The sequence below is a fragment of the Lissotriton vulgaris genome, chromosome 11 (genome assembly GCF_964263255.1).
Source record: "Lissotriton vulgaris chromosome 11, aLisVul1.2, whole genome shotgun sequence".
In the NCBI taxonomy this organism is placed as follows: domain Eukaryota; kingdom Metazoa; phylum Chordata; class Amphibia; order Caudata; family Salamandridae; genus Lissotriton; species Lissotriton vulgaris.
The window spans coordinates 458,908,136-458,980,224 of record NC_141699.1 but is presented as its reverse complement, the minus strand read 5'-3'; positions in this window follow the sequence as shown (position 1 = coordinate 458,980,224).

Below are 72,089 nucleotides of genomic sequence, written 5' to 3'. Positions count from 1 at the left end.
TTGCACTTAGAAGTTAGCAAAATAGGGTAACATGCGATGAGCAAGGATGGCATTGTATGTCAGGGCCGCAGCTTTTTGACCATTTGAAGACTCATCCTGGTATCGACCAGCTGCTAATCTGGCTAGGTTTTCTGGCATGATCCAGATCAAGGTCTGATTGAGAGAGGGGACGAAGGATGACTGGAGGAATGAGTGGATGTGGGATGAAAGAAAACAAACAAGAGACAAAATGAAAGAAAGAGAGAAAGAAGGATGGAAGAAGGATGGGTTAAGCATAGAAGATTGGATAGATGGAAGGATAGTCAAAACAACGAACTAAGACCTATAAGGAAAAAAAAAAGAAAAAGAAAAAGGAAAGGCAGTGTTGGACCCGGCCCTTTTGGCAGGTTCACCCCGTGACTTTTTTTTTTCCTAGCCTGTTTCTGTGACCTGGTGTTGGTGATTTTAGGCCTCTGCACACTTTTTCACTGTGGTACAGTGTAAAGTGCGTGAGCTCTCTGTGTATGTGTTGTGAGTGACCTGCCCTCCCATAGGAATGAATGGGGAATTTGTATGTGGGGTAAAAGGAGAGCGCAAGTGCACCGGGTTATGTGCTTGTTAAAGAGAGGGAGAGAAAACTAACGAACTAATGACTAGAGACACTTTTTGATTGTGCTGATCTGTTTTGATATTTTATTTTTTTGACATCTTTTTTTATGAAAATTATTTTTTCTGAATTCATTCTAATTGTAATTAACTGTATATAAAAGTGACAATACATATACACACAGTGAGATAACAAACAGTGAAATAAATTGTTATAAAAAAATACAGAAGTGCATTCCTTTTTCAACGCGTTTCGGCGTGAGCCTTCTTCAGGAAGTCTATATTCATGCACCAATGTCTTAAGCTTTATGGCGGGTAACACACGATGGGATTCTGGGGTCTGATGGATAATCTATGTAACTGTCCTCCAGCTAGCTGATGGGTATAATCTGTTATTGGTAGTTGGATTCCCACTTGATAAAGTCTCCTAGGTTTGTTGAAAATATAAGGAAATGTTATGGAATTCCTCCATTCAGAAAATACTGGGTTGGAGAGTATTGTCTCACCAATGCGGGGACGCCAATATTACTGGGGAAGGATGTAAACCGTCATGATTCCGGTGGGGACACCATCGATGCTTAGGGATTCTGTGCGTGGCCTGTGTGACCGGCTGTAATTCCGCCCGGGGAATTTGTATGCCCATGGTAGTTCCTGATGTGTGGGGAGTGCAGGGTCGAGTTTGGTATTTGCGAACTCGTGAGATTGAATGCTGCGCAATGATATATGCGACATGGTTGTGTCTACTGTAGAAGTGCCACTTTTAGAAGTTGGCAGATTTGTGTAAATTGTGTCTGGCGTGTGATTGGCTGGAGCCTAGCTCCAAGAGTGAGCCTGGGCCTGCTTGTGGATTGACTGTCTGGTTTGAGGGTCCTGAATAGGGCTGGGTTTTCCCCACACAATGCTGGCTCCACCCCCTGGGGTGCGTCTGATGTCCCTAGCCTGGCCAGTGAAAGGAATTCCCTATAAACAGTTCTAGCTGGTTCTCACACTGCCTGCACCCTGCTAGACAAAGGATTTCTCCGTATAAAAAGGGGCTGTGTCCCCTTACAAAATGTTCTTGTTTCTGACTTGAATCCTGCCAGGGAGCGCTCTGCCTGGTCCCTAGTGCTGGGAGAGCTTTTGCTTTCACCCCTAGTGCTTGGGAAGCGCTTTATATTGTCCTTCAGCGCTTGAGAGTGCTGTGTTTTTCTTATAGTGCTGGGAGCGCTTTATTTTGTCCCCAAGCACTTAGTAGCGCTTTGTGTTCCAGGCAGGTGCCCACCCTGCATGTTGCGCTGCCAGTGACTTTGCTGCTGGTTCTATAGTGTAAATCCCAAGCGGCTGCCCACGCCGCATATTGGCCCGTATTTGTTTATTTCCCGGGTGCCCACCCCCGGGTTGAAATTACCGTTGCGCCCCCAAGGCCGAGTCTCCCCGTGAGAGACGAAGCCGCCGGCATCACCTGGAGGTCGCGCTGGGATTTGCCCGGCCAGCCGAGCCCCCGCCGCGTCATCAAGGAAGTGAAGCGGGCCGCCTGACCGTGGGTGTGCCCCACAAGACGGAAGTGCGGCCGGGCGTAAGGTTGCAGGGCCCCGTTTGAGGAGGAGAGCCCCGTGTCCGCGAGAGGAAGCAGAAAACTGGCGAGAGCACAGAGGAGCAGCCGGTGAGTGGGGCCGGGGGTCCGTTCCCGAAGAGGAGGACGTCGGGGCACATTGCCGGTGCCCGCCCCTCCCCTCTAACGTGTGGGGACATTTGGTAGTTTGAGCCTGATAGGCTCCACCGCTGTTTGGCCCCGCCAGTGTGTTCAAGCCTGAGAGAGGCTCTTGGGGGCATATCCTTGGTTTCGAGTCCCCCAGAGAGGGACTCCGACCGGCCGCATTATTGTTTGGCCCCTTGTTGTTGGTTTCCAAGCCCTGAGGGGCTCTGTGGCATTTCTTAGAGCCCTGAGGCTCCAACGATGGGGCCACATTTGTTTCAGGAGCCTGAGAGGCTCAAGGGCATGTGAGCATTTACAGAGCCTGAGGGCTCCCGTTTTGGGAGTAATTCAACTGTTTAGAGAGCCTGTGTGGCTCTGACTGGACCATATGTGTTGCAGGGCCCATGGGGGTCCCGAGGGCCGGAGGGGCCTGTGATCTTGCCCCTGTTGTGGGTACCTTCAGTTTAGGAGCCTGAGGGCTCCAATGTGCGCAGATTTGTTCTAGGGGCTAGTGAGAGCCCCTGTCGCAGTTATGTCTCAGCTGCCCAGCAATTATTGGGCAGCTGCACCGTTTAGGCGCAATGTGAGTGAGTCCCTGTGTGGTACAGAGATGGCAAAGTGTTGCCAGGCCTTCTACAACTGCGCAGCACTTAGTGCCAGCTGCAACGTTTAGGCCCTGTTGGTGTTCCCAGCAATTAGTGGGCAGCTGCAACGTTTAGGTTTGCGCCGGTGGCGCACCCCTGCCTGGCGCTGCATGGCAGCGCGCCCTGACATTCTGGACACAGGGCTGTTGAGTCTCCTTGAGATGGCCAGTTGGCCAGGGGGCTGGTATGTGATTTCTGCGCAATGTGGTTGTACTTTGTTTTTGATAGTAATTGCCTAAGGTGATGTTTGCGCAATGTGATTATGAGGTTATTTTACCTATGTAGGTTTATGCTAGTGAGAGTTTATTTCACTATGTGAGTTACGCCTCTAAATGTGAGTAATGCTTAGGGGGAGAGTCTAATGTGTTTAGACTAGTGAGAGATTGCCTACTGTAGTTTTTACTGGTTAGGCCCAAATGTGAGTTATGCGTAATGTGCTATGCCATTATGCCTGTGACACCTCTGAATGTGTTTTATGCATTATGTGTCTTACCTACACCTCTGAATGCTTTTTTGCATCATGTGTTTTCCTTTCCTTACACCTCTGAATGTTTTAGGCGTCATGTGTTTCTCCGGTACCTCTGAATGTGTTTCAAGGCGTCATGTGCCTTGTTCCTTACACCGCTGAATGTATGTTTATACATCATGTGTCTTTCCTACACCTCTGAATGTTTTATGCATCATGTGTGAAACTTCTTATTGTTCTATGATCTACAAAGTGCTATTTCTAACAGTATTTCTAGTTCTAAAAGTGTTGATTCTGACATTGGCCCATGTGGCCCTGTCCTGTAAATAATCCCTTGTGAATATTTCCTGTGCCATTTGGCACAATGTATATTATGTGATTACTATCTGATGTGTTTTGACAATACAAAAGTTATTTTTATATAACCTTGTGTGGAGTTCCTTTTGTGGTGTGCCTAGGATGTTGTTGCTATTGTGTGCGTGCGCAAATGCTTTACACATTGCCTCCTGGATAAGCATGTCTGCTCGTGCCAAGCTACCAAGGGGGTGAGCAGGGGTTATCTTGGCGTGTGACTCCCTTGCCCTGACTAGAATGGTGGTTTCTGCCTGGCTTTGGTGTCAGCCTTAGCCAACCAGAAATCCCAGTTCTAACAGGCAGCATGAAGAATTGTGAGAAAGAAGAACAGATGGAAATCCTGAAGGGATAAAGAGAAAAAATAAAGATGAAAGAAAGGGAAAGAAGAGCAGAAGGAAGTGTAGAAAACAAGTAAAGAAAAGGAAAAGAAATGAAGAAGGAAATAAAGAAGTATGGAAGCAAAGAAAAACGTTAAGGTAGAAACTGAGGGAGAAAAGAAAGGACAAACTTGGGAAGGACAGGAAGATGTAAAGAAGGAAGCTAGAAATCAAACCAAAAAGAATGATGTATCATGGGGTTTGTTGAAGCGCAACTACTCACCCGTAAGGGTCTCATGGAGCTAAGGTGGGTGGGGTTGCATGTTCCATTCCATCAAGGAGGGGGCCCGTCGAAGAGCCAGGTTTTGAGTTTCTTGTGAAGATGGAGATTCGATGTTGTCTGAGGTGAAGAGGAAGGGCGTTCCATGCTTTGGCCGCGAGGAAGGAGAAGAAGCGGCCTCTCGATCTGGTCTTTCTGGTGCGGGGGACCACGGTGTAGGAGAGCTGGGCTAATCGCAGGGTCCCTTTCCAGGCATCAGGGGTGGTTGGTGAGAGTTCAGTGTGATGGTTGTCTTCGTCAAAGTTGTTGCAGATGCTCTTGATTTTATGGTGTCAAAAAAGTGCTCAGTTTGTCGCAGAGGTCTTGTGAGGGAGGGATGTCGGAAGACTCGCTGGTGGGTTGGGCGAACTCCTTGGTGATGCTGAAGAGTTCCTTGCTGTTGTGCACTTGGGTGGAGATTCTGTCTTCAATCGCTTTTTTCCTCGCTTCTCTGACGATTTGATGGTGGGCGTTAATGGCGGCTTTGAAGTTGTTGTGGGCTCCTGTGGATTTGATGTTCCTCCAGGCCTTTTCGAGGCGGCTTGTGAGTCTGGACTCTCGAAGTTCGGTGGTAAATCATCTGGCTTTCTTGGCACGGGTATTTTTGTTTTTCTTGAGGGGGCTAGGGTGCTGGCCCAGTCCAAGATCCATCTATGCAGGTTCGGGCTGCGGTGCTGGGGGTCATCGTTTTCCGCCATGGTAGGAGTGGAATTGTTGAGTAAGGAGATGAGCTGGTTGTCGGTGATTTTGGTCCAGTTTCTTGATGGGAACAGGTGCTGGTGTCTGTGGATGGTGGGTGTTCTGGAGGTGAAGTGGACGCAGCAATGGTAGGTCCATGGGAGTTTGGTGGTGTGGCTGAAGGTGATGGAGTTTCCTGTAGTGAAAAGGGGGTCAAGGGGGTCCTGCTGAGTGCCTGGGGTCGGTCACGATCTGGTGTAGCCCAATGTTGTGGAGGTTGTCCAGGAGGGATGTGGTGTTGGGGTCCAGTTGGTTGTCGAGGTGGAAGTTGAGGTCCCCAGTAGGGTGTAGTTGGTGGATTTGATGGCCTGCAGGGAGATGATTTCTGTTATGGAGTTCACAAAAGGTCTGCGGGGTCCAGGAGGTCGGTAGATGAGGGTTCCACCGAGGGTGGTGGTGAGGCTGGCCAGTATCTTAAAGTGAAGGTATTCCATCAGTTCTGGGGGCTTGTCGGGGAATGTGCTGAGGTAAAGGCTGGATTTGTGGACGATGGCGATTCCTCTTCCCGTTCGGGTGGGGCGGTCTGTCCTGGAGATCTTGTATCATTGGGGGATGGCAATGGCGATGTACGGTCCTCAGGTGGTGGTGGTCCAGGTTTCGGTGAAGAACTCCACGTCCGGGGTGGTGCTGTTAAGGAGGTCCCAGATTTCTGTGGAGTGTTTGTGGAGGGAATGGACATTGAGGAGGATGTATTGCAGGGTCTTCGGTTCGGTTCGGTTCGGTTGTGTTCTTGCGGTCGGGTTGTGCTGGCTCAGTGTTCTTGGTGGTGCCGACAGCGGTGACAGCTGATGGGTCCATGGGTGTCTGCTGGTGATGCTAGCTTGCAGTTGTTGTTGCGGCCTGGGTTGAGTCCGTGGTGTGTGGCCGGGTCGTAGCCTGTGGCGCAAGGCCGCCATTAAGTTGGGGTCGGGGAGGGCTGGACAGCTGGGAGGCAGGAGCTGGGAGGGGAGCTGGATTGGGCCTGTCGCGCTGGGGGGTGTCATGGGGGCAGCAGCGACGGGGAAAGCAGGCATCAAGGAAATAAAGGAAAGGGGGAAAATAAACAGAAATAAGGCACAAAAGAGCAGAGATGCAGAAAGGTGAAAAGTAGAAGAGGGCAGAAAAACGAGTGAAAACGAGTGGAAGAGCAGAGCGAGAGGAAAGAGACTGAGGTCCACTGGAACACCAGAGATGAGGCACAGGGAAACCTACAGGTGGAGAAATTCGGCAGAAAAAGATGAACAGAAGTTAAAAGACGAAAAGAAAAACAAAAAAGACGGAAAGAAAGAAAGATCGAAATTTAAAAAAAAGATGGAAAGAAACAAAGAGAAAATGAAAGACAGAAGGAAAGAAAGAAACTGGGATAATGGAAAATCATACTGAAAGAAAGAAGTGGAGGAAGATGTCAAGAAGGAAAGAGAAATTGGGGGAGCCCTGTACATCAATATCTTTGGGTGGATAATCCATGTCTTTAGTATCTCTTTAAATCTTTTTATTAAACCTATAGCTGTATTAGATAATTTATTTGAAAATCGTTCTACAAAATGCACAATAGGGTCCCATTTTCCTTACAAAGTTTTCTTAATTGAAAGTGTTGTCCTCTTCATTGCCTCTAAGGAAAGCCATGGCATCCGTTGATGAATAGAACTCCTTAAAGCTCAAACACAACTTCCTGTAATGTTTCTACCTTTTCCAACCAAATTATTTGAGAACAAAAGTGTAAAATGCAGTATGAGGCCACATTATTTTCAGAATCTCCTCAGTGGAGCAAAACCTTGCCAAAGAGTTTTTTATTCTTTTGCATTATTCACTTGTTTTTTTCAGTTTCGTATACGATTCAAAGTGGGGATTACTTTAATTTTCCAGCTACTCCCTTGGTTTCAATTACACTTGCAGCAAGTGTTTCTAGGAAACAGGATCTTTTCAAACACCTCTTTGTTTTGTTACTCAAATATTTTTTCTCATGTAGCCATTTTTGCCTCTCACGTTTTTTGTTTAGTATCTGTGGAATGACCCTTCTATACTTCATAATATTCCCCTTCATGTGAAGGTAAAGGTGGAAACTTGAGTTTCTAATTTGGCATTAAGCTGCAATTTGGAAAATTAATACATGAAAAGGTTATAGCTACGAGCAATGATTTTCCGAAAAACACAAAGGTTGAGGTGAGATTATAATTGGGTGAATATGTCAGTTAAAAAAACAAAAAAAAAACAAACACTGACCTTCACTAATAATAGATTCCTAAGCTAACTAAAACTTCCCTCCCGCCACACACTGCTTATGGCCTCATATAATGCATCACTCATGACATGCTCAATGACATCATTGAGGGCAGTAAATTATAACTGATGAATGTCAAAGTGTTTTTAGTTTGAAATTGCATTTTTGAACATACTTGTCAACTAATTACAACCTGACTTTGGCCTATATATTTTTTTTTTATTTCAATTAAAAATATATATATATATTGGTTGTATTTTAAAAGAAGAAAAAAGAAACAGAAATAGAAACAAAATACAGTAATCAGAAATAAAAGTTACAGTGGACTATGATGAAAAGAAAAATATCAATCAGTGAAGTTTTTTTAATGTAAAGTAAGATAATATGACCTAACCTAACTATAAAGTCACTGTAGCATTTGTTTTTTTTTGAGAATTACCAGGACTTTTTAAATGCAAAGTTACAAGTCATTAACACTCCCACCTATGACGGCACTTTAACCTTTAATGTAATGTAAAATATTACTAATATACCTTACTTTACGTAGTTTACTAGACACGATATAAGGAGGCTTGAGTATGCGGAAGGAATGAGTTCTCTGTGAAGAGCTGCACAGTGAGCACAGCTTCTCTGTAGTATTGGCTTGCCCACCTGTATGGGATTTGGAGTCCTTAGGTAGTGGGCTTTTCATGAAAAGCAGCATAGAGAGTGCAGCCTGTACCTCGTAGGGGCTTGACTACCTAACTGGGCTTTAGTCTCTGGAGGGAGTTGACTCTACCCACTTTCTCTGTACTGAATGTTGACTATATATAGTACAGGCTCGCCATCTAATGGGCTTGCATGTCTGGAAGGAGTGAGCTCTATACACATTCTGTGCACTGAGAACAGACTGTGCATAGTAGTCTCTTTCCCTCCAAATGGAGCTTGCATCTCTGTAGGGAGTGGTCTCTATTCACAGTTTATGCACTGGGTACTGACTGTGCGTTATAGGGGCTTGCCCACCTAATAGCGCTGCGTGTCTGGAGGGGTACAAAAGGGGGTGGTGATGGATGGAGCATCTGAACCAATCAAACACTCACACCCAGTCAACAGATCTGGGTTTAATCCATCCCTGTTCTTTAGCCCACTCTGCCACCCCAGTTCACACATGGCCATATGCAAATCAGTCTGACCCTGTGCCTCATGGGAACAGTCCAGCCCGAACTGCCAAGCCATGCCTTCCCTGGACCGGAAACAAGCTACCGAGAACCATTTTCTGGCATTACAGCTGTCTTCAGCCTGGCTTGCTTGAATCCAGTGGCAAAGTGAGCAAGGGACTCATGTCTGAACATACCCTGCCAACTTATGGCAAACAAAGCGGTACAAAAGGGGGTGGTGATGGACGGAGCATCTGAACCAATCAAACACTCACACCCAGTCCAGTCAACAGATCTGGGTTTAATCCATCCCCAGTCTTTAGCCCACTCTGCCACCCCAGTTCAGACATGGCCATATGCAAATCAGTATGACCCTGTGCCTTATGGGAACAGTCCAGCCCGAACTGCCAAGCCATGTGTGTCTGGAGGGAGAGGCTCTATGCACAGTCTATGCACTGAGTGCAGACTCTGCATAGTAGAAACCTTCCCACCTACTGGGGTTTGGTTCTCTCAAGGGTGTGGACTCCACACACATTCTGCACAATGCTGCATAATGTATTGGGAATGCAATAGCTGTAAAAAACTTTGCAAACTCCAAAGGCTGTAATTTAATTAATTTTTGTGTCTTACTTGGCTCTGTGGGACCTCACAGGGCTGTGCTGAGTCCCATGGGAGTCCCGCTAGACCGTCAAATCATTTAAGTTTAAACAAATAACTGGCACGGGCTAGAGGGTCAGGATCAATATTCCCTCTAATTGTTTTCCTCAATGTGCAGTGATAAATGTGCTCCATGCACTGCAACTAAGGCTGCGTGCACTGAAAAGACTCAACAACTTAATATGAAAACACGTGTGGTGTGCAAGCTACCAAAAAGCGTGGCATAGGGTGCCATGGTCCCTAATACAAACCAGAAAAAATGGCTTGTCACCTCTGCGTTGATATTACAAGAAAGGAATTACAGCTGCATGGTGAGCTCCTTGCTTCCTGGGCATGTGTGCCACTGCATCTTGTGCCCTAATCATTCTAGCTATAATTCCTCTCTGTTTGCTGTCACCATGCCGCTCTTATCTCCCTCCCCTCCCTTTTCCTCTCCTCTTTATATTTTCCTTACCTTTCTTTCTTTTCCCTTTTTTTCTCTTTTCTACATTTTACTCCCTTTTCTTTCTTTTCCTCTCCATTTCCTGCTTATTCACTTTTTTAATCTCATGTTCATAGCTCTTCCTTTCCAAACAAGCCCCCTTTTCTCCCTCCGCTCAAATCTCCCCTCTCCATTTCACTCCAAAATCTTCTTTCCTCTTTCTTTCTATTATTTCTTCCCTTCTTACATGTCACATTTCCTATCCAGGACCTTTTCTTTCTTTCCAATTCTCCATTCCTATCTTTTCTCTTTTTATCTACTCTCCCATCTTTCTTTCCATTCTATCTTTCCAATCTCCTTGTTAATTTTCTAATTTCCCTTCCTTTTCCTTTATTCTCTCTACTTCATATCCAATTCTTACCCCTCCGTTTGTTGTCTCTTTATTATCTCGGCTCTTAGCTGCCCTCCTCCTCCCACCCTCTTTCTACCCACCTAAATTTCTTTCCATTCTTCTGTTTTTATTTATTGTGGCTGCCTTTACATCTCAGTATCACCTTCCACTCTGTGTCCTTGTCCTTTTTTCAACCTCATGCATAAATTATTGAATGAATGTTTGTCCTCGGCTTCGCTGTAGCCTCTTTTCTAAATCTTACCTGTGGCTACCTGGGATCAGTTTCACTCTCTGTGGCAATGACTCTTGCCCTACCCCTCCCAGAGGAATAGATCACACAGAGCTAAACTCAGGGACACATTAAAAACACTCTTAGTAAAATCTGGGCAAAACCAGTCTTGGGTTGTGTTTGAATAGAACTGGCTTTGTTCGTGCATTGCACTATGTAATTTAGCATTCACAGCACCATTTTGTGCCATTTAGAATGATGATCAAAACGAATCCTTTGCTATTTCCAAAAAACAGCCTCTTCTAGGTTATGTTTTTCCAAAGCTGAGTTTTGCTACACTAAGTAATGCACTGTTCTTATTAGCGCATACCTCTCTCACCAGATAGAGGCCTTCTCCCCTTTGACTAGTGGCAGGGACAGCCAGAGCGACCTTGTATAGTAGATAGTGTGTGCCCAGCCTCAGAATCAAAACTTACTCCCTGTATTTTTCTGTTGCGCTGCACCTGTTTGGAAAATTCCATTATGGGCGTGTTTTAATGTATCTTAATGCTGGTCGATTTCAGTCCCTCTTCAGCACTCCTAGTGACTGGACAGACCGGGCTCCACTCTAAGTGTACCTGAATAAACAGTTATTGGTTAGTATTCTCTACTGTCTGCCTGACTCTTCATTTGGTATGGAAGGCTGAGTGATGGTCGTGAGTGACCCAGGTGACCCTAATTGGGCCACTTCCTTCAGTTGGAGCCCAAACAGGGACTCTTTCGGGTGTGTGAACCATCTCCTTCCGAGATGGAGGGGGAGGTCGAGGCTATCGTGGGGTTGGAGAGACAAATCAGGGATCCCTGCACAAAGAGTCTCTGGTACTCGCAGCTGTCCCTTCTGTCCACTAAATGGTGCCTCGCTCACCGGTCATCCTGACTGGAGGCCTGAACTGCGAAACCCTTGAATTTGACTGTTTGGTCTGAAGAGTCGGCAGTGCAGAAGTAGTTCATTTGATCTGTTATACATCAGGTGAGTTTGTTTTGGTTCTTTGTGGCTATGGTACCATTTTGGTTTATATTTGACACGGTCTGAGGATCATTTTTGGAATAAAAGCATTTGCAATTGCTTTGCCACGCATAATTAGTAAACTTGTTTTCTTTTCAGAATGCCTAGGGTCAGTAAACTATTCTCTTCGTGCTGTCGCTGTTGTTCTGCAGATGCTCGATCAGAAGAAGCTCAGCTGGCGCCTCCAGAAGGCACCCCACATTTTGATAGGTGTGTGAAGCATGGATTTGGCCCTATTATGTTTAGTACACTATAGCACAAATATACGATGGACAATGCCTAGTTACACTGGCCATTGGCAGGCACTTTTGATGAACAAAAGATTGAGTTTTTACAGGAACAGTTGTTTAACACCTTCCCTGCGGTGCAGATTTACCCCCGGTGCTGGACCCCAATGTAAATGGGTGTGGTCATGACGGAACGGTTCCGTCATGAGCACAGCCCAACCGATGCTCATGACGGAACCGTTCCGTCATGAGCATCGAAGGGGTTAAGAGATGAAGTAGGCAGTCAATGTTTGATTTTCTTAGGACATGGCAGAAAACAGTCTTAATAAAGAGGACTAAGGATGGAAAAGGATGCACGAAAGGAGAGAATGCAGACATTGACTTAGAAAGCTGTGACATAAGGAAGGGAAAGACAGGAGGCAGAAGTTAAATGTTCGGATATAGGTTTTCGATTGCAAATTGACAGGTCTTATATGGCCCAAGAAGAAAATGATACATTTGTGGAAGAATTATTAGAAACTCGACCCCCACCTCGGTATGCCCCACAAAGGATGTATTCTGTTGCTCCTATATATCCACCACAGCCTGTTTCATCTGTTTCCGCTGTCACCACTGTTCCTGTATCAACAGTTGTTGCTTCGACGGCTGTTGCTTTGGTACCCTCTGATTCTTCTTTGGATTCCCCATCTGTGGCAACTGTGACTGTCGCTACTCCTGTTGTCTCGACTGCTATATCTCCTGCTCTCTCCCCCTGGCGCATCTACCAGCGACGCTTGTGCCTGTTACTCCTTGTTGCATCTCCTACTTTAGTTTTACATCCTCCAACATCTTTGAGTAGTGAAATGCCAGTTTGTGGCTCAGAGGATAGAGCCTTGATAAAATTCAAGGAGCTTATGGGCCCGTTTATTTGATCTGAGGTGGGAGATGTTGTGAAGCAGGTAGTAGCTAATCAGGCTGCGCAGTGGGGTCATAATCCCATTTACAGTGTGGAGTATGTTTGGAGAGTAATGCAAGATTATGAGCCTTTTGTACAACAACTTGCCCTTAAGAATATGTCTGCCACGTTCATTGGCCTCTGGCAGCAACATTTTGGAGAGGATGCTCAGAAAATTTTATTTGATACTAGAGATCGTTTGTATGCTAGTGGCGTGGAGCCTGACCAAGTTTTCGCAAACCTGGCTACCTGGGTTGCTTATAGGGGCCGGTTGCATGATAAGAGTTCTACTACAGTGTCTCAGTTTCCAATGCTAGTGGTGCAGCCCATCTATCACCCAGAGATACTGGAGTTAACGGATTAGCATGCTGTTATTACTAGATGGGAAGTAGTGGCCAGATTTAAAAAACAATGGGTTTAAACTCTGTGGAACAGACGGGAGGTTTTTTCCTTAAGACTCATTTGCCTGACCCTAGAAAAAATCCTACTACTTATTATAAAGAATTGACTGAAGGTGCCTCCTCTACTGTAATGACTCTTGATGTAGGAAATTAACTGAACTAACTGTGTTGATGACTGACTCCAAGATGGCGGTGGCGGCAGAGGAGCAACATCGAGCATGAGAAGCTCCCCTCACCATGGCCGAAGAGCAGTGCTTCCCGCTGCATGTGGGGCCACCGGAGGTTGGTCAGGGTGCTGGTCTGGGTGTTGGAGCCCCAGTGCCAGTCGTGACTTCTCCTGGGACGCCGCTGGTCTGAGTCAGCTGGTCCAGTGTTGCGTCGTGATCGGGCTGGCCAGACCCCGTGACGTGCCCGCAGATGGTGTGACCTCTCCTGGGACGCCCGGGTCAGAGTCAGCTGGCCCAGCATTGCGGCGTGATTGTGCCGGCCGAGAGGTGCCCGCAGATGGTGTGAGAGGATGCCAGGTGACACAGGGCCCGGCCCGGCTGGGAGATGCACACTCATGACTAAAGAAGAGCGAGGTTCCGGTTGCGCAGAGGCAGCCTGGAGGTGCACTTGAGGGGGTGAAGTGTGTAAGAGGCCCTGCGCAGAAGGGTCGGCCGCTCTACCCTCATTGAAGCGGTGCTACTCCCCTGGAAGGTCAAATGAGTTTTATAGAGCAGCGGAGGAGGTGACGGGTCCTTACAGACTTTAGACTGGGTTAGGACTGGACCAGATTGCCGGAGCGGGCGCCTGAGGCAGCACTCGAGTCAGGAGCGGCGCTGATTAGGATCAGGCATGGGGCTTGCAGAGGAGCGCAGGATCATCAGGCCTGGCCAGATGCCAGGGACAAGGTAAAGGATTGTGAGCCCTACCAACATTTTCCTTCTTTCTGCCCGGGGGAGGGACACACAGGAGCAGCAGCCAGCAGGTCTGGTGAGCCAGCAACACAGCTGGGTGTGGGACACAGGCCCCCAGCAGGCCCCGGTGAGCATTTGGCGCTGGAGGTGAAGTTATCCCCCCTGCACCCTTAAAGCGCTTAAAGCTTTAAGGGCGCTTTCAAGCCCTTCAGAGGCCGGCTGGGCTATTATCATTAACATTTACAGGACAGGTCTGGTTGTGGTCAAAGGACATTTGCTGAACTTGATTTGATTTGAACTGTGCTTGCAAAATATTAGACCTGAATTACGTCATCGGCAGACTGTATCTCAAGGTGGAGACGGCTCCACGCCAGAAAGCGGTCTCCACCTTGAGATATAGACTGAAGGAGCACGCACGATTCATGTTGTTCTGGCGTCTGTACATTTACCGATCCGCCGACTGGCCTGTATTCATCTGTACCGAACATTGATTGCCAAGAATTTAGTTACCCAGCCAGGTTGGAATTATCACCGGATGTGGCCTCTCCAATTTTGGATTTAGCCACGGAGCCCTGAAGAGTTGTAGAACACTTTTTTATACAATGAAACACGTTTCGGCTGGCTATTTGTAATTTAGGCCTGATGATCGATTAAAAGAAAAAGATAAAAAGCAAAGACTCCACCGTTGGATTGGTCACATTACTTCGAAATACTCATTTACATGATTTTTTATTGAACATGAGTGCGTAGGATTGTTGTTAGTACCCATATTATTAGTCAAGTGGTACTACAATATTTTTGATACACAGAATTTTGCGGTTATCAATTTGCTTGACATGGAGATTGTTAAGGTAGCAGTGAAGGTTTCCCCTTTGTGTATTATTTGGGAAGGAGATTTCAACTGCACCTTATGTCAGCATGGCGGGAGCAATATTTGTGGGTTAGTAGATACTGATGATCAACCTCTGACCCACTTTAAACATACCATACAGGTCAACACCTTAAACTCCATTATTGTTGTGAATGACCTATGTATTATTGACACTTTGGTTAGCACTCCATTGGTGCAATATCCAACATTTCAGGGGGGTGGGTTGTGTAAGCACTATTGATTTTATGCTGATTTCTAGTAGGTCATCACACCTTGTTGATAAATTTGCGGTTGAACCCAACCCTGCCAGTGATCATAACCCCCTTCCTGTTTCCCTACATAATGAGGCACGAACGGGGAAAGGCCTCTGATTTCCTAAGAAAATCTAATCGCAACAAAGTGATAAAGCTAAAAAGGAACATAATAAATTATAAGGATTTTGAGGAGACTATTATTAAAACAAAATTAATTCAAATAATGACCTGCTTAACCGATAGTTTACAGCCAGATGCAATAATAATACAAAGTTTTGAAATTATTTGTGATGACGTGGCTAAGAATTTGCTCAGACCGGTGAGAAAAGGCAGTCTCCCCGAAATAAGATGTTCAATCCTGAGTGTTCTGTGGCACAAAATAAATTGTAAAAGGCATTACATGTGTCCCCCGAGAAAGGGATATGATAAAAGTAGCCAGGCAGACCTATAAAAAGGTAATTTAGCAGAGAAAGGATGAATTGAGAAGGCAGGCCTGGGATGATCTTGAAAGAGCAAGGGCACTGAAGGATTCTAGGAGCTTTTGGGAGGTGCTAAATCGCCCCTTTTTTAGTAATGAAAAAAGAATCATGGATACTAATATAACAGGAGTGGCTTGGGAGACCCACTTCGCCAATATATTCAACCCAAAGAGCGTTTCACCAAGTGAGTGCGAGGATGAAATAAGTATTAACTAATAAACTGCACAACAGCTTAGTGCATCACTTTCTTTATGCAAAGTGGAGGAGGCCCTAAGAAAGGGTATTCCCCTAAAAGCTCCAGGGCAAGACGTGTGCCCCTGGATTTATTCAAAAGCAACCCACAAATCTGGGCCCCACTGTTACATAAGGTTTTTAAAGCAGTAATCGTGGGCCGTATTCCATCATCATGGAAAAGAGCAGTGGTGGCACGGATTTTTAAAAAGGGAAATAGAAATGATCCTACATGCTACAGGCTGATTTCTCTAATTGATGCTTGTTGCAAGATGTTGGGGAGGGTAATTCTTGCAGTCCTGGAGTCATGGCCCAATACTTCTGGCCTTATAGTGAACACTCAATTTGGCTTCAGGAAGGGGAACAACTGAGCATTGCCTCAACTTGTCTATGATTATGGGCAAGTACATGAAGGCCATGGCTGTTTCAATCCACCTGGCCTTCATGGACTTGTCCAGTGCCTTCAACACTGTTTGTCGGGGAAAGCTGTGGTCACTTATGAACACTCTGGGATTCAAGGAACCGCTTGTCTCCCTGTTGCGTGGATTACACACATCTACTACTGTAGCTATCCGGTATGGTCCAGGGGGGAAAAAGACTAACCCAATTGCCTCAACCAAGGGAGTGCGCCAGGGTTGTATATTGGCTCCCTTCTTATTTTAAATATATATTAATGACTTAGAACATTTTTTACTACAACAACATTTGGATTTTCCGATAATAGGAGGCAAACAAGTACCTTTGTTGTCTTATGCAGACAATACAGTCTTGATGACCTTAACAGCCATTAGCCTACAAAAATGTTTGAATGCATTCACTGAGTTTATGACAGGATTGGACCTTAAGGTTAATTTTAGTAAATCTTTTATTATGGTCTGCGGTCCAATAAAAACTAAAACACATAATTATATAGTAAATGATACTGTCATTGACAAAGTGCCACATTGTACTTACTTGGGGAACCTTTTTAATAAAAAAACTAAGTTTTTTTGATTAAGATTACAACAAATTAGTAGAACCATAGAGGGGCTTTTTCAATATGCCAGCAAACTTGGTCATAAGCTGATAGCTGAATTGAAAACATTGTATAAAACCAAATGTCTGTTAGTGGACACCTATGGGGCAGGAGTATGGAGATATCATGAACGTGCACAGATTCAAATATTAGAGAACACATTTAAAAAAATGACTTTTACTTATCCCCAGTAGTTTCCCCATTCTGTCATTCTGGGGTGGGTATTGATTACGTGACTGACAGAATTAATATTGTCCCCTTGCTTCTATGGGAAAAAATGTGGTCCTCAGACGACCTATTATTTTCAAGAGATATCCTAAGAGACTGTATGAACCTTGACAATGCAATGGCAGTCCCCTGGTTACGTTATGTTAAAGAAACTTTTTATGAGATAGGCCTTGAAGACTTGTATGATAACCCGGAGTCTATTCAAATTATGATTCATTTGAATCGAATAAAGTTATTTGACTGACTGACTCTTGCTGATATGAAATTGTGTTTTGGTCTTCTGGTACTGGTTGATATTTGAAAACAGGTGCATAGACAGGATAATTTTGCGGAGTTAGGGGGTACATGGGATGTGATTAAAGGATGGGACCAGCAAAGGAAGCCAGGTACTAAGCCTTGAGCTGAGATACTTGCCTTGCCCGGTGTCAGAGCCTTACCAGAGCCTTACTTGAAGTTATCCCAGATTCTTCACAGGAGAAGAACGACATCTTTTCCCAATGCCTCCCCAATCTCCCAAGATAGTCTTCAGGGGGTATGAAGTAATCTCCCAGGGGGGGAGGGGAATGGGTCAGAGAATGACAGCCTTGTCTTCTAGGTGTCTTCAATGCAACTGCTACTCTAGAGCTTCCTTCTCAGTTGTGGAAGTGTACACCTTTATAGACTAGACTCTTGCCGCTCTTCTATTCTTTTTGATATTGGTGAATAACCTTGTTGATAGGTAGTTTCAATTGAAAAGACTGTATTTTAAACTATACTTTTCTTTTCTTACAGGTGCTGAAAAGATCATCTCTAATTTACTGAAGACTCAATGAGCAGGTTAGTTTTTCTCTTTTCTTTTCTTTTACAAAATATATACAATTTTACACTTGACGCTTTTACTTTTCTAAGGTACTTGTGTGAACTGTAACTCTGGATAATTTAGTGTAACATTACTGAGTAGGTTCTTTTTTCTATCTTCAGGTTGCCCCACAGAATGTATTCCTAAGAAGATTCAAACACCTACATGGACTGCCAGGAACCGACGCGTAGCAGGTAATACTATTCTACCATTGGAAAATATGAAACGAAACTAGACTGCACTGACTAGAAAACTCTTTGATACACAAGACTCGAAGCACAGCTATAGACGGTAAAATCCTCGGTAAAGTGCGCAGAGCTGAGGGTCTGCCTTATCTTCACACAGCTCCTTGCGTCCTCCGCTGATAGACTAGAACGCTGAACCCTAATCAACCGCTATCTTAGAAAACCGCATTTTCACTAACGTGGTCCAAGATAGATTTTGTCTCTTTCTTAGGTAGTCAGCGGATATTTAACTCCTTACTCTCTTGGCAGTTGAGGTGGCACATGCTGTTTGGCAGGTAACACAGTCTTCTTGCCCTTGATTCCTGACAGTACCCCTCCGCAAGGGGGTTTCCTTAAATCTTGGCTTAAGGGGATTTTGATCATGGAAATATTTTATTAGCCTTGGAGCATTCACATTAGAAAGTGGTTCAAAAGATCTCTCCTCTGGACCATAACCTTTCCAATCAACCAGGTAGTACAATTTTCCTTTTTTCCTTTTAGAGTCTAAGGTTCTTTTTACTTCAAACTCCTCCCCATTTTCTGTTTGAATAGGTTTGGGCAGTGTTCGAAGTCTGAGATGGGGAGGGGATCTCTTTGATAAAGAAATATGGAACACTGGGTTTATTCGTAGTCAAGAAGGTAAACTTAGGCTATAAGCGACTGGATTTATCATCTTTTCAACCTCAAAAAGAGCGATGAAACAGGGCTGAAATGTTCTATTTCCTTTGAGTTTCAGATTTTCAGCATTAAGCCAAACCTTACTTTCTATAGGATAATCTTCTTCTTGTCTTCTCTTACAGTCTACATAACGTTTATACTGTTCTTTTGCCTACTCTAATTTTTCTCTTGCAGAGTCATGGGTCTCACCCAGATGTTGAATTAATTCTTTAACTGCTGGGACTGGAATTTCACTGGTACTAACCATAAGATTTGGGTGCTGCCCATAATTCAAATAGAATGGCAAATGGCCTGTAGAGCTGTTTAGGGAATTATTGTGTGTAAATTCTGCAGCCCAAAGGAGGTCCAGCCAGACTCCTTCCTGATCAAGCAAGATCAATCTCAAGTACTGCTCTAATTCCTGATTATCTCTCACTGTCTGCCCATCAGTTCCTGGGTGGAAACTAGTAGAATATCTAATCTCTATATTTAACCCTTTTGCAAAAGCCTTCCAGAAAATGAACAAAAACTGCGTATTACAATCAGAAAAGAGGACTTTAAGAATTTTGTGTAGCCTCACCATGTGTAAACTGAACTGTGTAGCAAATTCTTTGGAACTAGGGATGTTTTTTAGAGGGACAAAGTGAACCATATTAGTGAATGAGTCCACCATTAACAAAATTGTGATATAACCTTGACAGGAAGGTAAGTCTACAATCAAGTCTAATGTCACTGTGTGCCAGGGATGAGGGGGTGTGGACAAGGGCTGTAGCAAAACCTGTGGAGTTTGCCATATTGATTTTCCATGAGCACAGATTCCCACAACCTAGCACATATTCTTTAATGTCCTTTGACATCTTTGGCTACCAAAATTGTCTTTTTATCAGTTCTTCTGTTTTATTGATTCCCTTATGTCCAGCCAATGGATGGTCATGATTTTCCTATAGGATTTGATCTCGCAACTCATTGGTGGGTATATACAGAACTCCATTATGATAAGGTAATCCTTCTCTGATTTCTCTGGACAGATCTTCTAAGAGCCAAGTTTGCTTTTCTCAGGGATAAAAGATTTTCTTCCAGAGTTTCACTGACTACAGTTCCCACAATATTTGACTCAGGGATGATCTTCTGGTCTATGATCTCTTTCTTTAGCCCTTCAGTATTCATCTGGACAAGGCGTCTGCCTTTCCATTTTTACGTCCAGGTCTATAAGTGATTACAAAATTATCATCTGGAAAGTACAGAGACCATCTGAGTTGCCTTGGAGTCAGGGTCCTTGTCGACTTCACAAACTGTAGATTCTTATTATCCGTAAATACTGTTACAGTATCTCTGGCTCCCATGAAATGATGCCTCCATTCTTTAAAGGCGTCCTTTATAGCTAGTAACCCCTTTTCAGTGATTGTATAGTTAACTTCTGCTGGAAGGGGTTTTCGGAAGTGATAGGCAACTGGATGTAAGTGGCCGGTTTCTTTGTGTCTCTGGTAAAAGGCTCCTCCAATCGCTTGATTTGAGGTATCGGTCTCTAAATAAAAGGTCTCGGTTGGGTCCGCGAGAAGTAGAATCGGAGCAGAAGTAAAGCTCTCTTCAAGGACTGGAACGCCACTTCTGCGTCTTTGGACCAAACAAAAGGAATTCCTTTTCTTACCAGAAGTGTAATAGGAATTACCTTTTGAGAAAAATCCTGCATGAATCTCCTATAAAAATTCGCAAATCCAATAAACCTCTGTATCTCTTTCACGCTTGTAGGAGATGGACAATCCAAGACTGCTTTGAAATTGGGCTCATCCATGGTTATTCCTTCGAGAGCAAGGACAAAACCGAGGAATTCTACATAACGGACGTTGAATACACACGTCTCAATATTAACATATAAGTAGTTTTTCCGCAGCTTTTCTAAGACTCCTCTGACATGCTCTGGATGTTCTTCCTCTGACGCAGAATAGATCAAAATATCATCAATATAGACAATGGCACACTTGTCAATACATTGATTTAATATGTTTTTGATGAAGTATTGAAAATCTGTCGGTACATTACAAAGACCGTAAGGCATAACCTGGTATTCATAGAGGCCGAACCTGGTCCTGAATGTGGTCTACCATACATCGCCCTCTCTAATCCGGACAACATGATATGCACCTCTAAGGTCCAGTTTTGTGTAGATCTGGGCTCCCTTTAACTGATCTAAGAGTACTGATATTAAGGGCACCGGATATCTGTTCTTGATCAATATCCGATTAGGAGCACAATAATCAATATAGTTTCTTAAATCACCTTCTTCCTTCTTGGGTACAAAAAATAATGGTAAGGAGACTGGGGACTGCGATGGTCTGATGAACGCATTCTTGAAATAGGTCTGGATATACTCCTTCAAAAATGTATCCTCCTCTGTCAAGTCATAGATTCTGCTGCACGGAAGGTTCGCCCTTGGTTCCAGCTCTAATTTACAGTCTTATAGTCAATGTGGGGGGAGCGTTTTGGCTTCCACCTCACTAAACACATCCTGATAAGCAGGAATTTGCTCAGTATGTATGACACACACAGAAATTTCTCTTTCACTCAAACTGGCGGCCAGACTGAACTCCTTCACTTGATCCTTTTCATGGAAACAATGCTCTTTGCAATAATCTGAATTCATCTTAATAGATCGCTTCTCCCAATCTATTTTGGAATTATGTTGTGTTAACCAGGGAAGGGCAAGGATTAGTTGGAACTGTGGTGCGTCAATTAAATTAAACTGCAAGAACTCCCGATGCCCATCTGGAAGGATGAGCTCCACTTTTTCTGTATGGCTCACGATAGGGCCAGAAGAGAGATTTGTTCCATCTACTGCTTTCACTGCTTCACTCCTTCCTTTACAAATTGCCATTAAACCAATCTTAGAAGCAAACTTCAGATCGCAAAAGTTTATGATAGGTCCGGAGTCAATCATTACAGGAATATCTAATTAAACTGATGTTCTTACTTTTAAAATGACTGGGAGAGTCAAGTACAGAGCTGCTGATTGCAGAATGTTAGCTAATTGATGTGCTTCTGTGGTTGTGTCTTCTCTCGCATCCACCAGTCCAACCCCTCCTACTGGTGGTACCGCAAGTGTTCCTTCAACAAAGTCTTTGGTTTCTTTGGACAAACCTTAACAAAATGGCAGTTGGCTCCACAATGCATACAAAGGTTATTCAAGCTCCTTTTCTTCTTTAGAGAGAGGTCCGCATACTACTGCAATCTGCATGGGTTCTACAGTTTGATTGTTTTCTATGGTTTTGGTGCCTTCTCTTCTCGCCTCTTCTCGCAGTTTGCATATAATACAATTCTAGGATCAAATTAATGAAGGCAGATACTTCTGTGGGCCTATTGGGTATTTGTGAGAGGTCATCTTTTAGTTCGTCCTTCAAGCCACAGTAAAACAGTGCTGCCCTCTTGTTTTCTGGCAAATCACTTTCCACTACGAGCTTATTAAATTGAGCCAGGTAAGCGACTAGTTCCTTGTTCCCTTGTTTCAACTCTAGCAGCTCATTGTCTGTCACTTGAGTTACTTTTGGCAAATCAAAAATTCTTAAGAACTCCTTCCTAAACTTTTTGAAAACATACAAGATAGCTAAGTCTTTAGAAACTAGTGGTAAGGACAAAGCTGCTACATCAATGCTTAAATAAGATAGAATAAAGGCCATCTGGGACTGCGCATCAGGGAAAATGGCAGGCCGGCACATGAAGTCGTGTGATGATTGCGTAAGAAAAATGTTGGCCTTTTTGGGGTCTCCACTTATTTGTTCTGGGTGGCCAAGCAGAATAACAGAGGACAAGGAATGCACAAACTGCATGGTAGTTCTAGCGTGAGAAACAGCCATCCATCGTACTCGCTAAGTCTGTTGTTTCTCTCCTTGAAGCCATTAGATCTTGTCCTAAACTTCTATTTACTTCCCTAACGGCTAACAATTCTTTTTGAATGGCCTCTAAGACACCACATAAGTTCTTCAGGTCGAGACCTTCTGCAATTCTGCTCAGGTGAGTAAAATATCATGGGCACTTCACTCTGTCAGAGCCTTACTCTCTGAAGACCACTCCAACCTCCCGAGATAGTCTTAATGGGGTATGAAGGTACCTCCAGGGGGAAAGGAGAATGGGACAGAGAAGAGACAGCCTCCTCTTCTAGGTGTCTTCAATGCAACTGCTGCTCTAGAACTTCCTTCTCAGTTGTGGTAGTGTACACCTTTATAAACTAGACTCTTGCTTCTTTTCTATTCTTTTTAACAATGGTGAACAACCTTGTTGATAGGTAGTTTCAATTGAAAATACTGTATTTTAAACTATACTTTTTTTTTCTTACAGGTGCTGAAAACGTAATCTCTACTTTACTGAAGACACAATGAGCAGGTAAGTTTTTCTCTTTTCTTTTCTTTTACAAAATATATACAATTTTATACTGACGCTTTTACTTTTCTAAGGTACTTGCATTAACTGCAACTCTGAATAATTCACTGTAACATTACTGAGTGGGTTATTTTTACTTTCTTCAGGTTTCCCCACTGAATGTATTCCTTATAAGATTCAAACACCTCCATGGACTGCCAGGAACCGACGCTTAGCAGATAACACTATTCTACCGTCGGATAATATGAAACAAAACTAGACTACACTGACTAGAAAACTCCTTGATACACAAGACTCAAAGCATAGCTATACATGGTGGTAAAATCCTCTGTGAAGTGGGCAGAGCTGAGGGTTCACTCGAGCTTGACACAGCTCCGCGCCCTCCACTGATAGACTAGAAAGCTGACCCCAAATCAACCGCCGTCTTGGAAAACTGCAATTTCACGAACGCGGTCCAAGATAAATTTGGTCTCTTTCTTTGGTAGACAGCGGAGATTAAACTCCTTACTCTCTTGGCAGTTGAGGTGGCTCCTGCTGTTTGACAGGTAACTCGGTCTTCTTGCCCTTGAGTCCTGACACCCGGTCGCATTATTACGTATATGCATTCTCTTATTCCGAAGAAGGTAAGTTGGGATAAGTTGTCGGCTTGTAAACAAAAGAAATATCAAAGTGTGTCTGATTTTTTTACGAGGTTTAAAGATACATTTTTGGACTACAGTGGACAGGATTTGTCTATTGAGGGAGTAATTTGGTTGTTTGTTGACAGATTTATTTCTAACTTATTCTTTGAAATAGCACCTCATTTAAAGTTGTCTGAAAGTACCTGGACTTCCTCTTCCCCCATTGTTATTTTGAACGTGGCTCAATACTATGAACATCGTGATCAGGAAGAGAAAGACAAGACAAATAAAAAGAATAAGGATTTCAAGATGAAGGTGTTGTTGCAGCAAGCGTATGGGGAACTGGTAGAGGATGTGGTGGTTCCACAAGACAGCTTCCATGCACTAGTAGACAGCTGAATACAACACATCTGGGGCCGAATCAGTGCGTATATTGTAAGGAGAAGGGTCAATGGCGTAGCGAGTGTCCTGTGCTCTTGCAGAAGGTAGCAGTCCCTAGGGGACGAGGTTCTCGTGTACGTGGTCATGGAGCTGGTGGGGCTGATAGGGTTCAGAATGCTGCAGCCTCACGGGGTCATTCTGATAATAATTACTTTGATAACCCTCTGAACTGACAGTACTATTATGATGATTATGATATGGAGGAAGTGACAGGAATGTCTTATAGCTTGGACAGCCAGGGGCAGAGTGGGGGACCAGTTCTGATACCTGTAGACCAGTGTGGTCCTTATGTGACAGCGGAACTGCAAGATTTGATTAAGGAATTTTTGGTGGGTACAGGTGTGACAAAAAAGTCTGTTTTTCGAAATATGTTTCCTGGGGCAGCTCTGTCTGGCCATAATAATATTTCAGTAGGTTTCTCTGGTGTACCGGTTGTGAGCCCCATTTCAAGACCCCTTGCATTGACTACTGATCCTTTTACTGTGGATTCGCCAATTTTTCTAACATCTAATTGTGTTGAGAATTTGATGGGTTTGGACTTGTTGAAGAAATTGCATGCTACAATTTATTGTTCTCTTTCAGGTGTTTATATGACAATGGGCCCAAATGTAGTTGCTGCTAACAGTGTTTGTCAAAGTATCTCCCTGTTGAATTTGCTGATGTGCCACCTACTTTGTAGGCTAAATGTGATACAGATGTGGGGCTGTTGCACATATCACCGGTTTCGATACAGGGCAAAGACAATGCTATTCTGCCTCGTATCCCTGAGTATAAAATACCACAGGCAAGAGAATGAGCTCTATTGCAAATTATCCAGGAGTTGATTAAGAAGGGAGTGGTTGGGAGGAGGAGCTTCGCGGGCAACCAAGATGGCCGTGTGAGCTAGGAGCTCCGAAGACCTTCCGATCCTCCGAATTAATCCTGTCCCACAAATAGTGGGAATCTGTCGCTGAACTGCTGCTGATGAGGGACCCGTTCTCTGATTGAGGATCCGAGTTTCCCAACCAAAGTTACGCCGTGTTGAAGGTTGGGGACGATGGCGCCATCATAGCCCGGACTTCCGTGGGCGACGGCAGTGCCGCTACAAAGTGGCAGTCTGGTGAAGAGAAAATAGTGGCCTAGTCACTCAGCGGATCGAAGTGCTGGGAGAGCGGTGGAGGCGAGTACTGACTTCGCCGACTTGAGGCTTCAGGGACGACCAGGATCCTTTCCTGACCGGGCGACCCCCTTCACCCAAAATGGCGGGCAGGGGCGACCCGGACAAAGGGAAGCCCAGAGTTAGCAGAAAACCTTCCCTTTCACAGCCCACGATCTCCGATCGCTTCGCCCTCCCAAAGGGATCGCCCGGAGCCACAGGCCGTACCAAAGACACGCAGCGTGATGTGTCACCGGATGACTTAGAACCCACCCTCCTGGATGTCATGGGAGCCATTGCGGGCATCAAGGCCGAGATGCATAAACAACATGAAGTGCTAACGCATAAGGTCGACACGTTGGCCATCGACGTCAACCTCATCAGGGCCAATCTCGGCAAAACTAACGATAGAGTCAAGTCCCTCGATATAAAGGCGTTGAGTTTAACTTCTGACGTGACTGATCTGCAGTCGGAGATTCGGGATTTGAAAGCCGCGAACATGGTGTTTGCCCGCAGGCTCGATGATTTCGAAGGACGGGCCAGGCGCCAGAACGTCCGTATAATAGGAGTACCGGAGGGTGCGGAGGAAGACGCCACCGACCTATTTGTCGAGAACTTGGTCCTGAATCATTTAGCTCCCGGTGGACTAAGCAAGTTCTTCTCGGTGGAGCGGGCGCATAGGCTACCTGGAGGCCAGCCGAAACTGGGAGCCTCCCCGCGCCCCATCATTGCCAGGGTCTTTAATTTTAGGGACCGGGACACTATCCTGCAGGCCTCGAGAAGAGGTGGGCCGCTGAAGTTTCAAAACGCAGATATCAACTTTTTCCCGGACTTCACCCAGGCGGTGCAGAAGCGCAGGCAAAGTTTCATGGGTGTGAAGCGTAGGTTGAGAGAGATGGGAATGAAGTACTCTATGCTATTTCCAGCGAAACTGCGGATTGGGCATGACGGCCGGGCAATGTTCTTTGACATGCCGGAGGCGGCTGGGGACTGGCTGGACACTTTGCCCCAACGACGGAGCACGCCCGAGGAACAGTCAGAAGGGGCGTCGGGCGGCCCAATCTTCAGGAGTGAGTGAACTCTCTCGGACCGCCATCGGTGGATGGGCCTGCACATGCAGTCAGTCGAGGACTATTGCTTTCTGTTATTGTTCTTTTTCAGGAACGGGGGAAACGGGGGGGATAGGCTGACTCCTTTCTCCTCTGGGGGCTTTTCATAGATTAGTTTTTCGGGGCGACAGGCACACTGCTAGTTGGGGGGGCTTTTTAGTCTAATGCAGGGGTGCAGGGTGGGGGGTGGTTGGGCTGAGTTTTTCTTCTGTGTTTTTTTCTTCTCCTCTCTTGTATGGCAAGGTGATTACTCTTCTGATGGCTATGTAGCGGTGACTTTTCCCTTGGGGGTGGCGGGGGCCCGTGCATTGATGATGGGGGGTAAAAAGTTAAATGTACTGAGTTGGAATGTGAATGGGCTGGGTGACCGCATAAAGCGAGGGGCCGTGTTGCAAATGTTTAAGAGGTGGTACCCGATGTCATCTTGCTACAGGAAACTCATCTCATTGGCAATGCATGCCACGCACTTAATAGGAAAGGGTTTAAAATGGTGGCGCACTCTGGGTTCTCTTCGGGGTCCCGAGGGGTGGGGATTATGGTGCGCATGTCTCTCCCGTTTGAGGTAGAGACTAGTGTGACTGACGATAGTGGATGCTACGTCGCTGTCACGGGCAGATGGGAGGGGCGTACCTTGGTTTTGGTTTCTGTTTATGTCCCCCCTGGTCTACAGACGGCGACCTTTCAAGATCTCGGGGGCGCCATTTTGGGCCTGCCGGAGGGTTTGCTTATAGTTGGTGGTGACTTCAATGCAGTTGGATCGGGGACCCTAGACCGTTTTCCATCCAGAGATCTTCGTGGTGCGCAGTCTTGGCTTCCTGACTTCCTTAACACCATGGGGCTTATTGATTGCTGGAGACTTCTCCATCCCGTCCAGCGGCAATACTCCTTTCATTCTGGTGCTCATGGTAGCCTCTCCAGGATTGACTACGTTTTGGCTCTGGCGGCCCAGGCTTCAGCTGTTTCTGAGGCCCGCTTGATGGCCAGGGGCATATCGGACCATTCTCTGGTCTGGGTGTCCTTTGATTTTGATATTGTGGCGGCCTCCAGAGTAGTGCCGGTCAATCCATGGTACTTCCGTAACCCTAAAACTCGTGACCTCCTAGCTAAGGTTATTGACCTGTATTTTCCTGAAAATACAGGCTCGGTGTCGTCGGCCTTGTCCCTGTGGGAGGCCTTCAAAACTGTTTTGAGAGGAGAAGCTTTCTCCTTAATAGCCGAGGCGCGCAGACGTAGAGATGAGGATGTGGTACGGCTGGAGTCAGAGATTGAGGACCTCGAGTCTCAACTGGATACCGACCCGGCGCCGGCCCTGTTACATGCTCTCTCTCTCAAGCAGGCGGAGTATCGAGCCACTGCTACTGACGCAGCCAAGGTGATGGGCAGAGAACAGCAGGGGAGGATCTACGATGCAGGGGATAAGGCAGGCAAGCTTATAGCTTGGCTAGATAAGAAGGAGATGGCTTCCCTAGTTGTGCCCGAGGTGCTGGGTGACGACAGAGTGGTTGTCACTGACCCCAGTGCTATAGTCACGGCCTTTGCCGACTATTTTGAGTCGGTCTACACGTCGGTCTCTGCTATGACTGAGTCGGATTCGGCTTCTCTTCTCGCAGGGATTGAGCTTCCGTGCTTGTCAGATGCTGAACGCGACGACATGGACAGAGGCATTACGGCGGATGAGGTAGCGCTTGCGATACGCTCTTTACGATCTGGTAAAGCTCCCGGACCCAACGGCCAACGGTCTCCCGATAGAACTTTACAAGATTAGGGCTGACACTATTGCCGTACCCATGCGACGTATGTTTCTGGAGGTGCGAGAGGCAGGGGAGCTCCCCCTGGACCAGCAACTAGCCACCATTGTGGCTATTCACAAGGATGGGAAGCCTAGAGACCTTTGTAGGTCATATCGTCCGATTTCCCTGTTGAATTCCGAGCCCAAAATATTGGCCAAGTTACTGGCCAACCAGCTGGTGGGAGTGATCGCCGACCTGGCTCACCCAGATCAGTTGGGATTCATACCCCATTGCAATACTGCCCTCAACCTTAGGAAGCTTCACTCGGTCATGGCGCGTGTCGACAAGCTATGTGAGCCATCCGTCTTGGCGTCCTTAGACGCGACGATGGCATTCGATTCCCTTGAATGGAACTACCTGTGGGCTGTACTGGTGAAGTTTGGGTTTGGCCCTGAATTTATAAGATGGGTCAGACTTTTATATGCTTCCCCATTGGCCAATGTTACGGTCAACGGGCGTGTATCGGCTTCTTTTGCTCTACGTAGAGGCACCAGGCAGGGCTGCCCTCTGTCGCCGTTGCTTTTTGCTCTTGCGCTTGAGCCACTTGCCGCCTGGATACGGACCCACCCAGACATCTGTGGGATACGGTGGTTGCCCAGGTTTGAGGACCGCGTGTCGTTATACGCGGATGATATCCTGCTTTACCTCACCTCCCCTTGTAAGTCCTTAATTGTGGCCTGTGACGTGTTGGGTACTTTTGGTAAATACTCAGGCCTGGTTATCAACTGGTCGAAATCTCACCTTTACGTACTTCACGGAGAGACTCCGCGTCTTCCCAAGGGCTGCACTATACAGATCGCGGGGCAGGGGTTCAAATACCTGGGCATTTATTTATCAACTGATGCCCGGACACGATACTCCAATAATTTGCTTCCCCCTCTTGCACGCCTTCGGCGCGATGTGGAGGGATGGCGCAAACTACCGCTGTCCCTGCTTGGGCGTTCAGCATTGTTTAAGATGATGTCCCTGCCCAGATTCTTGTGCGTGCTCCAGAATACACAGGACCCCGTCCCCTCCAGATACTTTAGGGAGGTTGAAGGTTTACAGCGGACTCTCCTGTGGGAGGGGCGGCCGCGTATTGCTGTTGCCAAATTGACGATCCCTTGGTATGACGGCGGTATCGCTTTGCCGGATATCCGGAGGTACTACTGGGCCTCTCAACTGGCCGCTCTTAACCATGGTGTCTATGGACCGGCTGACAGTCCAGGGTACGCCATGGATCGGTGGCTCCTGGACGATGGGAAGTACTACAGAGCGTTATACTCAAGATCTCTGGATGGAAAAATGAAGGGCCCCACCAGGACCGCTGTGCACATTTGGAGGGCCATTACGAAAGCCCAGGGGTGGCAGGGTAGGCTTACTTTGGCTACTCCACTTTATGACTTTGACTTGCTGGGCAGGATGTGGCACTCGAAGGGGTTTGACCGATGGGACCTTATTGGAATCTCCAAAGTAGACGACATGATGGTCAGGGGCGAGATAAAGTCTTTTGAAGTTTTGCAAACGGAGTTCCAACTGGGAGCCACAGAATACTTCGGCATGCCCTTGCGGCAGTGTTGCCGGTGGGAGAGAAGGTCCCTGAATCATCCCCGCTGGAAGACAGGGTACTGGACGGCCATATGCCGGATAGTGCCATTTCCCTGATCTATAAAAAATTGATCAATGTTCGTACGGATCTTCTATTGGGTGTGAGAGACCAGTGGGTGCGTGATGGTGTCGAACTGGACAAAGAGGACTGGCAGTGCGCGGTGTCCTCCCCTAAGGAGGTGGCAATTTCGGCCAGATTGCGTCTGGTTCAATTGAAGATTCTTCACAGAGTCTACGTGACTGGTCCCAAGCTGATTCATATGGGACTCTCAGTGGACGGTCTTTGCAGGCGTGGTTGTGGAGAATTGGCCACATTCTTACACATCATCTGGGAGTGCCATGCTATAGCTTCATACTGGAGATGAGTGCATGCGGTGATGCGTGAGGTGACTGGTGTGGACTTGCAGGCGGAAGCCCGGCGCTGCCTGCTGAATGTGTTGGGCCCCACGGATTATAATAACGCCCAAACTCAATGGGTCACTTTGGGGAACATGGTGGCGAAGCGGGAAATTGCCCAGAGGTGGGGGGCCCCATCACCTCCCTCTGTGGAATTGTGGAAGACCAATATGGACTGGTGCATGCTCCGTGAGAAGACAGTGTATGTGGCCAGGGGTAAGCCTAGGAGGTGGAGAACGGTCTGGGGGGCCTGGAATGAATACAGAGGCGACATTTGTTTACCTCCTGATGCTGACCCTCCAGAGGTTCGTCTTTCGCCCTAGCCCTCCCTTCCAACCAACTTATCGCTTTACTGGTATCCTGATTCTCCCCCCCCCGATATCGTATGGTTCATACAGTATAGCTGAACTTCGTGGGCGCTTAGCCCTGCCTACCTCCCCGGGACTAGGGGTTGTCGCTTTTACATTATTCCTTGCCTACTTACCTTTTTTAGTGTTATCTTCCTTAGTTATCTTTTAGTTTTATTGTTACAACATTATAAAATTAAACCTGACAAGTTTCTTCAATCTGTATTGTGCGCACCATATTTCCGCTCTCTACAATGCTGCCTAGCCTCAGAGATGTAAGGCTAAATAGCTGTGTGCTTTGGATTTTAAATAAAGGTTTTCCAAAAAAAAAAAAAAAAAAAGAAGGGAGTGGTTGAAGAGACGTCCGCCAATATTTGTGATAACCCCATTCTTCCCATTGTTAAAAGGACACCCTCAGGTTCCCCTGATGATCATGAAGATGTTTATTGTTTTGTGATTGATTTGTGCAATGCTAACAAAAGAGTGTTTTCCCAATTTCCAGTGGTCCCGGGCAGTACCACACTTTTGATGATGAGTTCTTCTACTGCTAAATTATTTTCTGATATTGATCTGAAAAATGCATTCTTTAGTATTCCTATTCATCTAGATAGCAGGTATCTGTTTGGGTTCATGCTAGCTGGCAGAAGCTTTAGGTTCTGTTGAGCTCCTAAGGGTTATACTGAGAGTCCAAGTATTTACAGTCAGGCCTTAAAGAGTCAGTTGAATTCCCTTTCGCTTCCTGCAGGTAATGTATTGGTGCAGTATGTTGATGACCTCCTTATTGCTTCCGATACCGAACAGGGTTGTAAAGATAGCACTGTTAAATTATTGTTGCATTTGGCTCAGCATGGACATAAAGTGTCTCTTTCTAAATTTCAGTATTGTCGACAGGAGGTCACGTACTTAGGTCACCTACTGTCCAAGGAGAGTAAAAGACTGACGCCTGAGTGTATTAGTACTATTGTTAAAATGCCTGTTACACAAACTCAGAAATATGTCAGTGCTTTTATAGGTATCAGTTCTTACTGTTGGCAGTGGATACCTAATCATTCCTTACTAATCAAACCCTTGCTTGCACTAACAACTAAAGAAGTGCATAAACCTTTCCTTTGGATGCCTGAATGTCAGCAGTCTCTTGAGCAAATGAAAACTACGCTTTGTCCTGCTCCAGTACTCGGCACCCTAGATTATAACAAACCATTTGTGTTGTACATCCATGAGATGGCTGGTTGTACACATTCTGTCCTAACACAAAATAATTGGAGATAAACAACGGATGTGTGCTTATTTCTCTGATGTCCTTGATCCAGTCACGGGAGGCCTCCTGAGTTGTCTGAGAGCGAATGCAGTCATTTAAACAGACAATCGGCTGGACTTGTACTTCATACTGATCTCATAGTCATGGTACCCCATGCTGTGGATACGCTTTTGAATAAGACAAAGACACACTACCTCACTAGTGCACAGCATACTAGCTATGAATTGACATAGTTTCTAAACATATTATGATCCAAAGATGTGCCACTCTGAATCCAAACACATTACTGCCTCTCCCTTCTGAGAGTGATGAAGCCGACAAAAATGATAGTATCTTCCGGCTGGAAGTAGAGACAGAACGATGGGTAGACTTGACTGACGTTCTGTTATCAGACCCAGACAGAGAACTATATGTCGATGGCTCTTGCTTTAAATTACCAGATGGCTCCACAACTTCTGCTTATGCTATCATCACACTGCGTACAGAAGTAGAGACATCTTGAGTCCCTTATCAGTCAACTCAAGCTGCTGAGCTTGCTGCACCTATATGAGCTTGCGAATTGACTAAGGGACTGGTTCACCTTTGGGGTTGCACCCAATTTTGAGTGACTCTGTACTGAGAGGGTTCTTCTTACTTCGCATGGCACCAAAATCCAACATGGGCATCTTATATTGAGGCTTTGGTCTGCTCTGACACTTCCTGAGAAATTGGCCATAGTCAAGTGTACGGCCCACCGGAATGTCACTGATGATGTGGGTAGGGGAAATGCTTTGCAGATCGCACAGCTAAGGAAACAGCTCAGACTGAAATGCAAAGAATGTTTGTTGCAGGCCCGGCTAAGTGGGTGCCTGAAGTTGCCTTGTTTGAAGACACACTTGAGAACGTAAAAGATATACAAAGCAAAGCCACAACAGAACAGTTAGCAGTGTGGCAGGAAAGTACAGCACAATTTAACAATGAGGGATGTTAGATTGATAAGTCAGGGAAGCAAAAATGGATGTTGCCCGATGCACATGTTTTTCCTGTAGTCACAATGGCCCATGGTCCAGCCCATATTAGTGCTAAGGGTATTTCCAAGCTGTTAGATCCTGTATGGCAGAATGATAACATTCCGAAAACAGCTGCACATTTAGTAAAGAACTGTATGGTGTGCATGATGCACAATCCTGGAGAGGGTACCCCTACGCCGCCTGGAAATTTTTCACCACCTACTCTTCCATTTGAGGTCCTTCAAATGGATTATATCAAATAAGAATGATGCAATAATTTGAAGTATGTCATGGTGGTTAACTGCACATTTAGTAAATTGGTTGAGGTTTATCCCATAAACACAATACAGCCATTATGACTGCAAAAGTACTCCTGAAGGAGTTTTTTCCTCATTTGGGCTTGTCCCATTTGATCTGGAGTGATAACGGAAGCCATTGTAATGCTAAAGTGATTCAATTGATTTGTGATGACTTACACATAAAGCAAAAGTTTCACGCTGCTAACCATCCACAGTCAGTGGGGTTGGTTGAGAAGTACAATGGTACTCTCAAGCTCAAACTGGTGCAGATACAGGAGACCCCAAGGTTAATGTGGCCCGATGCTTTATTTTTAGCTCTTTTGTCAACGAGAACCACAGCACATTCTAGGACAGGATTGTCACAGTACAAGGTCGTGTTTGGATTACCAGCTAATGTCTGAGGCGTCCCGGGACCCCAGCAGTTCTCTGATATTGAGTACCCATTGTTGATTGCCTATCTTTGCCAGTTAACTGAAAGTTTGCATTTTATTCACCAACATGTCCTAGAAGCCCTGCAAGCTACACCAGAAGTGCCCGGACACGACATTCAGCCTGGGGATTATATCCTTGTGAAAACATTTCAGCGGAAGAAGAGTTTGGAGCTGCTTTGAAAGGGACCTGAACAAGTTCTCCTAGCTATGCGCACAGCAGTCAAGGTTGCTGGACTAAGAACTGAACACATGTGACACATTGTCGCAGAATTCCCCTACCCTTGCCCTATGATCAGAGGGTAAAATATGGAATAGGGGACTCTGAGTGCGAGACAGTACCTTGGTTTTTCCCCTTCAGTAAAGCTAGGCTGACATGGACGCGAACAGATAAGGAAAATGATGAAGTGCTGAATCCTGCAGTTTCTCCGGAAATACAAGTTATCCAGGAGCCTCTTTTTGTTGATCCTTCTCTGACTGGATTTACTAGGTACAATTTGCACCCTCGACTGGGGGACAGTGCACCAAAGGAGAAGAAAGATTAGTTAGGGATGTACTGTGTAAGTTAGGGTGTACTTTGCCATAGTACCATCAGAGTTAGTTTAGTGTGAAGGGAGGTTTGTGCATTGTTTGAATATTGAACAGGATAGATCAAAGTACCCCTTGGGGGTATATCATCCTGTTCGACGAGGAAACACGAGTTTAGGAGAAAGCATGCTCCACCGCCACTGCTCAAGAGTGCCAATGTTTTTGATGAACAGTAGGAGCCTGTACCAGTGAGGCTCTGACAGACACTGGGAACATATATTTCTCTTGTCTGCATTTCATTCCCATTTCATCCTTTGCTATGCATCTCTGTGACAGAATGGCTGCTGAGGAAGAGCAGCCAGTGATTCTCCCTGTTCACACATATGTATTTTGGTCTCCGAAGAAAAAAGTTATATGTGCTGTTTTGTGGTTTTGTTGCTATTGATCTTGGGTGGGGTGTCATAGGTTTTGGAACTTGATCAGACTGTATCATCTTGTACTATTGAGAAGGTTATCTCCCAAGTTTGAGAGAAAAGGGCAGCCCCAAGTAATGTAGTTTTAGTTACACTGAAGAGGGTCTTTGGAAAAGGGACTGTTTGTTACCCCACTGATTCTGACACCAGTTTATGGACTGCATACCCATTGTCTTTAGTGAATTATACATATACTGAACACCCTGATTTTGTAGAGATAAAAGGAGTATTTGGATCTGGTTATTCAGAACCATGCCTGAATCATCGAAAACCACGGGGAGGGCTATCCTGGCTGTGATAACAATACCTATTGTGATAATTTCTATATGGAAGAACAGAACATAACATTGATGGGTTTGCATTACAAAGAATTGACGATCCCCCGGAAAGCTGATTATTATCCTGCTTTTTGTTCTATTATCAATAGTACTGACACGTCATTGTACATAAATTGTTCTGGATTGGTGATGCATAAAGAGATGATCTCTATGGTAAGAGCGGATGATCAAAGCACTGTCGGAATGAATACTCAATATTCTGCTGTATATTATCATAGACCCATTATGCACACCCAGGTTTTTTCTTTTTGTCTAATGGGACTTATTCTAATATGCATAATAGTACAAATAATGTGTAGCTCTTGGGATGGTGATGCCTTTGTTTGTGCCTAGCAAACATGCCAAGCCTAAAAGTAAAGTGCGTTAAAAGGACATTGACAGAGGAATTCTGTGAAGGAGTGACAGATCTCGAAGTCAATAATTATAGTAATGGTATTACTTTTGGATATATTCTCTCCTCCATCAATACCTTTGGTGGTACTGCTATGGCCATGGGCGAAAAAGCTAGAGAATTCTTTTGATGTCAGCTGCAGATATTGTTTAACTCTACAGTAGCAGCTTTGCGTGACATCACCACCCAATTGTAAAGTATGCAAATATATTCTGAGAAGAAAAGATATGCAATTGTCTTAATCCTAGCTAAGAGTGGTGTTGTGTCTGCTTCTAGTAGGACACCAGTGTCTGGTCGGGATCACCAATATGGAAAAGAATATTACCCAACATATTTTAGACATCTAAGAAAATGTTAAAGGAATGGAAAGTGGGAACTGGAGTTGGTCTATCTTTGGTAGTTGATATTGGATCCTTGAAAAGGAGATTTATTTAATTGTGATTTTGATTTCTTGTTCTGTCCTAGTTCAGTGTCTTCCCTTATGTTGCTCTTATTGTGCCATCTTTCTCATTCCTAAGAAAAGTATATTGATTCATCAAACAAATGCTGCAATTATGTTACAGAAGGAGGTAGACAATCTGATGCAAATAGAAGAGGGCATTTTTGAGACTGCTTCTCTCCTTACAGCATCCCTTCCTGATGTTGAGAATATGGAATGTGTATAAACTCTGAATATATATATGTTTGTTCTTTCTTTCCTTTCAGTGCATTTTGTATCCAGGTGCCATTTTGATTAATGATTGAAACTGATCCTTTGCTATTTCTTAGAAACAGCCTCTTCTATGCTATGTTTCTCCGAAGCGGAGTTTTGCTACACTAATGAGTACACTACTCTTATTAGCGCATACCTTTCCCACTCGATAGAAGCCTTCTCCCACATGTCTAGTGGCAGGGACGGCCAGAGGGACCTTGAAGAGTAGTTAGTGTGTGCCCGGCCTCAGAATCGAAACTTAATCCCTGTATTTTCTTTTCAGCTGCACCTGTTTGGAAAATTCTATCATGGGCATGTTTTAGCCCAGTTGTGAGTTGTACATAATATATCTTTATGCTTGCCTATTTCAGTCCCTCTCACTCCTAGCAACTGGGCAGACAGGGCTCCATTCTGAGTGTACCTGAATAAACAGTTATTGGTTTGTATTCTCTACTGTCTGACTGACTCTTCATTTAGTATTGAAGGCTGAGAGGTGGACATGAGTGACCCAGTTGACCCTTATCGGGCCACTTCCTTCAGTTGTGTGTTCTGGTTCATGGAGGACCTAGCCTGGTAGTTCAGCTGGACTGTTCCTATTGGAGCAGGGTCACTACTGATTTGTATATGCCTCGGTCTAAACTGAGTTGACATGCTGGGTAAAAAATAATGGTTTGGAATGCTACCCCAAGTGAGGGCCAGTGGTAATTCCTGTTACAAGCATCCCTCCCATTACCTTCTGTTTGCTTGATGTAACACACTAAGTGGTCATGCCATTGCTCCCTGAGCTTCCTGAACCAAGCTACACTTGACTGAAGAGACCTATCCAGGGTGAAACAAGACTAGAGTTGTTTGTGTTGTGATTTTGGGAGGACCTGGCCTAGCAGTTCAGACTGGACTGTTCATAGACTGGTCCTATTGCAGCAGAGTCAAGACTGATTTGCTGAGTCCAAACTGGTGTGGCACGGTGGGCAAAACAAAAATGCAACTGTTGTGAATAGACTTATTGTGAGCATTTCTCCCATCACCGTTTTGTGTGTGCTATGTTAAATAAACTACACCCAGTACAGAGAAGACTATGAATTTCTCACGTCTGGGCCGTAGTGCCTTTGAACTGACTGCTAAACTGGGGTCAGTTCGAAACGAAAGTTATGCTGTTCCTCATTGATAGAGTGTAAGAGTCAGGGAGACCATGACCAACTTAACCCTAAGGGGTTTAGAGTTGGGGATCCATTCATTGGATTGTAGTGCCCTCACACACCCTTTCAGGTGTCATGATTCATCATCTGATCTGCTCCTCGTTGGGTCAGGGGTGCAATACCCCACGGGCTCCCTAAAATAGGAGCACTTTGGCGGAGATCTTTTTCCAATCGCCGTATGGTGAAGTGGAGGTGAGGGGCCAGAACTGTGTAGATGTATATGTTTTGGGAAGTGATTTTAAAATAGGGTTGGGAGTGCCAGGAAAGCCAAACTGTATTCTAGGGTTCTCCTACCCTAATTAAAAACAAGCGTCTACCTATTAGTGTACCTGTTTAGACCTGAACTTCCCAATTCTGTAGACTAACCAGGCTTCAACACCAGACCTGGTAGGAGTGGGTAGGTCAGGGCTGATGCGGAATTGGCACAGTCCCTTACATAGGAGCATTGCCTTATGCGTGACCTACCTTTTACTGTTAAAGCCTGGTTAGTCTACAGAATTGGGTACTTCCAGGTACACTAATAAGTAGATACTTGGTTGACGTGAGTATGATTCCATGTCACCAACCTTTAAAGTAGGTAGTCTTACCTCTCTGGTCCTGAAGAATCGCAGGTAGAATATACTTAAAGCGAGAAACATGTTGACCTTCACTTAGCAATTTATCAATAGGGACGCTCTAACCCAAGGCATTAAGCTTAGAAGGGTGCCTCGTTGCTTGTTTTTAAGAGACCCCTAGAATAAAGTTTGGCTTTCCTGGCACTCCTGGGTTAAGTTGGTCACGGTCTCTCTGACTCTTACAGTCTATCATTGAGGAACAACATAACTTTTGTTTTGAATTTTGACTCTGGTGCACTTATGCTGGACCTCCCACTCTCGTGAGAGGAAAAAGCCCCCTTGTCCCCCTCTTGTAGACAGAGCTAAACTGGGGTGCCATGGTGAGCAAAAGAATGATGGATTTAACCCATATCTCTTGACTGGGGCTGAATGTTTGATTTGCTCTGCATTCTGTCCATCATCTCTGTGTCTTTTGCTTTCTCACCCTAAGTGCGCCGGATATGCCCAGACGTGGGTCCTGGACTCACTGTGCCACTGGAATCAAGCTATCCTGGCTGATGAAGTGTTTCCAGTCCAGGAAGGACCTGGCTTTACAGTTCGGGCTGGAGTGTTGCCATGAGGCACAGTGTCAAGACTAATTTGCTTATGGCTGTGTCTAAACTGGTGTGGCATGGTGAGCAAAAGAACGATGGATTTAACCCCAATCTCTTGCCTGGGGGAGAATGTATGATTTGCTATGTATTCTGTCCTTCATCTGTGTGTCTTTTGCACTGACTGCAGCAAAAAAAGCCACTGCCTTGACTAGAATCACATTTCCGCATCACAGTATAGGTTGGCCCTTGCTATCTCCCCTACCCAACTTTTATAATCTCATTTAGAATCCTCACATGTACTGGGGCAGCCGGCTTTGATCAGGCCCGGTGGCACCACCCTTGCAACCACAAAGATGCCCGAATCCACACTGCACCACTTGTAAGCTACAGAACAGGAACATTAATATATTTGTTTGGTACCCTTGCATTTGTATTGTATTGTATTGTATGTGGTATTTGTAAAGCGCGGCTATCACCCTACGGGTATCTTGGCGCTATAGTGCGAAAATCATCATTCAGTTATAGATGCCAGAAAAAGTTTTAGAGAAAGAAGCCCTCCTAACTGTCAGATTCTAGGGAACAACCACATTTTAACCTCTTTCCTAAATTGCATTTCTATAGTACTTAATACTTTAGAGAAAGTTGTGATGTATTCTGATTTGCATTGTGATTCTCTGCACTCTTTTGGAATGCAAGGTTGATAAGGATGTAGTGTGACCTATATGGGAGATGTTGGGTGAGGCGCATGAAGTTCAAAGCCATGATTCAAACATGCTTCTGTGTCATCACTGTAGAAAAGAATGAGGTACTGCACAAGCATTTAAAATTGACCTACACATTTCATTAAAAAACGAATGTGTAGATAGGTGAATTAACACAGCTACATTTTTAGTCACTCCTGAAATTTTAGGAGTTTATACATTTTTAGATTTAGTACTCTGCAAGAAACATAATTAAATGATAGTTGTTAAAGCAAGTTTAGAGCTTTTTTACAATCCAGAAAATGTCTAGAGAAATTTGGTATGCTCAATGCCAGGCGGAAAACATATTTGGATCTCATGTATGAAGTTACTTTATGGTCCGTAAGGCTCTGATTCATAAAATCGGAGCCTTTCCAATCGTAAAATGGCTTATTTTATTTCTCCAAACACAAATAGCGATTTGGTAACAGATTACCGAATCTTACAGAATTGCTAATTGGGTTTGGGAATAGATAAAGATTTGGTCAGTTACCAAAGCTTTAAGCAGTGTATTAATGTTTTGCAATAAAATTCTGGTTTTGAAACATTAAGGGGCATATTTATTAAATATCACGCAGTGCAGCAAGTCACCTTCTTGCGCTACGTGATAGGGAAGGGGCAGGAATGTGCTGTATCTAAAGTTATTCAGCACATTCCTGTCTTTTACCTGTGCTGGTGCACATTGTGCTACCTAGTGCCAAAACGGACACCCTTGCATCATGGTCCAAGTGTGCCTGCACTGTATGGAGGATTTTGTTTGCGCAGGAAGTGACCTGTTTCTGCAAAAACTTGTCCTGAGAAGTGATTACCTCTATTTGTGGTGCAGAATGCACACATAAAAATAGGAAGTAACAAGGAGAAATATGGATATTTCTCCTTGTTGCGCCTCATCTGGGGAGGGGTAGCAGGTCTTACAGTAATGGTAAATCTTAGAACGCATCAAAAATCCATGTGGGGATGCATGGGAACACCCATACTCCTCCCATGGATGCCTCCCTGGGGCAGAGTAACCCAGTGATTTGTGTCGTGTAGATTGATCAAGCCTGGCGTGACTTGCTAAATGTAATTTAAGAATTGTGTCACTCTTGCCCCCCATTGCGTAGCGCAAGGGCCATGCAAGTCTTTGATAAATTTGGCTCCAATACTTTTCCAGCTATTCCCAAATAGGATGGGGCCCCTTGGGGGCCCCTTACCCTTTGGTAATGCTCCCAGAAACATTTTTTTGAGCAGGCAGTGGTTCATGATACCTCATAAAAAAGTTTTGTTCATTTTTATTTTAGTTTTTAAATGCATCCCCTTTTCCTTTAAGAAAAAAAATGCTTAATTCAAAATCATTTGCAGACATGTTATTCTGCTGACTGCTGCAGGCCACCATGACTGTAAATGTAGCCAATGATGCATATTAATGAGGTAGGTCGAATTGAGACCCACTATGCGACAGTATATTGAGAACCAACCTTTTAATACATCGATTGGTTCTCTAAATGAAAAAGGCTTCTTTCCTTTGAAGTCAGTTAGCAAATTGTGTCCGCTTCTATCAAACGCATTTTGTATATTCCATTGAAGGAATCACGAAATGCAAATTGTTCTTTGCCCAATTTACAATTCCTTAAATTGAATCTTTGTACCTGAGGGCCTTCCTTGAATGCTTCAACGACCCTATCTCTTCGTCATTTGGTAACCTAGCATTAGTTTACAGCAAGAGCAAAAATTTTCCGATTGACACTGACAGGTATGTGTTTAGAGATTCTGGGCCAGATTTGCTAGAACTTTGCACTGAGATTGCATCAAATCAATTACGCACATCCAGGACAATGTTGTGGTGAGATTTACTTTCCAATGGAAATCATGATTTCTGTGAGAAAGTTTCCCCCCTGTACGCAAAGTAGCACAATGCCGTACATCGCTCGACTTTGCACAAAAGGGGTGTAGTCTGGGTGAAACATGGAAATTCTCATGCAACCACCCATTGTTTTCTGTGGCAAATCTTTATCAACTAGCATTTATAGACAGGAATTTGAGGCAGGCTAACAGTGGGGCATCTCTAAGTCACCATATTTTTCAAACTGTGCATATCTGTTTCACTGTACAGCACACATAAAGTAGGAAAAGTCTTAAAGGATATTTTTTGCACTGGAAGGATCCCCTTCCAGTACAAAACCTATGCCTGACAGAACTCGCATGCCATTGGAATGATGTAGTTTGCTATCGTGGCCTTTTACGTTTACCTACAGATTCACATAATCCATCATCTGCTGTATAATTAGCAGATTTCAACCCTAAGTAATCCTTTCTAGGTTGAATGGATTAAAAAATAACTACAAATGTGACTATCCATATTGCTGCAAAGTGGAAGACCCTTCGCAAAGGTTGACTGGTCACTGTTCTGGTTCTAATTGCTGTATGTGGATTTTAATTTGGTACTAATGAGGTGAGACATTTGCCCAGACAATATTAGCATGTGTGAAAATAACAAAATATGTAATACTAACACAAAATGTGCTGTATTAAGCATCATAAATTGCCTTTGCCTGGCATATAATTTAACTCTTTGGGCCTCTCCTGCTCTATAATTCCAGTGACCCTGACTGTGCTACAAGGTAGAGGTGGGGAGCTAACAAATTAACAGGGGCAGCTGAATCAAGGATCAGATTTGGCTCTTAAGAGCACATGCATGAGTCAAGCCTTGGACATATATGGCATATCAATCATGCAGCACAGATCATGCTAGAATATGGTGCGATGTCTTCACAATTAAAAAAATGAAAACTCGGAAGAGCTTCACCATTGTACATCAGATTATTTGCGAAGTATTTATTAAAAGGGAGAGTTTTTAAACATGCACTGAGAAACATTCCTGCCCATACTATGATGACAATGCCATTAGTGAATTAAAAGCAAAAACAACAGTTGATGGAAAGACTGCAGAACAATGTCATACATTCACCCCAGTACAGAGATCTGGGCCTAAATCCATCGTTTTTTTGCACTCCACACCACCCCAGTTCAGTCATGGCCATATGAAAATCAGCCTTGACCCTGTGCCTCATGGGAACAGTCCAGCCCGAACTGCCAAGCAGTGAACTAAAAGGCAAGTCATGGATCATGTGTACCATCTAAGTGGCCTAGATTCTAATTATAGGAGGAGCAACTTTATAGGATAATAAATCAAACACAAGAGATGTTTTTTACGGGGCATGGCCTAAACCCACGTATTTGAAGGTGCCCTCAGAAAGGAGGATTGGTTAGAAAGTATTTCCCCATTCTTTAAGCTTCAAGTTTAATAAATTTTGCAGTTTTAAATAGCAAACTTGATCATAAAGTATTAGAGCGCTTTACCTGAGCATTAAGTTTGGAACCTGTTCCCCCTGTTTCAGAATCAGTAGTTCTGGCTGTAATGCAACATTTTCACCCTCTCAAAGAATGAAAGAAGAATCAAAGAAGCAGCCTCTTTGTATGTGGTGGGTCTCCTGACAGTGCCTCGTGCCACATCCGAAAAGAGAAAAGAGAAGAATTTACGCCTCCTGTTTGTTTTATCTTTTGGTCCTGGAAGGGGTGAGTGCAATCCAAGAGAGACCTACAGCCTGATTCATCAAGGTGAGTATTTGCTATTCCTTAATAGCGATTATTAAGGAATCGCTATTAAGGAATAGCAAAATGCTATTCACCAAGAAATCGCTAAATAAATTGCGATTTCTAATTATTCCTTAATTGCGATTAGCAAATTGCTAATCGCAATTAAGGAATATCTCCACATTCATTCCTATGGGCCCAAAGGCCCATAGGAATGAATGGGAAGACATTTCAATGTGCGAATTGCAATTAGCGATTCGCATATTGAAATTGCGATTTCAAGGGTGCAGGGGTGTCCAAAGGACACCCTGTAGCACCCCTGAAATGTATGCTACATTGGTGTTGCGCACACACATGTCCCAAGGACATGTGTGTGTGTAACATGAAACTTAGAAAAATGCATTTAAATGCATTTTTCTAAGTTTCCGCTATTTACCACGAGGTTTGACCTCGCGGTAAATAGCGGTAAATTTTTGCGAATTCGCAATTTAAAAATGTTTCAAGAATAGCATTTAAGGAATCTCTAATAGAGATTCCTTAAATGCTATTCCTCGCAAATATGCGAATTCTTAAATAGCGATTTTTGCATTTGGTTTGATGAATCCCAAATGCAAAAATACCGCTCGCAAAGGGCCAGATTCTCAGAATCTGGCCCTTTGCGACCGGATTTAACAATGATGAATCAGGCTGCTGGGGAGCTGGTAGAAGCTAGATCACAAATTGGACCTCACCCACGCAGCCTACAGCGAACATAGGTAAGGGTATCCATACTCTGCCTTCTTATGTCCTTTTTTTCTTTCATGACTCTGGGACTGCGAGCCCGAGTCCTGTAATGGCAGCCACAACATTTTTCTTCATGTTGTAGTTACCAATCAGGCCTTTCTTCCCACAGATCTTCAGTGGAGCCGGTCAATAAGATTTCTTATTTTGTCAGTTTTCCCCATGGGACTCTGGCTGCAGTCCCGCAGTGAGTGCTATGTCAGTTAAAACTAATAACTATCTATTGACCTGCAATGTAAACAAACAGGGTGTAATGGGACAGTCGCCTGAAACTGAACTCAGACAAGACGGAAGTCCTCATCCTGGGATCCTCACCCTCCGCCTGGGACGACTCCTGGTGGCCCCCTGCCCTAGGCAGCGCACCCAAACCTACAGACCACGCACGTAACCTAGGCTTCATCCTGGACTCCTCCCTCTCCATGACCAGACAAGTCAACGCCGTCTCCTCATCGTGCTTCAACATCCTGCGCATGCTACGTAAGATCTTCCGGTGGATCCCCACCGAGACCAGGAAGACGGTCACCCAGGCCCTCGTCACCAGCCGTCTGGGCTACGGCAACTCCCTCTACGCAGGAACCACTGCCAAACTCCAGAAGAGACTTCAGCGGATCCAGAACGCCTCAGCACGACTCATCCTGGACATCCCCCGTTGCAGCCACATCTCCGAACACCTGAGAGACCTGCACTGGCTCCAGGTCAACAAGAGAATCACCTTCCGTCTCCTCACCCACGCTCACAAAGCCCTACACAATCAAGGACCAGGATACCTCAACAGCCACCTCAACTTCTACGCTCCCAAACGCCAGCTTCGATCGACCGGCCACGCCCTCGCCGCCGTCCCCCGCATCCGAAGAGCCACCACAGGGGGACGGTCCTTCTCCTACCTCGCCGCCAAGACATGGAACTCCCTCCCGACCCACCTCCGCCTCACCCAGGACCACCTCGCCTCAGGAAGCAGCTCAAGACCTGGCTGTTCGAGCAGTAGCGGATCCCCCTCCCCGAGCGCCTTGAGACCCTCTGGGTGAGTATTGCGCTATATAAATGCTTTGATTGATTGATTGATTGATTGACAAAAGCAACCCTAGATGTACTTACCTGCAGTGTAAAAAGTCTGAGGTACTTACTCGCAATGTAATGGCTGCAATGTAACAGTTGCACTCATATGCAAATATCAAATATCAATTGTATTGCCTTCATTGTTGATACTGGAGTGATTTACGTACCTAGACAATTCCTAATTTCAAGACCCAGATTATTTTCATAACAAATAAAAGGGGAACTTGGTTTTAAAAACAAGCATCCTAATCTATCTATATTCCTCAATAAAATCTGCTCTGGAATAGGTTTATCTAAAAGTTCTATTTAGTCCTGCTTTTTTGCTGAAAAAAAGCAATAGAAAGAAGTTAGTTCAACTGCTATTCGTATCACTTGATGAAAGAACATTCTATTTTAGAGAAGGTAGAATATAAAGTTTGTCATCATTCTGACCCTAATGTAGGGACGAAAAGATATACTGAACTTCTGTATGTCAAGAGCAAGGAACTTCAACAAGTCTGTGTATTTTTTATACACAGATCCTTATTTAGGGTGGGTGGCATTTGGGAAATTTCCCTCTGTGGAATTCCGTGGCGTTACAGAAAAACTCGGTGAGATCCCATGGAATTCTACCAATTGGTGAAAAATATCCGTCTCGTGCTTCAATTTAGCACCAGTAGAGTGAGAAGTGCTGAAAATCAGTGCAAACGGCACAATGCATTGCTCAAGAGAATGTAGCGATTCGAGTTGATTTTGCTGCAGCTCAAATGGAAAATCTACTTGAGCAGCAGCAAATCTACTCAAACAGCAGCCCTTTCTGACCTCGACCATTCACATCTGTTGGTTATCGCTGCAGGGGTCAGCAAATCTCGCCCACGCTCACAAGCATGCATTGTGGGGTCTCGTGTTGTTCTTGTGAGGCAGAGTCATTTGGACATGAGCTGATTGGCGGAATTTGTCAGGAACTTCACTTTGCAAATGTAATGCGGAGTTGCTCAAATTCGGAAAATATCCTTATAGCCACCAGCACATTCTGTAAGGCACCATAAATAATTGTCAACATTGTAAAAACTTCAATAACAGAACAAAACACCAAAACATGGGCCATCTGTGATTGTCACAGGTGGCCCATGTTTTGGTGATTTGTTCTGTTAGTCAAATATGGTAGTCACTTCCTCATCTTAATGGACTCAATCATACGTTAAGGTAGATTGAAAGAGATCCCAACAGGGTTTCTAGTTTAGACCCCTAAGTTTGTTTGTTGTATATGCTGCTCTTTCGGGGGATATAACTTAGGCTGGTCTTTAAATATCCCTTTAGCCCTCCACCATCGTTTTGTTATTTGTGTTGAATACCCTGAACTCAATATTTTTGTGAAAAATATATAGGGAAAACACATTTATTTTAAATGTATTAGTTTCACTTGCTTGACAATTGTTGTGCGTCCATGATTCTATGGTACAAACTTTTCCAGAAATAGCAGTAAGGTCTGTGATATCATTATAGCCGCTTCTACTGGTACTATTACAAAGAACTACAAAGAAAATAGAAATACATTTCCTTTGAAATAGTGGAGTACCTTATGAATCATGTATTGACTTGACTCAAATTCCGTATATTTCCCTGAAGAATTTCAAACGTCCACAGATGTTGGTATCCAAACAAATATTTCAATCTGAAAAGATTAAAGTTAGTTTTTTTAAAACAAATAAAGTTTGTTGAGGGGCCACATAAAGCATAGCAGCCACTCCCTTGAGCTTGTTTACCTCTGCCATCTACATACAGCAGTACCTAGGACCTTAGTAATAGGTTTCTTTGCAAGGGTGCTTAGGACCTACATCACAAACCGAATTTTGCATTCCATAAAGTAGTACTACTCAAGTACCACAAAATGAAGTTCACAAACATAAGGCTGAGGCCTTCAGCTCAGTTTCTCCTATCTTCATTGTGTAAAGATCATACCCATGGCGGTGTAGATCTTCTCGCATGTAACTATATGAATGAGTAGTAAATGTTAGCAGGACATGGAGAGTGGTGGGAAAATAAGGAATATCTATTACTAAATAGGATGGATTTAGGGAAATTTGAGGAGGGATTTATGGAGGGACATGCTGAACCAGGCCTACATCCACAAAAGAGTAGGATCATAGCTAGTTGCTAGCATTACTTCCAAAGTTATTACAGGCCCTTCAGGAGTCAAAACAGGAGTAAATGTATTCCAGTGCAGATTTGGAGTAAATCAAGCACCACACATGACCAACCCCTACATATATAAATTTAGTGATAAAAATGATATATAATGATTGATTCATTATTTTATTATTTTAAAAGGTATTATTAAACCGAATGTAAAAATGTAAATTGTACTTTTACACTTTCATTAAAAAACATAAAAATGTTTAAATGAATGAAACAAATAAAATTTACCCCTTAACGTTTACTGCATAAAAAATATTTTATTGAGCATATTTTTAATACTTTTTATATAATTTTGTATTTCTAAAGTACAATTTTTTTAAATTGCTTTAGTTAATATGCTGCAAAATATATACATCAACTTTTCCTGGGATGAATCAATGCACAAAAAATCTTTTTTTGGAGACGCCACAAGTATCTGCAGTGATGTGACATATTGCTGTGGTGTACTGCTTGACGTCCTTTTCTTTCACTATGAAGGTGAAGGACGTTCTAGGCTTCCACAAATAGAGTGAGCTGGGTGTTTACATGCTTCTCCAGTATTTTGGAGAGAAAGGGAACCAGAGAGATGGGCGTGAAATTGGACAGTTGAATGGGTTTTCTTTCAACAGGGGTAGCACCATGACATGCTCCCAGGCTTTGGGGAGAAGCCCTTCCTGCAGGGAAAAGTTCAGTAGTTCAACCAGGAAGACTTAAGGTAGGGTTTCCGGATACACAATTTGGAGGGTCGAAGAGGATCGAGGGGAGAACCGGACTTAGGGCCATATGTATAAAGCCTTTTTCCCGTTTGCAAACAGGCAGATTCTCAGAATCTGCCCGCTTGCGAATGGGAAAAAGCATTTTGGGATGTATCATCCCAAAAGTTCATCGCAAAATAGAGAATCTCAAAATTTGCGATTCTCTATTTTGCACATGCAATTAGGGAATTGCAACTTGCGATTCCTTAAATTCAACTCTGGAAGCCCCACAAATTTGCTATTTGGCCTTAAGGAATTGCAAATTACCACCAACTTCAGGTTGGTGGTAATTTGCGATTTTCTTTAAAAAAGCACTTTTTAGATTTTTTTAAAGTGCCATATGTCTCACATGTCTGCATGTGCGCAAAATGTGCAAACATGCTTATTTCAGGGGTGCAACAGGATGTCCTTTAGGCACCCTTGGAACCTTGAAATTGCATTCTCAATTTACAATTCTCTAATTGGTAATGTCAAATTGATAATGTCTTCCCAATCATTCCTATTGGCCTCCTATGCCATAGGAATGAATAGGAAGGTATTCCTTATTTGCAAATCTCAATTTGCGATTCGCAAATAAGTAATATGTAGGATTTGCAAAAGTTTTTGCAAATCCTACATACATTGCATTTTGCAATTCTCTAATTGCGATTCGATAAAAACGCAATTTGAGAATCGCAAAACTCTTTTTTGATACATATGGCCCTTTATGGACTGCAGCAGGTTCATAAATCACATTAAATATAGGGGGGCGGAGAGTGCAATTGAGACAGCGGTGGTTCATGACTGGGTAAATCTTTTTTTTTAGGAGATGGAGCAGGAGTTGGAGATGAGCTGTTGATCCCGGACTGGGACTCAGCAATGCTTCCTGACGCCAGAGTGAGTTGAATGTTTGTGACTTTCTTGCCAAAATAGACTTCCAAATCTTTGCATTGAACTTGTGTCTGTGGGGAGGATGATACAATTTTTCTAGGGTCGGACAGGTCTTGAACCACTTTATAAAGTGTTTTCGGACGTTTGTGGGTTTTGAGATTTTTTCAGAGATGGAGGTGCAAGCATTTCTGCAATTCCAGTGGTAATGGCTCAAGGATGATTAATATTTTAAGTTGGAGTTACGATCGTATAGCTTTCTCCACTCCCCTTCAAATCACTTGCAGAGTTTTGTTCTTCCAGCAGAGACAAATTAAACCAAGGGGTAGGGGGATGCTTCCTGGAAACAGATTCTAAATTGGCTGGTAGAATAATGTCAAGGGAGTTTCTAAGCCAGCTGTCGACTGCGGGCTTATCACAAATAACCTGGTGGACAAGTTGGGGAGAAGTAATAGACAAATGAGTAGGGAAGGCATGAATGTTGAGTTTTACCCAATTTCTGGCCATCACTTAGCACCTGTCGCGATGGGGCAGACAGAAGTGTTGTGGGGAATAAAAAAAGGAACTGCAAAATGGTCTGTACACAATAGTGGCATAGGGAGGTCGATGGTGAGACCACTTTGACGACATACCTATATCTTGAAGGTATGTAGATGTGGGGGTGAGGGGAAACAACACTTACAACACAACTTTTACAACGCACTACCTTTACAACAAAACTTTTACAATGCAACATCCATTACACCGCATGCCATTACAACGCAACCATTACAACGCATGTCACTATAATGCATACCACTAAAACGCATGTCATTACAACGCAGTAATTACAACGCATACCATTAAAATGCATACTTACACTATCCAACACTTACCCTACTGTTGCACCCTCTGGAGTTAGAATAGTAATTTTTACCCCTACACTATCCAATACTTACCCTACTGTTGCACCCCCTGGAGTTAGAATAGTAATTTTTACCCCTACACTATCCAACACTTACCCTACTGTTGCACCCCCTGGAGTTAGAATAGTAATTTTTACCCCTACACTATCCAATACTTACCATACATGCTATGTAATGGTATGCGTTGTAATGGTATGCGTTGTAAATGTAGTATGCGTTGTAGTGGAATGCATTGTAAAGGTAGTTTCAAAGAATTTGCTGTAATGGCAGACGTTGAAATGGAATGCATTGTAATGGATGTTGCGGTGTAAAAAATGTGTTGTAAAGGTAGGCGTTGTAAAAGTATGCGTTGTAACGACATACATCCGGGGGTGAGAATTGTAAATCTATACAATACAGTGCAAGTTATCTAGGTGATATTTTGCCTGTCAACATTACTGCTACAATATTCTTATAGAACACATTTATGCAGCCAATAGTTAGATGTAGAATTGATGACAGAGTTATAGTGTGCACTGATTGCCCCACTACAAATCGGCTGTTACCATTGTTTAAGCTATTCCCAGGTATTACCACAGGAAGTGATAAGGTACTGCTGGATGCTGAAATACTCCACCATTGTTTCCTCGATACTTGTAATGCGGTCTGAAATAGAGAAGATGGTATAATCACATCATTAGCAGGCCACTAAAAGATCCATGCCCAGAATGGGTAACAGCATGCAGATGCAGAAATACAGCACCCTTTTCCACTGCCTTTCCTGATTACTAAGGGGCATATTATCAAGCAGGGCATTAAAAATTATCGCAGTTTTAGTGGCAGAAAAGTGCTGCTAAAGCGGCGATAATGGAATTGATAATATGGCCTCGTGAATTCCAATAAAAACCCATGTTCTGGAGTAAACATGGGCTTCTATTGGAATTCTCCAGGGCATATTATCAAGCCCATTATCGCCGCTTTAGCAGCAATTTCTTGCCGCTAAATCAGCGATAATTTTAATGTCCTGCTTGATAATATGCACCTAAATTCTTCTCCTGGCCTACCTTCCGCTGCTGCATTTGTGCTTGAAAATTAAGCAGACACTCAAGATTATGCCTGCATGAATTAGAGGCAATCGAACTCCAAGGGTTGTGGATTCACCTTCAGATTTATTGGCATATAAGCACTGTGATGTATTTTCACATACTTATGTATTGATTTATGCACATATACTATTTCAATACCTATAATAAAGTATCCAAAACTGTATTTTATTAGGCCCAGTTTTCAAGTGGTGTCATGAATTTCGATTGTTATATAAACAGTAGTGTGAACTGAGACTGGAATTGTGAGTTTTGAAGGAAAAATTGCACTTCTGCAGTTGCCCTTGACAAACGTTGACCAGTGAAACCTCACAAAATATACTGAGGGAAAAATGTAGGTAAACTCTGATACAATTGGACATGGGTGTAGTAAGTGTATGTTGTTTTCCACAAAACAAATCGCAATCAGGGGTATGTAAGGCCACATGTATGACAAGTTTTAGTGGCCGCAAATAAATAATCAGGCACTTTGTGACCACTAAAGTACTGGCCAAATTTTGGGAGTTGATAACCTATTACAGACTCACAAAATAGGGTTTGCGAGTCAATATTAGGAAGGAATGTGTCAAAGTAGTCCCTTCCTAATAGCGAGTCACAGTGGCATGTATGAATGTTTTGCGACCGGAATGCGGTTTCAAAACATTGATATGTTACCAACTCCATGAAGAAGATGGTAACCCATTTGCAAACAGGAAGTGGTCCCCAAGGGACCACTTCCCCTTTGTGAAGGTGGGCGCTGACATTTTTAAGAACAGGCAGTGGTCCCACGGACTACTGCTTACTCCTAAAAAATAAAAAGGTAGCCTTTCATATTTATTTTAAAAATTCATACTGTTTTCCTTGAAGGAAAATGGCTTGCATATTAAAAAAAAATGCTTTATCTAAAAAGCAATCACAGAAATGGTGGTCTTCTGTCCCCAGTAGGCCACCATCCATGTGATTACAGGCCATACCCAATGGATCACAAATTCCAACCTGCCTTATGAATATTGATGAAGAAGGGCAATTGCTGCCCGAAGGGTGAGGCTGCGGCATAGCTTACACTTACGTCATGGTCCTTCTCCCCGCTTTGATTCTGTACCGGGGCACCCTCTCACGGGCAGTTTTGCCCCCATACACAGTAGCAGGAGCAGTAAACAAGCAGTGGTAAAGGAGTCACGGCCTGCGGCCGTGAAAAAGTGAAGTGAACGAGCGCACACTGGGGAAGCCTGGAACTCGAGCGACCATATGGAGAGGGAGGGGTGTGGGCTGCCTGCTGGGAGAAGGGCTGCCTTTGATGTGGTGTGGAGACCATATGGAGAGGGAGGGGGTGCCTCAAGTAGTGGTTGGGGCTCAGATTTGCATGCAGCCACTGGAGAAGCCTGCTGGTGGAGACTGGGAGGAAGGGTGACAAGACGCAGGCCCTGCAGTGAATAATTATGGAAGGTGAGATGCTGGCGTGAGGCAGAGCGCACCATATGGAGAGGGAGGGGGGTGGGCCGAGTGCAGGAGAAATGCTGCTGGCAGGGGGAAGGCTCGGGCAAGCTCGTGCATGAGGAGCTTGTCACGTGATTCTATTCTTGTGAACTCTTGGTAATCCGGCTTGAAGAGAGCCAATCAGGTGCCTGAATAGAGCCTTTGGGGAAAGAAACAGATCAGCGACATAAGGGCTCACCCCTGTTTTCTATTTCTGCGAAATAGAAAAGGGGCGAGCCCTAAAAATAAAAAGGTAGCCTTTCATTTTTATTTTAAAAATTCATACTGTTTTCCTTGAAGGGAAATGGGTTGCATATTAAAAAAAAATGCTTTATCTAAAAAGCAATCACAGAAATGGTGGTCTTCTGTCCCCAGTAGGCCACCATCCATGTGATTACAGGCCATACCCAATAGATCACAAATTCCAACCTGCCTTATGAATATTGATGAAGAAGGGCAATTGCTGCCCCTATTGGGAATCCCAAACAGTGTCTGAGACACTGTTGTTTATTGCATTTTCCTTGTTTCTAATTGCAAGTTGCAAACAGTCGCAATTAGGAACTCGCAAAGTGCATGTAGCCCTTAGTGCATTAAATAAATACCCCAACATTGCAAATCAGTATTTTTGTAATACAATAAATACCACCGCCGATATTCTCCAACTCAGTCATTGTTGTCGTATTCAGCAGTTAATGCACTCATGTTCACACGTTCATTGTCTCTACTTGCATTCTCTTTCACCAATTCATTTCCTCAGCAAGACATCTTAGCCGCTTAACCACGGTGGCAATTCCGCCATGGTGCAGCGGTTTTATTGAGTGGGCGGGGCTGCGTCGGCCAACGGACGTGTGCAGTACTACGGAGGTAGTGCTTGCAACAGCCGTTGGCCGACGGGCGCATTGAAGGGGATATATATATATATTTTATGGTGGGGTGGTGGAGAGCAGAATAAAATAACCAGCACCAATTTCTGGGTTCGCCTCGTCATTTTTCTGCGTGACTGCTGAGACGTTTGTATGCCATATATATATATATATATATAGATATCACGCCACATCCTTTCAAGAAAGAATCAGAGGCCACAAGGGGATTCAGGAGCAAGCATGCCGTTTATTTCAATTGTCCCAGCGGCGGCGAATGCATTTCGGCGATAGCCTTCTTCAGCGCCCTTCACTGTTAGGAACCTCTCCCTAATAGATTCCTCCTTTGTAAAATACCGGCAGGCACTTGAGTTCCCTCCCCCTAATGCAGTCAGCACACCAATGGCAGTCCGAGTTAAGCATGATGGACTCCATGTCCCAGCATGCACAGTCTTTGGCGATGCAAGGTAGGTGGCGTGGGGGGGTTGGAAAAAAACAGTAGGTCAGTGCCCATTGCATGAGGGTTGGGTGGTCGTAGAGCAGAGAAACTCACAGTGTCTGCCCTGGGTCCCCTATATCAGCAGCAGCCAGTCCTCCCAGGCAAGGATGAAGAGCAGGGGCAGTCAAATGTGAGACTCCACGCCCACTCGAGATAAAATATCTCCGTCTGCTCCCCTCAGGTCTGAGATTTGTGGCAGACTCCGGAACTGTCGATCCCTCGACCTTGAAAGCTGCGGACAGCGGGGTACCAGTTTGATTCCGGGTCACTTCGTGCTGCTGGGCCTTCTGTTCAGCGCCTCTGGCTAGCGCTGTATATATCACGCCACATCCTTTCAAGAAAGAATCAGAGGCCACAAGGGGATTCAGGAGCAAGCATGCAGTTTATTTCAATTGTCCCAGCGGCGGCAAATGCATTTCCGCGATAGCCTTCTTCAGCGCCCTTCACTGTTAGGAACCTCTCCCTAATAGATTCCTCCTGTGTAAAATACCGGCAGGCACTTGAGTTCCCTCCCCCTAATGCAGTCAGCACACCAATGGCAGTCCGAGTTAAGCATGATGGACTCCATGTCCCAGCATGCACAGTCTTTGGTGATGCAAGGTAGGTGGCGTGGGGGGGGGTTGGAAAAAACAGTAGGTCAGTGCCCATTGCAGGAGGGTCGGGTGGTCGTAGAGCAGAGAAACTCACGGTGTCTGCCCTGGGTCCCCTATATCAGCAGCAGCCAATCCTCCCAGGCAAGGATGAAGAGCAGGGGCAGTCAAATGTGAGACTCCACGCCCACTCGAGATAAAATATCTCCGTCTGCTTCCCTCAGGTCTGAGATTTGTGGCGGACTCCGGAACTGTTGATCCCTCGACCTTGAAAGCTGCGGACAGCGGGGTACCAGTTTGATTCCGGGTCACTTCGTGCTGCTGGGCCTTCTGTTCAGCGCCTCTGGCTAGCGCTGTATATATCACACCACATCCTTTCAAGAATGAATCAGAGGCCACAAGGGGAGTACTACGGAGGTAGTGCTTGCAACAGCCATTGGCCGACGGGCGCATTGAAGGGGATATATATATATATTTAATGGTGGGGTGGTGGAGAGCAGAATAAAATAACCAGCACCAATTTCTGGGTTCACCTCGTCATTTTTCTGCTTGACTGCTGAGACGTTTGTATGCCATATATATATATATATATATATATATATATATATATATATATATACGTTTGTATGCCATATATATATATATCGTAGCAGGGCACTGTGCTTTTAAAAGTGGACAGCAGGTTAATGCGAGGGAGAAAGGCATTGAAAAAGGCACACTAGCCGAAACCGGTCTGCCGATCCTGAGCTGCTGTGAATAAATGAAGTTTTTCCTGTGGACCTGTGTGGACCTGGTTCTTTCTGCAAAGAAAGTCTCTGGAATAATATAAAGGTGCGGGCCACGCACACCGTAAAGTCCCCTTCCTGAAGTAAGTTCGGCGTTTTCAGTGGCAAAACTTTGTGGATGACTCTCAATGTGCTTGGGAACAACGCCGAACCGCCACCATTTGCTACAAGGCACAAGCTGTGTTAATCTGTACCCTTGCAGACAGCATATCATGAACTGGCGCATGCTGTCAAACAGTGACTTCACAAACAGCGCTTCTAAGTACTTACGGTTAGGAAGTGCGCCAAGGTGCTTTGTGGGACTTGTTGGCTGGATGAAGGACACAGAAAAGCTAACATTTTCAACACGAAAACATCAGGGAAGGAAAAGTGTAGCTGCAGGCACGACCCACTGGGGGCAGTACTTACGTGAATGTACCTGCAGCGAGAGAACTTGGAGCACCGAGGCTGGGAGCACCGAGTTCAGGAGACTTTCCCTACCTTCGCAGTGCCTACACCAATCGTAGCAGGGCACTGTGCTTTCAAAAGTGGACAGCAGGTTAATGCGAGGGAGAAAGGCATTGAAAAAGGCACACTAGCCGAAACCGGTCTGCCGATCCTGAGCTGCTGTGAATAAATGAAGTTTTTCCTGTGGACCTGTGTGGACCTGGTTCTTTCTGCAAAGGAAGTCTCTGGAATAATATATATATATATATATATATATATATATATATATATATATATATATATATATATATAGATATAGATATATATATATATATATATAGATATATATATATATATATATATATATATATATATATATATATATATATATATATATATATATATATATATATATATATATATATATATATATATATATATAAACGGTCAGGAGTGAGAAACAGTTGTGTAAATTCTGATGCAAAACAGTTTATTACACATTTAGTACTTTTTTTCATTTCTGACAGAGCAATACAATTGCTGGTTCGCATTAGTAATCATGAATTTACTGAAGAACTCTATTTGAGCACCTCAGTGTTGCAAACATGTCTGTCTCCTCTTCTCAGCCAAAGGACAAAAACACAGGCTCCAAAATTCGTAATTTCTCTGCAATTGTTTTATAACGGCTTTTTTTTTTTACATTAAAATTCCAGCTGTGCTTCTCCTGTAGCTGAGCTTCACACCTGCCCTAATACAAAGGGAGATTATATTTCCCATATACTAACACATTCTCGTTTTCTGACAGATGTGTTTCGTTTATGTCACTACTCCGTCGTATGCAGTAATGAAATATTGTCCTGCGGCTCCCCTGTTTGGACACATTCCAATGTACTGTAGCGCCAGCTGCATGGTTTGAAGTGTTGAATGGTTATGATTGATTATAAATATTTTTATATGTATATTTCAGGTGCCTGCATTCAGTTTAATTGTTTCTGGAGTTCTCAGTCTGGATTGTTTTAATGTTGGAGGATGTCTGGGTCATGGGCACCTCTATTTTTAGAACTGTACATTTAGTATTGTTTCTCTCTGAATGTAACAGGCGCCTTAGTACAAACTGCATTTAAACAATAACAGTAAGACACCATTAGCTTTTCTAACAGTTAATCTCTGTATGCATTTTGATAACTTCCCATTATATTGTAGTTGGCGAACTGTGACATGGTCTGCAGTTCTTACAGGCTCTTCTTTCATTCTGAGGTACATTCATGAAGTCGCAAATAGCTGCCCTGCTTCCAAACCCGTTGACAAAGGCAGTAGGTTTGTCTTTTCTATGGTCCCTACACATACTCAGCATTTGTGCTCACATCGACAAGGATCACTCATCCATACACATATGCAGAGAATAACATGCCTACAGAAAACGCACACAAAAACCAACACATCTACTGATGCACACACACCACAATGCCTACATTCACCTGTACATGGCGACCAATGGAGGTACAGCCATGACAGACCAATATATACAGCCTCACAGACCAACAGGCACCTTTGCACACAGATCATGATGTCTGCAGGTGCCAAACTGCCGATACACACTGTTGAAAAGAAATACAGCCATCAATATATACAGGCCAACAGGTGAACAGGTACCAAGACTAGAACACAGAGGATCACTTACACACAGATGACCTACCATTCCGCATATAATCCTACATAGCACACAGACACAGTGTTGGAAAGTGGGTTATTACTAGTGACTTCCCACTAGTAATAAGGCCACAAGCACAATAAAAGGATTACTCAATAAATGATTCCCTTGCTCACCTCCTGGTAGCTGGCAACAAGCAGGGAGGCATTACTTAGGAGCCAGGTGAGTAAAGCATTTCAAAATACCAATACATTAATTAAGATACAACACACAGTAAAAATCTTATTCCAAATTCATAAAAATAGATTATATTTTTTATGAACAAATAGACACCAAAATCGCAAAAATCAATGTAGGGAGCCAAATATCTTTAAAGAAAAAACACTTTCTAGTGCTTAAAAACTTATAGCGCCACTTTGGGACATCTGTTCACACTTTACCGGGCAAAGTCAAAGTTTGAGCCCAACTGCGATGGAGCCCTTCTCAGATACACTAAGCGGGAGGCCTCTATCAAAATGTTATCCTAACACTTAGGGCTCGAATCCGATCTTTCCAGGAAAGCCATCCATACGACTCGGATACAGAGGGCTTTCCTAGCGAATCGCGCTGTGCGAGTCCAACCGAACAAGCTTGTTGCAGCCATATGCTGACGGACTTGGTGCGCTCGGTCTCCAATTGAAGTCTATGAGAGCCTGTATGCTGACGCGTACACAGGCTGCCATAGCAAAAAAGGGGTGGATGGGGAAAAGCGTACACCTTATGGCGGGCACCCCATGTTGCCTGCCACACTGTGCATGCTTGTAACGGGGGCCCCCATGTGCACCCCTGTGACCGATTCAGAGGGCTCTGGGTAAAGAGGGGCCTGCTCTGGCCCCCCAAAGTCAGATTCCAACAGATGTTTTGTCTTGATGAGACTATGTCGATAAAGTTGTCCGAATCGTGAATCGTACTCGCTTGTTCAGAATCCGGCTCCATTGCGCGACATGATTCAGCCCCGAACGAGTAGGACGGACAGGATAGGGTTCGGAAAATATGCGGTCGATGCAGACGAGATCTTTTCACCGTACTTTGTCATTCAGAACGGGGGACGATTTGGTCAGAAATATAGGCTCCGAATTGGATTCACACATTCCAGAACCCATCTGGAGGTCCTCCTAATGACATCGGAATCGAGCCCTTAGTTGTTTTTCAGGAACTTTTTCCCTCAACGTCAAACAAGGCACTTCGTCAATCTGGATTCGTTTCAGGTTCGCCAGATTGAGTTTCTGCGAGGCCCTGGTAAAATCCTGGAAGTCTAGAGCTCTGGAGCTTTCAGTGGGACAAACCTGAAATCTAGGCTGGGTCATGATTGTAGGGAGTCTGCTTTTACTTTCGATGTAATGTTGTTCACCTTCGGAGCGTTTTCCAAAATTCGCTCCAAACCTCTCCAGAAGTCTGGAACTTCTTTCTGACGTTCTCCTTGAGGATTCTAGGTATCCAAAACACAAATCCAAGGGTCTGGAAACTCCTAGATTGTCCTTGGGATGTGTGCACTACCATTCCCACAATGCACCTGGCCAAAACCTTAAAAAACCACTGGATGCCCTCCAGGATGGGGGCTCTTGGTGGAAAGGGTGCAGGTAGGCTCTGGTAACCTGTAGCTTGCATGGAGTCCACTCCTTAATCCTTCTTGAAGAAAGGCAAAGTCCTTGGGGCTATAGTACCAGATTGTGCAGCAGTTGCCATACTTCAGAGTGCAGTCCTTTGCAGATCCACATTCCGGTAGGGCAGTCCTTATTCTCCTGGTAGTTTCAAGCAACAGATCAGAGGCGATGTGCAGCTCTTCTATATTTATCCAGTGTTTCTGGGCATCAACCAGGGGGGCACCCCTGACCATTGGAAGGCAGGGTAACACCCAGGTGTATGATCACTTCCTCCAAAGTGTGGCATATTCTTGTCCCAGAAAGTACCATCTTCTCAAAATCCAACATGGAGGAAGTCCAGAAGAGCTTGATCAAGCTGAACCCAACCTACTGTGTTGCTAATTTTCCTGAACACTCCCCTTCCAACCCTCTCCCTAATTTCAGGGGCTCCTGTGTGGCTGGGGCAACAGGATGCGGGCATCAGCCTGTGATGTCCTAAAGTGTCATTCTTCCTTTGAAGACCAGTTTGCCTACCCCTCACCCCCTTCCTGCCATCTGTTCAGCAGCTTGTACTTCTCCACCCACAGGAACACAATGGATATCTCTAGCAGGGCTTTTCACACTTCATCAAAGAAGCCTGGCCAGCCCGGTCAGAGGCTAGACAATCAGGAGAGAGGAGCTGAAAGGCTGAATTTTGGCTCTCAGAAAGGAAAGTTTAATAACTTATTTTCTGTCATGGTTATTATAATTTTAACAGTGGCAATTTGTTGGAATTATCTCAACTATTAATTTGATACTTTGAAGTATATTTACATGTCTCCAACCAATATTTATATTCCAATGAAATATTACCATGGTAGCCATAGAACCATTCACTACAAAGGGGAAACACTAAATTGGCTGTTTTTTCTTTCCAAGGGCTTATAAAACATATTTTATAATGTCCCTGCTTATAGTTTCAAGGCACCCTACCTCTGTGGCACCTAGGGGAGACCTTAGGGATGCCTTATATGTAAAAATAAGAATGATTAATACCTTGGAAAAACTTTTAAATCCAAAGTTTAATTTGCATATAATTTCAATTTAAAAGTAGCCTGAAAGGCAGGGTTGGCTTTTAAAATGACAGCAGGTACCACAGTAGTGAACACTACAGCGAAGGACATCCACATGGCCTCTAAACCTCCCTGCCCTAATATATACTAGTTACTTATAGGTAGTTTGAAGCCCCCTTGCCTTATTATCTACTTTAGACTTACAGAGGTCTGCCATTCCCAACTGTAATTATACCAAATTACCATGTTCTTTTAACACAGAGCACGTGCCCTGTGCCTGGTTAGCAGAGTCCAGGAAACAATTAGCGTCAGAAAACCAGCACCTAGTTGTCACAATGGGGGGCAAAAGTATGGAGACTCACACACAGATGAAAAGACAGGTGATTGATCATACGGTCCTGGAGGCTGCCAGACTCCATGTGCAATTATTATTTTGCTCTTCTCCGATGTCATATATCAGGTAGAGAAAGTGTGGAGCGTGGATGACCATTCAATCTTTGTTTTTTCCTTGGAAAAATAAGCACTTCTGTTGGGTGAATATGTGCAATAATACACATGCCCATCCCGTTCTTACCTTTCTTCAATGAAAACCAGGCTGTAACAATAGTGTGTCCACTGTATGTCCATTCCATCCTTGGGCTAATTGGTATAAGGATGCTTATGGAACAGCATCCTTCATTGTATATTTTCAAGAAGTATGGCCTCACCCAGAGAAGTATAGGTTGAAGCTCAGGGACAGCCAGAAGCTGGCCTCCAGTCCCGGGTGGAATGTTTGGATTTCCTTTGCAAGGCATTCGATGGCTGGGTGAAGGGCAGTGAGTGGTTACATTGAGCTGTACAATTTGATTGCAAGAGAACATTTGTTCAGCCGTTGCTTTCCAAAACTGGGCCAACACCTGGTATATAGAAAGCTCACTGACCCCAGAGAGCTTGCCAAGGAAGTGGACCACTGGCTCAGCACTGGGGGCCAAAAGAAGGTCTCGGGGGCACAAGGGGGTAACCAAAAGGGTAGAAGGGGTCTGCACCAGAATAAAGAGGGAGAGGAAATAACATATAGCATTCTCAAAAGGCCACAAAACATTTCTCAGTGGAAGGATACCCATTCACAACCTCACTAAATTTTCTAAGTGCTAGAGGTACAACCACATCTAGGGGCATCCCCACTGCCCTAAGAGGCAGCAGTCCCCCACTGGTGGGCACACACCGGGGATGGCCAGTGTAGCGCTTGGGAAAGAGGTTACCTCAGTTAGTATGGGGAAAGGGAAGAGGTAACCCTAGTGACCCTGGGTAACAGAGCTGGTGTCAACTGCTTACATATTTAACAATATTACCAAGTATAGGTGGTTGGTCCCCATAAATGGGCAGCGGGTGGAGGCTCTGAGAGACACAGGAGCCAGTATAACTACTGTCAGATGTCATCTGGGGTCCTCAGAGCAGGTAAGTCATAAGGTATTCCACTAAGTTGTTGCAGCAGAAAACGAGAGAGTCACTATCCTGTAGCTCTGGTTCCTTTTGAATGGGGGATGGGGGTATCAAGTTCCTTAAGGGTAACTGTGAGTCCTGTCATGCCTCCTTAGTAATGACAAGGAGCACATCATGTGGAAGGAGGTGAAGCTCCGGTCCCACCCGGAGATGTTAGGTTTGCCTGAGTGGGTGTGCCTGAACACACAGTCTATGGCAGCCTGAGAGGGAAGTCGAGAGGAACTGAAGCATGGAAAAATGGCCCAAATGCCTGCAGAAAAAAGGAAGGGCTGGGCGCATGGGGAAACCAGCTCCTAAAACTCCCATGGTCTGGGAGGAGGCTGAGCCTGAGAGTGACAACTTCAAGTCAACAGGGGAGGACATTGTTGCCCTGGAGGACCTAACCAAACTGTCTGGTTGGCAAGTTGAAGGGGGGCCATCCCAGGTGGAGTATGACAAAGCCCAGTAAGAGTGCCCTCATCCTCAAGGCTCATGATGGCAGGGAGGGGCACAGGCACCTGGCGACATCAATGGGGAGCGCCTGACTCATTTAGAGAATGACCTCCTGTAGAGAGAGCCTAAGGTTCCTGAGCCTGGGGCAACCCATGTGCTGGTGATCCCTCAGTTCTACAGTGCCTTCCTAATAGTTTTGGCTCTTGCTGTACCCCTTGCTCACATCTTGGGCAAAATAAGGCCTTTGTGAGGCTTGCCACCAACTTCTAATCTCCCAGAGGGAGAGTGACCTTAAATGCATTCTGCAGGTATTGTACTACATGCCAGTCCTGTGGTAATTCAGGAGGAAAGCTAACAGCTTCCCTGGTTCCCCTTACTTTCGTTAGCACTCACTTTGAGAGGGTGGCCATTGAAATTGTTGGCCCCTGGATCCCAAGACATGTTTGGTTACAATGGGAGGTGTAAGAGAAGGGGTTAGCAAAGTGAGGGTCAGTATTAAAGATGAGGTGTACGAAATTCTGAAAATAGGAGTGATTGAGTACATCCCCCGGGACCAGTCCAGTGATTCTGGTACTCAAGACTGCCCCTCCGGTGCCAAACCAGGACTCTGTGAGTACTATTAGAGGCTCAAATCAGTATTTCAGTCACAAGACAGATGTTCACCCATTTCCTGAGCAGATGAGCTCATTGACTGGTTAGGAATTGTCAAGTTCCTGAGTATGCTTGACTTGACATCAGCCTTAGTCGAGGGGCTAAAGAGAGGTCTGCATTCTCAACCCCAGAGGGCTACTTTCAATTTCAATTAATGCCTTGTGGGTTACAGAATGCTCCTGCCACCTTCTAGAGGTTCGTCAACCGGGTCCTTGCTGAGATGCAGATTTTCATAGCAGCCTATCTAGATGACATTGTGATTTTTAGTTCCAGCCGGGACTGCCACCTCCAGGGATTGGTTCAGGTCCTGCAGAAGGCAGGCATGACTATCAAGGCCAGTAAGAGCAAGTTAGAGCAGGGTTTGCGGGCTCACTTGTGCTACCAGGTCGGTGTGGGCAAGGTGCAACTCCTCCAAGCTAAAATCCATGCAATTCTGGTTGGGAACCCCCCAACACCCAGAAAGAGATGAGAGCCATCTTAGACCTCACTGGTCATTATAAGGGATTCATCAAGGAGTGTGGCACCATTGTTTCTCCCTTCACCGAGCTGACTTCTAAAACGTACCTTGGAAGGTGATCTGAATATAAATGTGCCAGAATGTATTTGACACCTTAAAGGAGGAAATGTGCACAGCACCTATGCTCAAGTCTTCGGACATCTCTAAGGACTCCTTGTGCATATGGACACCTCAGAGCATGGCATAGGGGCTGCGCTCTCAGAGCTGAATGAAATCGCCTAAACCAACCTGTAGCCTGTAGCCTTCTTCAATTGGAAGTTAATTTCCAGGGAACAGAGGTGGCGTGCAACTGAAATGGGAGCCTGTGTAATGGTCAAGGCAGTGAAGACATTGAGAAAATACTTGTTTGGGATTCACTTCTGGATTCAGACAGACCAAAGACCCCTCTAGTGGTTAATGCTGATCAGAGTAAGAATCCCAAACAGTTAAGAGGTTTCATCTCCCTACAGGGAATGGACTGTATAGGAGAACTTTGCCCTGGAACTGCCGATGGTCTTTCCTTTCCATGTTCTTCCACCTTAATAACAAGAACTCATGGGTCCCCCAGTTACACCTGACATTCTTGGTGTGGCACTCCCCTAAACATTTTGTTTTCATTCCTCATATTTTACTAAATGTGTTTTTGTTGGCATACAATTCTGTGCACTTTACCACTGCTAACCAGTGCTAAAGTGTTTGTGCTCTCTCCCTCAAACATAGTAAAACTGGCCTACACCTAATTGCCATATTTAATTTACTTGTAAGTCCCTTGAAAATGGTTCTATGTGCACCTGGGGCCCTAAACTAAATGCTAAGACTGGGCCTGCCACACTCATGGTGGCACCTACTGAAGTAGCCTTTTAAAACTTGTCTCAGGCCTGCTATTTCATTGTATAGTGCAGTCTTAAATGTCCATGTCTACCTGGCAAAATAAACCATTTTTGCTAGGCCTAAGTCTTGCTTTTTAATACTTATACATCACCCGTAATTTAGTCCCTAAAGGCTTATACAGCAGGGTTCATTGTAGTTAAAATATAGGGCATATGTACTTATGTTTTAGATGTCCGAGCAGTGAAAAAGTCCTAAAGTTGTTATTCACTGTTGTGAGGCTGATCTCTCCCTTTGTCTAACACTGGGCGATAGTATTAGCTTTAACAAGTGCTAATTTTGGATTGGTAGATAATAGAAATCTACTGTTTACAATCAAACACATCATAATTTCAAATCCTCTTTGATGGTAAAGTTGGATATTAAAATATATTGCTGAAAATGCCACTTTTAGAAAGTTGCCAGTTCTGGCTTCTTCCAGTGTCCTTGGTCAAAAGACTGTGAATGGCACTGCTGTTGGGGTTTGTGTATTGCTTTCAGAAAGTATCACAAGGGGGGCTTACTTGTGGACAGGATGGGCCATCCTGGCAGGAATTCTACCCAGGCCCACTTACACTTCAAATGGCTTTGCCTCCCCCACATACAAAGTAACCTGACACCATGTTTACCCTGTCTTTTGTCACCCCAGACAATTTGGAGCCTTGACAGAGGAAGGGGAGAATTTTCCAGAACCAGATGTGGGGGCAGGATAGGGAGTCCACCACACAAAGTCTGGCACCAAGTATAAATACTGGACCTTCTGAGCAACTCTTGAAAACACTCCTGGACCTGTAAAAGTTACAGATGAAGGACTACCCTGCTGCTTGAAGGACTGCCTTGCTGTCTCAGAAGGAAGACCGGACCTGCTTACCTTCTTCCCAGGCTAACCCAGAGCAACTCCAAGGGTCAGTTGACTGACAGTACGTGTGAGCTAAAGAGACAGAACAGGCTTCAGAGGCATCCCTGCAGCTGCTGAGCTGACTTGCTGCAACTGGGCCTGCCTGGATCTGCAACTGGACCTGCCTGAGCCCTTCTGGCCTTGCTGGTAAGGGCCCCTGATCCACAAGAGGTGCTGGACCATATGCTGGCATCACAGTGTAGTCTTCTGCAAGAAAGGGTTTAAATCCTGAAATTTGGGCTTGAGAACGGGCCCATTTGTGTCAAGACTCAGCTGCCTGTGACGACCATCAATTGTTATGCTCCTGTGAAATCTGCTCTTTGTTACTACCAGCAATTACTGTCAATGCAAGACCCCCACTTTGCGCTACAGCATGACCACCAAAGCAAAGCTACAGCAACAATGATCCATGATGCCCAACTGGCTTCTTGGACTACAGAGACAACCGTCCATGATATCTGTTGAAAAGTGCATCTTTTGACATGGTTAGCCCCCACTTTCTGCTTGATGCCTGATTTGATTTCAAACTGTAGGTGCACTGGGTCCATGCGAACCAGATTCCCAATGCCAGATCTCTTTCCCAAAACTGTACTATGATTGGAAAAACTTTCAGCAGCCCCTATAAGTCCCTAGTAAATGTTACGACAAGTACCTAGAGCATTGAATGAAGTGGCCCTTAGGGGCCACCTGGGTTACTTAGAACCACCTGCTATGCCTTCCCAAAAAATGAAGAGTTGGTCAGACAATAGAGAATACAATCATACATTTTATTAGCAATACTCTGCAGAGGAGTACATTCCCACCTTCACCCTGCTGAGGGACTGACCTCCCAGCAGTCTACAACACGTAATGAATCTTCCCAACAGCCTCCAACCACGCCCTCAGTGGAAAGTTACCGGCCTGGGCCGAACATGAAGAAAGAGGGCACATAGGGATGCGCTACCACCTGCCAGATGTGTAAATGTTATCAGCAACTCAAGGTTACCATGCTGGGCCTCAGCATCTCTTAACGTGGGAGCAGAACTACACACTCAGATAGGTATGCAAGGGAAGAATGGCATATTCATTAGTAGGTCGAGAAACAGCCTTGAACAGAAGAGAAAATAAAAACAAAATACAGTTTTTCTGTAGAGGCAAACAATATGAGTAATGAGGCCTAGTTTAAGTACAGTCTAAGCAGCCTAATAGGGATTACGAAATACAAAATGGAGTCACACTCGCTAACTGAAGCCTGCACATTACGGGAATAACTCAGTGGGTTGCATAACGTGAATATAAATGGTGTTTATTTAGCCACACACTGCTAACTAATATAGCATGAAACGAGTGTGTTGCAGGAATGGGAGTTAATTTCAAACCTAAAAGGATGGGTACTGAAAAAGGTCCCCTGGGGCTGTAGCACCACTTGTCCCACCCCAGAGACCCCTCACTAAGATTATGCAAACTGACATTGCAGGTTGAGTGTCTCGCTGCAGAGAAAACCGAAGAGTCGACAAGGCACACAACCCTGTGTGCCATGCCCCCATACACTGCATGAGGTATAGGCAAGTCATACCTATTGTAGGCCTTATAGCCCGAAGGCAAGGTCACTATATTCTATATGTAGACATAGCTGCATGAACATATATGACCCTACACAATCTGAGCCATTCTTGGATAGTGTAAGTGCACTGGGAAGCCATAAAAATTATATGGCTGTGTACTTGTCGTTACACATTTCCTAGCTTCATGATGGATTCATTGTACCCTAAGATGTTTGATAGCAAACATTTTGTATTAATAAATCCTCACTGATACCAATGTTGAAATAAAGAATAAATACACAAAGGAGATCCTTTACAGGTTTCCCTGAAAACCTACCAAGCACTGGTATGGTCCCTGACTTTTCATAGTCATTCTGCTACCCTGAGACATGTTTCTGACATCATGGGGTGAGAGCTCATGATCTCAGAGGCCTGAAACAAAGCCTGCTCTGGGTGGAGGTGCTTCAGACCTGCTGCAGGCCAGAACGGTCTTCCAGAGTGTGAAGCTTCAAAGGTGTTGCCACCTTTGAAGTGCAATCCAGGCTTCTCCAAATAGTAGGGGATGCAAACTCCCCAGTCCTGCTCCACATTTCATGAGAGGACAGGTGGGAAAACTATTTAGATGAGGAGTGTCCACATTCAGCCAGCATGACCCCTAAGATGTGTCAGGGAATCTTGAGATGGTGGGGAAATAACATATCAGGGCTAGGGTAGTGCCGCTTCCAACGGGAACACCCAAAAGATAGGTAGCCCATTGGCTACTACCTGCAGTCCACTTTAACACCCCTAAATTAAGTATTTAAGTGGCATCCCTGGACCTTGAATTCTAGATTTAATGGACACAAAAAAGAAACTTAAAAAGAAGAGCTGTTGCATGAGAACTGCAGCCCTGCTGAAGAGAAGTTGGTGCCAAACCTTGTCTGCTGCCAGTAGGTCTCGACAATCATGGTGTGCTGCCTCCCCTTGCCACTGAGAGGACTCCAAGAACCCCAGAGCACCTCCAGTCTTTGACAAATTGCCAAAGAACCTCCCTTGGAGCAGAGCCTCTGCTTCCCTGCGACAAAAGACATTGAACCGCAGTCTCTGGACTTACTGACTTTCTGCTCCACAGCGACACTGACACAGGTACGGGCCAAAAGTGGTATACCAGCTCCAAAGGGTAACATCTGTCCCCCTACAAAGCTTGAGGACACCAGGGCCTACTGGACCTGTGCCACATCAATACCTGGGGTACAAGACCCCCTGCAACCTGCACCGGGAAGAAGAGGCCCCTCCAGACTCCAACTGTCCAGGAAGCAAGCACCCATCAAGGGACATTGAGATCCCTGAGACTCACATCATGAGGGGCCCATCTGTCCCAAAAAGCCCCCCAACTTGCCTGCTCCTGCCGCGAGGATATCTTGAAGCATGGGGAAACAACCTTTACAACGCAACTTTTACAACGTACTACCATTGCAACGCAACCATTACAACTCAACATCCCTTACATCGCATGCCATTACAACGCAACCATTACAACAAATGATACTAAAATGCATACAATTACAACGCATGTCATTACAAGGCAGTCATTACAACACATACAATTACAACGCATATCATTACAACGCATAGTACCCTTACACTATCCAACACTATCCCTAGTGTTGCACCCCCTGGAGTTAGAATAGTAATTTTTACCCCTACTATATCCAACACTTACCCTACTGTTGCACCCCCTGGAGTTGAATAGTAATTTATACCCCTACACTATCCAACACTTACCCTACTGTTGCACCCCCTAGAGTTAGAATAGCAAAGTTTACCCCTATACTATCCAATACTTACCCTACATGCAATGTAATGGTATGCGTTGTAATGGTATGTGTTGTAAAGGTAGTATGCGTTGTAATGGAATGCGTTGTAAAGGTAGTTTTTAGACAATTTGTTGTAATGGCATGCGTTGTAATGGAATGCATTGTAAAGGATGTCGCGTTGTGAAAAGTGCATTGTAAAGGCATGCGTTGTAACATCATACAACCGAAGCATGCTGTACGGCTTACCTGCAACTGGCCCGATCGGCCCCTGTAACAACAACCCAGTTCTGCTCCCATGGTCCTGAGGTCCTTGTGACAAGTCCCCTCGAGTGGGTCCCTTAGGACTTACCTGTGAGTCATTTTTTGCTGTGTGTTTTCAGGTGGTGCCCTCTCCTGTTGAGCACCAGCTAAAAACCACCTCAGCACCCCCCTACCGGCCGAATACGGGATGCTCCTGAAAATTTGCTGGAGGAACATTGGACCTGGCCTTGCTAACTACTTAAATCCAAGAGGACCATGAAATCCGAATGTACGTTGTTAGTGCATTTTCGTTATTTTCCCCATTGATTTAAAAGGTGCGTCAGGGCACACAAATGGGATTGGAAACAGCTGGTAGGGTTTGAGAGAGCTTCAGATATGTTGGGCGTTCTACCTAGAGTTAACGTTACACTCAGTAGAGAAACGGTATCTAAGGCGTGGTGCGTAAAGAGCGAACGGGAAAACCCGAAACCGTTCCAAGAAAATCAGAAAGACTTTCGCAAACTATAAACAGCAATGCTCTCGCAACCACAATACAGTGTAAAGCAAAAAAACAGTAATAACAATAAGGTAGCAAACAACAGCAGATCTTTGTGTTCTTTTTCTTTTTCAAAAGACGTATTTTATTGGATCCACATTCAGCCGACACGTGTTTCGTCGTGTTCAAAAGTGGAGTCAACACGACTCTTCAGGGCTGATAAAATAAAAACAACATGTGTATAGTACATTTCACTTATATCACATCTTGTGCACTGTTCAGTGACAAAGAAGTGCATGGTTGTGAAAGTGAGTTTTCATCCACGGGTTGTTATGTGACTAGTGTCCGTCTTTGTGAATAAAAACCATGCACATCTATAATTCCATTATAGTGATGGTGGTGCATAGCATTCGTGAGGAGAAATTATATTTTTTGTTTTTTATTAATTTAATTAAAAGGAATCGCGTGAACATGTTTACTCATGCTCACGACGACCCCACACTTAAAAAAGGGATCAGGGTGCAACAGTGTTTATTGCTCAATTTGATAAACACAACAGTGAGTTTTAGGTGATCTAGTATTTTAGTGGGTCTAAAAAAAGGATCATAAGCCTCATGCAAGTCAGATGCAACTGCTAATGTCAATTGTCGTGTACCTGGTAGATAGACCCAGGCATCTAAGGGTCGATGCGAAACGTGTGTGATGTTGGGAGGTGGATCTGTATATCACAAAGGTAAAAAACGGGAGAACACTATGAGCGGGCACGTGATTGTAATTGCAGGGTGCCATGCAACGTGTCGCTAACTGTGGCTTACCCTGTACATAAGTTGACGGGTGTTCAATATCTTTTACGTCAAGAGAACCCTAGTTCCGGGTTTGGAGCGATAAGTGAGACTGCTCAGCTATCGGTTGAAGCCCAATATGGCTCGTCAGTACCAAAATGAGACTGCATGGAAAAAAGATTTAAAGCTATAAGTGAAGCGGGAGTAGAAAAGAATTGGTAATGACAGTTAGTTGACTTTATATATAGTGTGATCAAACGCTGATTCGTGGTGTACATACCTAGACACGTGTGAGTGTCTGACTGTACCGGGGGGGGGATCCACATTTAAGGTTTAGAACTGGTTTTGAGTTCGGTATCTCTGTAGGTATAACGAACTAAATGGACAAATGACAAAACAAAAACGGAAGAGGGATTGAGAAGTCTCCAAGGGTATAAGGCTATGCATCTGCGAAGGCAAGTTCACAGAATACCGTGGTCTTACCTGTGGCTCGGTATCCCTCCTCTGTGTATTCCCGGTCGCCGTGTTCCAAGGACGGACACGTGACCGGAAACCGGAAATGCTTATATAATATTAATGCACTGACGACTAGAATGTGTCATACGGATCATTTGTTCAACCGTAATCCACCATGTTAGGTGTGGAAAAGTACATGGTTGCCAGTCATTCGTGGGGCATGATCGGGTAGAGGCGGATTCACCTTCCTGTGTCCGAATACCTGGAATTTAAGGATAAAATTAGGCAGTAGGCAGAATCGCCTGTTTGCACAGAGTGATCGTTCACAAATTGTCTAGATTACGAGAGACTACTCTCGTAATGGTAGGATTGTTACTTGATAGTAGGCTATCTGTGTTCAAATAGTTCTTAGGCAGAAAAATTGTAAACATAAATGCTCCTTGCAGCGCAAATTTAGTGCTGGAGCGTGGGCTGATTTCTCATGCAGGTGGTTACCGTTGAGTACGTTCGGGATTCCCGTTATGTGCACCCCAAAGTGATCATAAAACTGTGAGGTGTGACTGGTGACATGACATCCTTAATACAGAAAACCGCGATTATTCTTATGAAACAATGTGCAGCTTCATGTCTTGATGGTAGAAATTAAGATACAGTTTCGCACTTACTATGTTGTTACATAACGAATAAGAATAAATGCTGCATAGTAATCAAACACATTAAAGTCACAAGGTGCAGCAATACTCAAGCATACTGAGATGGTATTATGACTCCCACTATAGATCAATTGTATGTACATTCCCCAAACCAAGATCGTCCATACAGTTCTAATTTCAGTCTCAACGATTTCATACGTGTAAACTAAATCTGTTCAGGCAAAACATACAAGTAGTTCATGTATATATAGACTTTTTAGATCGGTGGGTGTTTAGTTCCCCAAAAAGAATTGGAGTTCTGGGTCATAGTTCAGCCTGTGTTCCACGCATTGCAGACGCATGATCCACGTAGCCTCCCTACGTCTCAGTGTAAGTTCTCTATTGCCCCCCCTAATGTTTGGAGAGATTATATCTATTCCAAAGAAGCGTACCTTCACTTCATCCTCAAGTGGTTGACATGCTGCAATGTGCAGCGCAACCGGGTATTTAGGGTCTCTTCTTTGAATAGCCCTCATGTGTTCTGCTAGTCTCTCTTTGAGGGGTCTAATGGTGCTGCCCACATAAATTTTGTTGCATTGACATTCAATGATGTAGACCACGTATCTGGTTAAACATGTGATGTTATGTCTGATTTTATATGTGACACCATCATGCCCTGTGAACGTCTTCGTACCATGTTTACCCCAAACACACAAAGAGCAGAAGCCACATTTGTAGAAACCTAAGCTACGTGTGGTAAGCCAGTCTGGGGCTGTAGTGTTGTGTGGGACTGTGGGACTAAGTTTGTTTCTCAGAGTACATCCCTTTTTATATGTAATGGCTGGTCTCTCTGGTAGCCATTCTTTCAGGGCTGAATCATCTGTTAACAATTTCCAATGTCTGTTAAAACTTTTGGAGATAGTGTGGTGCAAAGCATTAAACTCAGTAATGAGTCTGACTTTTTGGGTGGAGGATTCCGTTTCGGTACGCTTCTTTAAACAATCTGGTCTTAAGGTGCGTCGAACCCTTTTCTCTGCAGATTTTAGAGTTTTAAGGGGGTAGCCCCTATTTAAAAATCTGTTTTCCATGTTGGTTAGACAGTTGTCAAATTCTTTTGGATTGCTACAATTGCGTCTGGCTCTCAGGTATTCACCATAAGGTATCGCCTGTATCTGGTGTGTAGGGTGAGAGCTGCAAGCATGGAGAATAGAGTTACAGGAAGTGGGTTTCCTGTAAAGTCTACTGTGTAGTTCATTTTCTTTCACGTAAAATTCCAAATCTAGGAATTCCATCTTTTCTTTACTGTATTGCATGGTGAATTGTATACCCCATGTGTTATCGTTCAGATGTTTGAAAAAGGTAGACAGCGAGTCTATTGTACCAGACCAAAGTAGAAAACAATCATCAATATATCGACCCCAATACAAAATCGAGTCGATATATGTTGAACCTTTGGGGCCCCAGATGAGATCGGATTCGAGAGCCCCCATGAACAAGTTAGCAAAGGAAGGGGAAAATTTCGAACCCATTGCTACCCCCTTCGTCTGGCGAAACCATTTACGGTCAAAGATAAAACAGCTATTGTCCAAAATTATTTCCATCATGCGTAATAACATCTTCGTGTGAGCCCACAGCGAAGCTGGTCGATTGGAAAGTGTTTTCTCCATTGCTTGCATCCCCAATTTGGGATTGATGCTGGTGTACAGAGACACCACATCCATTGTAACTATAATAGTTCCTGGTTGCCAATCAATATCTGACATTATTCCTAGGATGTGTTTGGAGTCTTGGATGTATGAAGGTAAATTTTTGACCAAGGGGCCTATAAATAGGTCAACATATTCCGCTAGTCTCTCTGTAGGGCCCCCAATTCCCGAGACTATCGGTCTGCCTGGTGGGAATGGTAAATTTTTATGTATTTTGGGCAGTGTGTACAACCATGGAAAGGTTGGTCTAAAAACCTTTAGATATAGGTATTCGTCATCATCCAAAAGGCCAGATTGTTTCCAGTCAAGTAGCGATTTGTTGATTAGGATTGTTAAAGGACCCATAGGGTTGTAGGAAAGTTGTTCATAACATGAATTGTCACTGAGTTGTGTAAGTATCTTGTTGTTGTAATCCACGAGATTCATAACAACCACATTGCCCCCCTTATCAGCCTCCCTAATAATGATATTAGGGTTATCGCTAAGAATAGAGAGTGCAAGACGTTCCCCTTTAGTCAGATTATCCTTGTATTTAAATTTGTCATTCAAGTTCTTAATGTTCAATTTGTTTATATCTTCCAGGACATGCATATGAAAATTATCTATAGCATTACCCCCAGATAGAGTTGGGGTCCACCTAGATTTACTTTTCAGGCCACTGGCTATTCCATAATCTGTTTCAATGTCTAGTTCTTCTAGAAGCCTCTCCATATCAAAGACAACAAAACTCCATTAATAATATCATAGGGACTTTCTTCTCTATCTGTTAAAGAAAGAAGCAGATGAGTTGCTTGAACATCTTTAATAG